The sequence below is a fragment of the Anolis carolinensis genome, chromosome 3 (genome assembly GCF_035594765.1).
Source record: "Anolis carolinensis isolate JA03-04 chromosome 3, rAnoCar3.1.pri, whole genome shotgun sequence".
In the NCBI taxonomy this organism is placed as follows: Eukaryota; Metazoa; Chordata; class Lepidosauria; order Squamata; family Dactyloidae; genus Anolis; species Anolis carolinensis.
This window is the reverse complement of record NC_085843.1, coordinates 257,955,286-258,016,233: the sequence shown is the minus strand read 5'-3', so window position 1 is coordinate 258,016,233 and position 60,948 is coordinate 257,955,286. Positions and strand designations below refer to the sequence as shown.

The window sequence follows — 60,948 nt, the reverse complement described above, 5'->3', positions numbered from 1 at the left end:
TGTAGTCAATGTTTTCAATACTTTATGATATTTTGGTGCTAAATTCGTAAATACAATAATTACTACATAGCACTACTGTTTATTGAACTTTTTTTAAATTTGTTGTATAACATGATGTTTTGGTGCTTAATTTGTAAAATCATAACCTAATTTAATGTTTAATAGGCTTTTACTTAATCTCTCCTTATTATCCAACATATTCGCTTATCCAATGTTCTGCCGGCCCGTTTACGTTGGATAAGCGAGACTCTACTGTAGTTCATTGATGATACATCTGAGTAGTCTCAGTTAGGAAATGTAGGTTATGACTAGTGAGATTTTTTTATTTCCTGTCTTCAGAATGTTCTGTAATAGATTAGTCCTGGACAAACTCTTGCTGTATTGGTTTTTAATATACATAATACTAGCTGTGCCTGGCCACGCGTTGCTGTGGCTAGGACTTAATTTTACTTTTCTTTTTGTTGTATGAACGTAGAGGCGTGGATGAGAGATTGTGCTGTCAATTTTCAAGGTTGTGGGGCGTTTAGTTTAGTTGTTTTGTCCGGTGCCGTGATTCCATTACCCTTTTATATATATAGATGATGAGCTCTGTATCATGAGCAGTCCTTGTTGTAATTCCAAAGAATTTAGCATTCCTGTATTGTGGGTCTGAGCAGATGCGCTTCTATCAGAGGGATTGCATCTATACTCTGGTTTCTCTTCAGATCGTATAAATCTTTCGCATCTAAACTATGCATTTGGTACTGTGTTAAGGGTGGAATCTGGAGGCAGGATTTACTCTCAGAGATCCAAGAATATGGAAGGCTGAAAGGTGCCATGAATGTGAACAAAGACAAGTGACATTAGATAGTCACTTGTCTACCAGTTCTGACCCAGTTTACCTGTCTGAACGTATCTCCCCCCTATGAGCCACTTTGGAGGTTAAGATTCTCTGGAGGCCCTGCTCTTGGTCCCGCCTGCTTCACAAGTACGGCTGGCGCGGACGAGAGACAAGGCCTTCTCAATGGTGGCCCCTCGGCTGTGGAACTCCCTCTCCCCAGTGACATTCAATCAGCCCCCTCCCTTCTAGCCTTCAGAAGGAAAGTAAAAACTTGGGTCTAGAATCAGGCTTTTGGTGATTAGTACAGTGCAATAATAGACTTATTATGGATAATTGACTACGGAACGACCTTGGACTATGATTTTCGGATGATGTGATTTTAATATTGAATATAATGTTTTAAATGTTTAATATGTATGAATTTTAAATTTAATTGTCTCTGTATGTATTTTAAGGCATCTAATGTTTTCCATAAGTAAGCCGCATTGAGTCCCCTTTGGGTAGTGAAAGGCAGGGCAGAAATAAGGCAGGTAAATAAATAAATAAATAAATAAATGGTATGATGAAAGCTCACAAATGTATATATTTCTTGCTCCCATTGCCTGAATTCCGCAAAGTCAGGAGCAGAAATTCTATCTTTCTCCTTTGTTCAGGTTGCTCAGAGATGGAAACAATCTCAAGGGTGAGCAGAAGCATAATGGGATGGAACATACTTCTTATTCATAATGCTCACACACGAAAGGTTGGTACACTCTGCATACTTTCTAAAGTCTTTCACTTCTACTCTGTGAAAAACCTCAAGGAAATGTAGGTGGATCTGTCCCATTTGCCTTTCACAATTCCTCAGTGGGGTAGAATATCATCATCATCATCATAATCATCATCGCCATTATCACCTTGCTTTTATCTCTTAATTGAGATGCAAAAGAGAATAGATATGGAGAGAGTAGGTTTCCCAAGGCTACCAAGTAGGATGTATAGCACAATGAAGCCGCCTTGAGTCCCCTCGGGTGAGAAAGGCGGGGTACAAATGCTGTAAATAAACAAATAAATAATGAAGACTTAAACTTGCATCTCTCTGTTCAAAGGATATGTTTCAGACTTTACTATCACTACAGCAGACCAGAAATAACCCGAAGGATATATGTTAGCTATAACTACCTTAAGATCCCATTGATTTCATTTGATCTGCCTTTCTGAGTATCTTACTGGTTGATTTTATATCTCACCTTTCTAAGTCTGGATGGAAACCATTCAATGTAAATGTAGCGAACATTATGTTGAATGTGGTCTTCTAAAAATAAATGATTGTCCCCCTGAAACTGTAGCTCTTAATAAAGAAATACCATTCTGAATGTGGATTTGTCAGCTTTTTCTACCAGCAGGTGGAGGTAAAGCACAAGAGAGGAAGGTAGTTTGGGAATTTCCCAGCAAGAACCTATTATCTGGGCACGGTATAATACCATGGAATGCATATTTAGTATATTTGCACATCTAAAACTTTTAGCTAGCAATAACATGTATGGGCCTCAGATTTTAAATAAGCTCTGCAAATCTCTGCTGCACGTGAACAGATCTGTTTTTAGCTATTAGCATATGACTTGGTTTATTGCTTGCTATTTTGGGACTGTAATTCTCAGAATCCTCTTGTCTGAGGGATCCTGGGAGATGTAATCCAAAATGCAATTTTTCCATGCTTTAGCTACTAATTGTACTGATTAAAGGTTCCGAAAGCAGAATGTTTATTGTCTCCAAGACCTTCTGGTTAGTTATTAGGATCACTGGCTGATAGATTAGGTAGGACGTAGCCTGGTTCAGATGGGTTCTTTGTATGTTCTTAACTCCCTAATCTAATCTTATAGAATATCATTTTCATTCTTATTTTGATACTTATATGTCAGTGGTTAAACTATTATTAAATTTGGGGAGAACAGCCTCCTTGTTGATGATTCCAAACATTTCTGCATCTGTTTGTTAATCCATAGTTTCACATTTTATTTTTCAATGTCTGATAAAGTTTCCACTGATTTGGTGAACATTTCAAAAGATATTTCTATATTATTCTGTTTCAGGAAAAAACAGAACATGTAAAGCCTGAAGAGCATATTATATGAATGAGCTTCATAAGCTATAGTCCACTTTATCAGATACATGATGTGTTAACAGAATTTCAAACATGGTAGGAGGTGGTAAAGTATATAGCAAGGTCAAATTAAATGCAGAAAATACTGTCAGCGGTCCTTCATACATCTGACAATGTGGGTTGGAGTAAATGAAAGTTCATGCTATAGTACAGTAGATTTCTTGGTTGTTAAAATTCCCCAGGACTCTTCGTTGTTTTTAACAATTTCAAAGACAACATAGATTATAACTATAGATGGAAAATTATCTCTAATTTCAGTCAATCCATGAAATTAGGTTTTGGAGTCATCTTTTTCTAAAGCAAATCCTCTGTCATTCTATCATAGAAAAAATAGGAAAAATGAGATAGTGGGGGGAAAGGAATAAAGTAGCACCTTTAAAACTAACTGGTCTATTTCAGCTTGAGCTTTTAGGTATATTAATCCAGTTCTTCAAATTCTGTGGATTCTAAGGAAGTGAAATGATATCCATGAAAAGTCATGATGAAATAAACCAGTTAGTTTCAAAGGTACTACTAGATTCTTTTTTCTCACAATCTTAGATCAACAGATATATGGCAGAGTAACCCCTCTCTCTTTCAATATGCCTCACCTACTTGCCATAGAGATGCTGTTAGATTTAATAAGTAATTTGAGATTCTTAACAAAAAGGAATTATAAACATTTCTTTAAATACAGTTCCAAGAAATGACCCCCCTCACACACACACATACACACTTATAATATCTAAGACCTTTTTCTGATGGAGACAACTCTTTTGGTGCTACCATCAAGACAATGTAGAGCTATCTAGTTTTTCCTTCTTAGCAAAGTTTCTCTCCTGAGAAAAGAATCAAAGTAGAAAAACAGAAACCCATAGAAAATTGCAAATGAGAGACAAGGTCATATGAATCCCCTTATAAAAATCCATGAATGATGGCAGTGTATCATCTGGAATTGCTGAAGTGGACCATATGGAGAAAAGCCACCGGAGTGCTACTTTTTGCCATTTCACGATTTCAGCATGGAAGGCAGGCATGGCTCTTGAGCTTCTTCAGGTGTGCAGTGAAGTTCTTTCCATTTCTGCTGCAATAGAAATTCTGTCTCTTCCACTCGTTGTTCCTCCTCTCAAGAACAATCAAGATATATATATATTTAAAAATCAGCAAAGTCCAAGCTTTCAGTTGAAAGAAGGAGGATGAAGATGAGGAAAATAACAACGAAATAGCTTCGTGCATTTTCTCGGGATGGATTTCTACCTAATCCTTGTGAGCTCAGTCTTTTGGGTTTGTTTTGGCTCTTTTCATGCCTGTGCAGGCACCTATGAAGTATTGCTGAATACTGCTAAAAATATAAAAAATAAAAATAGACCAACTGGCAGACAGAGCCAGCAGCAGGGAGCAGCTGGCATGGCTCCTCTCCTAGGCATTTATAGTGCCAAACTCCCTCCCCTCCTCCCCACTTTCAAAAGGTTTTGTTTTCTTTGTTAGCTTGCTATCATGTGATGCAAACACTGACTGCAGCAGTTGATTGACTAAGCTGGTGCTGTCACATAGAAAACAAAGAAGGGGCTTTGCAGTCAGAAGGAGATGGCTGATGGAGTGCATAAAGGCTAGCAACAGCACATATAAACAAACAATGACATTTCACACACACACACACACACCACACTCTATAGGCCCATTTCCCCCAGTTGGCAAAGAAACATTTACAACTGTTTTTGGATGGAGAGAGAAATGTTGGGTTAATTGCAATGTGTGCTGTACTCTTAACCATCCCTGCCAATCCAGCTTTTACTGCAAACAATTTATATAAAAGACAGTTAAAATCACAAATGCCATGTATCTAAACTAATGGATTTAGGAATGTCTGTTTCAAGGTCAACAATAAAAGACAAATCAAACTGTCAAAACTTGTAAAATATGTGTGGCTTTAACTGGCACCTCAAAGACAAGAGTATGGTGAACAACTGGATCTTTAATGAAAGACAGCTTTAAAACAAGGATGCCACCACAGAGAAAGTTTATGTTACATATGGTAACACATAAACCCTACAGCATGTGGTAGCATGCTAAACCCTACAGAACACAGTCATTCGGGGCACCATAAACATGCCTCCTTGGCAGATCTGAAATTCTGGGTAGGTTCCATATTAGGTGTTTAAAATACAAAAGAGACTCATTGGAGAAAAACTATGAACAGGAATAGGGTAAAAAGTCATAGATAGTTTCTATTCAGTTCATGCAACTCAGCCAAATTATGCACTGTTTTAAATCAACATGGCAGGGGGCTGGACTGGATGACCCATAGGGTCTTTTCCAACTTGTGATACTGTGATTTGGCAATGGAATACACTCTTTGTGACATCTCATTCTAATTTAAACAACAAATGGGAAAATATTAAATTGATAAGAATGTAAAGAAATGTCCAGCATCCACATAATGTTCTTGATCTTGAGTCAATGTGCAAGATTTCTTTTAATCTTGCGTTCTTTCCCTATCGTGAGGAATAGGGACTCTACCTCTGGAAGACAACCATTTTCAGCCACGGGTGATCGCCCCTAATGATGAGGTGGAGAACATGTAGCTGCTAACAAGTTCCTGAACTACATCTTCCATCATTTTTCACCTTGGCCATTCTGATTAGGGCTGAAGGAAACTGCAGTCTCACAACATCTTGAAGCTACCAACATTTTTTGCTGGTTTCATACTTAAGGTAAAGGTTTCCCCTTGACATTAAGTCTAGATGTGTCCGACTCTGGGGAGTGGTACTCATCTCCATTTCTAAGCTGAAGAGCCGGCCTCCAAGGTCATGTGGCTGGCAAGACTGCATGGAGTGCCATTACCTTCTCACAGAGTGGTACCTATTGATCTACTCACATTTGCATGTTTTCAAACTGCTAGGTTGGCAGAAGCTGTGGCTAACAGCGGGAGCTCACCAAGCTCCCTGGATTTGAACCACTGACCTTTTGGTAAGCAAGTTCTGCAGCTCAGTGGTTTAATCTGCTGTGCCACTGGGGGTGTATAAATGCTAACTGGTTATTAGCAACCCACAATGGCAAGAAATAATGGGTTTGAGACCAATGTCACATTATGGCTTGAAGGCAATCCTGGCTAGCCAAAGTTAGCTAAATTGGGTTATTGTCCATGGTAAATGAATTAGTTATTAAATTAAAGAAAGGGAATGGGACATGCTAAAGGAAGAGAAAATTGAATATTTGGACTTGGAACACTAAGAACCATCATAGTGGAGGAAACCAATGTATCATGTTAAACCATTCTAGACAAGCCAAACTGAAAATATGATGTCTGAAGCAAAATGGCATCTTTCTCATTCCAAGTACAAGTCAGTTCGACCAACATTAACACCTTTCTTCAGTACAGAGAGCCAGACATCACCTTCCTTTCTTGCTGAAATTCACAAAATCTGGGGTGATTTCAATTGATTTCTCAAAAGCAATTTTGGTCATTTGCAACAAGGATTGGAGCATAATCAAGAAATGCTATACAGAACCATATAATTTTTGGCCCTTCAAATATTATTAAACAAGTTTTAGAGAGCAGAACAAATGGAAAGAGATCATTGTAAGTATAGTTCACTATTATCTGAAAACCTCAACTCTTGCACTAGTATCATTACAATTCCATCTGGGTATGCGAGACGTGCAACAACTGTCAATGAATAAAAATATATATTCTGTGGGTCTTATATGAGTAGAAAAACACAGGATTGCCTTAAAATTAGTCCATTTATCCATTCCATTTTTGACAGGGCAAAACTGGGGATGTCATTCAGTGCTCACAGTAGCATGACAATCTTTACTACTTGTGTTGTTGCCAGGGCTGTGTCAAAAGATTCAGCCAACTGTGAAAATGAAATTACAAGAGTATTTTAAGTGTTACCTACCATTTAATGCTACCATATTTGCTCATTTTTAGCTTGTTCCTATTCTTGAGTAATCTCAGGCATGCGTTTGACCTGCAGAAGCTGTTCTGTGCGTATTTCCTTCATGAATATTCCACATGGAAAAAGCTAACAAATTGAATTCAGTATTTCTCCCAAAATAGGATATGGCTATGTACATATGTTACTTCTTTCACTTGTCAAATTCTGTTATGTAAAGTACAAAAGATGTTGACAATTCTAATGTCTGGATAGTTTTCTCTGCCATTTTTAACCCAAAACACCTAAAAGAGAAAATGGATTATGGAACTCATTTTTTAAATCACAAATGGTAAATTATAATGGATGAAACAAAGAATGATTGTCTTTCCAAAGCGGAGCCAAAAATAAATACTAATGGAGAATACTTGCTTCTCTAATACTCAATTTATTCCTGCTGTTCAATGAGTTCTTTGCCCTTGCAATTGCAACAGGCAAGGACTGGATGATGTTAGTAGCTCATATTACTCCATATGAATTCACAAAGCCTTCTCTTGTACTTGCCCTAGAAGTAATTTCCCTTCCCCATTACTCTCATCAAGTGGTCAGTAGCAAGAAGCAACAGTTCTGCATTTATTAATACAGCTGTCATGTCGAAGGTAGAATTTGTGGCTTTCAGCCTGATTTCACATGATCCTCAGCATTATGCCTACATTACGACCTCACTCTTGCTTTCTGAACAAATAGCGTGTGCATGGGCACACATTTAGTGGCATGGAAGTGACAGTCCAGAGTTGTGCAGTCCTGCAATCTCTGCCTACTTTTGAAACCATTCTTACTCCAGCACAATTAACTTTTCAGATGGCTCAAGTATTCTATAGGAAAACGTACCAACTCCTGCTCTAGACTCCTAGGTGTATGATTATGTTCTGGGTCTGCTCTAAACTTCTGGGTAGAACTTTTATTCAGTTTTGTCCACTCTAGACAGCTCCACAAAATACAGGAGACCATCAGTGCAAAAGCAATTTGCGTGCCTGCAGTATACATTATAGGTAATCAAATCCAATTTTCCACATATACTTTGTATTATTTAATGTTGAGACACTGTAAACAAACACATCCAGTGTATGACAAGACAAAATGTCTTCAACCTGCTACTACTCCCATGCAAAGCTTTTCCAATGGAAGTCATTTGACGAGTGAGATTTTGGTTTTAATCTGTGCTGTCCTATCCAACTTTATAAAGGTGCACCACAGTTGTCACTTGGTTGTGTCAATGTAGTAGAACTTTTAGCCTTTGAAAATTGTTGGGTATTATTAGGATTAATTTTCCTCTTACAAGTTTCAACAGGCATGGGAAACATTCCCCTCTTTATTTTGGAAATCAGCTTCTAGAAGTCCCCGTCAGCATGGCAAATAGGAAGGGATTATGCGGGTTATATTTCAAGTCATCTGGAGGATCACATATGCTGCCGCCTCCTCAACTTTGCATGGAGTTTACTGCTATTTCTTTGTGGGAACTCTACTCAGCTAAAACCAAAGTGATTTAAGTAGAAATACTTAGTATTAAAATTGTAGGTATGATGTCATACCACTTAAGCAAATCAGGATCTTTGCTTCACTCTTTCAAATGATGTAATATGTAGTACCACAATAATACAAAAGAACATGAACATTTTATTTCAACTTTCATATACTAAATTAGATTGGGATTTCAACTGTAAAGAAGGACTATGAATAACCATCCCCTCATTACTTTATCTGAGAATAACTGAAAATGAGGTATCCATTCTATTTTGCAGGATTAAACTCAAAGATTCCACTGGTGTTCAATAGGAGGTGACTTTGTAAAGGGCTGTAGCCACTGTATGTTTATCTAATATTTTCAGATAAATTCTAAACATCTTCACATTCTGAACACATGTTGAGCCAGATCTTTCAACAAAACTGCAGTTTAATTTCAGAAAGTGTTAAAATATATTGTACATCAACTTCTGACATACTACGTTAATATACACAAATGGTCTCTTGAAACTGTATTTATGAAATGTACATTTTAATTTAAATACTCAGTATACACTGCACTTAATCTGCATGTTGCATTTATTAAATACATTAAAATCTGCAATGTAACAAAACGTTTTCTGCATACGAAATTCAAAACACCATTTTCAAATGAACAAAAGATGGCTCACTTCATTTTTAAACTAGTGTGTGATACACCAGCTCAGCTCCACCAACACTAGCTGTTCTTTCTTTTTTATTTGACATTGTTCACAGACTATTACATATCACAATAAGAGTGCTGGATAAAACATGAGGTAAGAAAGTGGTTCAAAGATTATAGTTCATGCAGATCATGCTAGACAGCAAAGAAAAATGTGAATGAGAACACTAAATAAAAATACATAAAGAATGTGCATTATAAAATAAAAACTCAATTACACAGCTTTGCTTCTTTGGTTACAAAGTAGGTTGAACAATTTCACAGCTTTTTATTCCCACCCCAAAAAAATCATACGAAATGTCAAAAAGCAGAGGAATCATGGCAATTTCTCTATTAGAAAGTAGAAACAGAAATGAGCAAAGTTTTCTTCATCAAAATAGCCCATCAATTATTATATCACAATGACTGGAGACTACCTGTACAGATGCACTATGTCTTCATACTTACACTATACAAAAATTTACATTCAAGCTGGGTCTTAACTACTGAAAATAAATACCAAAAGGTAAATTGCCATTAGTGTTAGAAATATGCCAGGATCCTTTTGTTCAATTATTGCCTAAACATTTTATCTATTAAACTCAATCCTGTCTATTAATTTTTGCTGATACTTACATTTATTTTTTAAAAATTAAAAGTTCTGTGACATTGTTCATGTACATTATGAATAGCAGCCCTGTAATAAATAAAACACAAATAAATGAAACTAATGTAGGCAAACGTTACTTGTAATTAACAGTGGCTCTAAAGATGGATTGTTACTATCTGAAAAAAGCAAGGCTCAAAGTAATCCATGAGTAATGGAAAACTTTAAGAGCCTCACCAAAGCTCTTAAAGACCCCACTCATGTGCACCAAATAAATGCAGACTTTTGCATTGTAACTCCTATCATTTCCCCTTGCGCACAGCACAGTTGGTGCAACAAGACACCAATTGCGTGGCATGACATTTCAGTGAGGGAAAGTTCTGGTAGAATGATTGTCTAATACTGAAAAGGCCGAAACACACAACTGAAGCATGGCTACTAGCTTTCATATAAAGTGGAAAGAACACCAGTGGCACACAAGGACAGATTGCTTTCAGTTTCTTAATGAGGCAAGAAAGCTTTATGCTGAGGAGACATTCGGCTGCTGCGGAGGTTGCATTGGCTGCTGAGGCTGTGCTATCGCTGTTTGCTGTTGTTGAGAAGTGCTACTAGGGTTGGCCTGTTGGGTTGAGAGCTGGGACAACTGATCATTGTTTGAGAGAGATTTTAACAGTGCATTTTCCCGTTCAAGTAAAGAGTTTCTTTCAACTAATTCTTTTATTTGTTCCTTCAGTACTTCCACTTCTTCTCTGACTGCATACATCAAATGGCTTTTCACCAGATCCTGTAAAAAGGCAAATCATTAATTGAAGCATTCCAAAACACCATACAAGTAAAATGCAGTTTTTAAGAAATCAGTCATTAAGGATTAAGTATGCACGCACACTAGCACAGGATAAAGAGGCCAACTCACAAATCACTTTTAAACACCAAGTGCTGCAGTCTATATATTGCTTTCAAGAAGTCAGAATTGATATTATTAGGGTCAAACTTCTGTTACATTCAAGGCATAAGTTATAGTTCTTTATCGTTTTAAGCAAGTGACCTCTGATTTGGATCGCAAATGTAAGGAAGAATTTTAACCCTTCTTTCTCAGGAGTGACACTGAACCTAAAGATTCCTTTCACTGAGCAGCAGGTACTGAAACTTAAAAAGCTTCAAAGGTGTCAGCAGGATGGTGTTAAAAATGAATCATCAGTCTCCATTATCTAGGTTGGATATTAAGAGGAGAGTGGAGCATTAAACTTCTCTCCCCCATGCTTTGTGGTTCTAAACTAGATCAATACTCCCTTGCTCACTCCTGAGTAAAAAAAAGTCTGCATGCTATGTACCTGAAGCAGTGTTTGGCACTTACTCTCAATTTTATTTTATTTTTTGTAGAAACAGTGATATTAAGCAATGTTCTAGTATCACATCTCTAAAATGGCAATCAAAGACATGCATGCTTTAAAATACTACCTCATTAACATGCCACTCTTTCTTCAAGAAGCTCAGGCAGTTGTTTTAACCTCAACACCAATATAAAGTTGATTAGACAAAAAAATATTCAAAGAAACCAACATGGTTTCCTGGCAAAACAGCGACATAACTTTTTGGTGTCAAGCAAGCCACACTCAAGGGGACTTTTTAAAAAGAGATCAAGATTTGTTCTTTTTTGTATGTTTTCCATGGGGCTGAACTCACCACTCATAACCATTTAGGCAAATGGAATGAAGCTGCCAACTGAACTTCTCATCTTGGTTAGCACTGTAAAATTTAGTTCTTTAAAGACTGATAATCCTCACAGACAAGTTATTAGATAAACTCTCTCATGTTTAAGACTTAATCCTTTTTATTCTCCAGTAGTTATTTATAGCTATTCTAATGTGACTGTGAAATCACCCCCAAATTTGCCACTGTGTTTAGCTTTGAATTCTGTACATTCCTTATGATTATGCATGAATGCAGCCTTTGTCTACTCTTATTTAGAGCAATGACACTGAGGCCAACAGAACTGGTAGTCAGGAAACTAATCCACTTGCACTGCAGGGATCCTCAACAACTCTTTGAAAAATACCACATGGCAATAAATACTACTGGTGATCACCAGACTTGTCCTATTTGGACTGAGTGGAGTAGGAATATCTGTTTTATTAGATAATCCTGTCTGAAGTGCTACTTTCTCCTGTATAGGTATGTCTATTCACTGGTAGTTTTGAAGGCTCTATTCCAGAAGGATTTGACCATTAGAATGTCAGTGAATGACACCAGGTTATAGAGCCTAAAATATTCAGCTGTGGTGGTCCTGCTTTAGAATCGTCTCAAAAAGGTCTACTTGACACCCACGCTTTCACATTTCAGTAGTCTTGTGATGATAGCTGTTTTTCTGGGGATTTGCAGCTGTTGGTTCTTTGGGGCTAAATGTAACATTTTGTTTATTGATGTATATTTTAAATTATATATTGCCTCTCTCCTAGGGACTCAAGGTGGTGATGTTTGTCCTATCTACAGTAGGCCAATCCATTGAAATAAATAGAATTGAAGTTAATTGTGATTAAGAAGTTTAGTTCACTTCAGTGGCCCAATTCTAGAAGTAAAAGCAAGTCAAATAGTACTAGTATAAATTTATACTGTGAACAAATTGACTTATACAAATGGGAGAAAACATAAATAAAAGGAATTTGGAGAAATACAGATATTGCCACTGCTCATTAAAGCAGCTTCATATAAATTTTGGTGGGAGCTGATACATCTAGGCAGAAGTTTGTCATTAAAGAATACTCAAGTCTACAGTATGTACATAGTTCTTTTCTATGTTGTGTCGTTCTGCAAACATTCACAGGTACAGGACAAGAAGAGATAAATAAGATATATGCCTAGCATTTTTGAATGCCTTTGATACTAGATGCTTTCATTTCTCCCCTTAATGTGAATGGTTGGAGAGCATGAAAATGTAAGAACTTACCTTCCAAACCTTTGATAAACCAGAAATTTTATAATATATGTGCTTTTGAAATTAGTGATTTGAAACGTTTATGCTGTTAACCAAATCAGAAATATGACAAAGTCGGAAGATTTTAGATACCAATACCAATATCAAGCATGGAGATGCTTTGTACAGGTTGAGTATTCCTTATCTGAAAATCTGAAATGCTCTAAAGTCCTTTTTTTTTCTCAACCGACAGATAAAAACACTTGTGTTTTAGATGGGTTAATGTACACAATTTTATTTAATGCTTAAAATTATATGTTGTATATAATTACCCTTAGGCTATGTATATAAACCCTATATGAAATGTAAATGAATTTCAAGTTTGGATTTTTATCTCATTTTCAACATCTCATTATATCTTTACAAATATTCAAAAATCCAAAATCCGAAACACTACTGGTCCCAAGTATTTTGGATATGGGATACTCAACCTATAAGATACCAAATACACTACAGAATCTGAATTTCTTTTGTGTGAGCTAACTACTTAAAAGGATGTTAGCTGCTCCACAAAACGTGTTTCTTTTTCATTAATATACTGAAGATTAGAATACATTAGTTTGTGAACTTCAATACTGGTACTCTGGTATTCATAAAAAGTGCTTACAGGAACCAACAAAAAGCAGACAAGTCTGCCATGATCATGCTACAAATTGTATTCTACTCTTTGTATGAAAACTGTCCACTATTCATCAAACACATGAAGCTCTTGGTCAATAAATAATAGTGTGTTTTAGGTTCTTCTTTTGTAAAACACTCTGGTAAGTGACTTACAATTCATCAAAGTAGTTTGTGCACAAATGAAGACAATCAGTGGAGCTGTAAGAATAAGTACTTGTTCAGTTCTCAACTTACCATTGCCTGTTCTATTTTGTTGTCAATGGCTACAACACTCGCACCAGATGCACTGTTTGAAAGAAAGAAAAAAAAGACAAGTACATGAACTCCAATGGCCACTGGAATGTTGCAGAGCACAACTAACTGAAAGGCAAACATTACTGACGTCTTTTATTGCTGTTTCCATCATGTTTAACTAGAGAACTTTGCATTTATATAGTGCTAATACCTTAGTGATAATTACAAACCTTTAAGGTTGACTGGTCTTGGTCTCCATATACTTAGAAACAAGCAAACCATAAGGATTATATTTCAGGGAAGTGAGACATATTTTAATCCCAATAAACCCAGTGGGAACAGAGCATTTTAATGCTTTCAATGGAACTCAGACATAACTTGTTCCTGACTGATTTGGCACAAGGTAAACCTATTCAGTATATGGCCTTGTGAACAGATTTCTTGAGAGTACAGGGAGAGAGCTGTTGCCACTGCTCACTTGGTTGCCATGGTTTGATACATGTGAGCACCTTTTATGTGCAACTAGAATAGTTCACAATCATAACCAAGCCAACCATTAAGCTCCTACTGTGTGACTGCAAGTGACACTTTGATATATTTGTTCTGGTCAATATGACATGTTAGACAACCAAGGTATTATCCAATATGGTAAACAACAACAACAACAACAGTCTATAATAAAACCACATTATAATTTGGACACTCCAACTGAGCCAAGAAATGAGATTTGATAGATGTTTTTTTAAGAACACCTAGTAAAGGGTTTATTTAATAGCTAATTTTCAGGGCAATATAAGGCACATAATTCCCATTGCTTCAAATGCAGTAATACATTATTGTTTTTCTCTACTGAAAATAAAGGAAGTTGAATTTAATTTAGTCAGTACTACTATGCTAGAACGTTAGTCCTTTAGTTCAAGATACTAGATGGTTAACTCATATAGTACAGAAGATCCTTGATTCATTTGAAAATGTTTAGCCCCTGCTAGTAATTTTCTCCAAAAGTCCAATCAGAGTATGTAAAGTGGGTATTTTGTACGTTCCTCACCACAAGAGGCATTTAATCCTTCTGGATACCCTATATTCATGTTCTCTAACCACTACTTAGCGGCCATCACTCTGAGCCAGTACAAATAAATAATGCTACTTCTCTGTAATTAGAACAAGATCTGCAACTTACTACATTAAATTAGTGTTAGCAGTTTCAAAAACCCATTTTTCTGAAGTAAGCTTATCTAAAGGTTTCAAAAAGCGCATTGGAATTCAACAATTACCAAAACTTAGTTAACCGTAGATTTTTTTTTGTCAATTTTAAAATGAAACATTCAGAATTGACTGCTCAAAGAAGATGGAAACTGCTTGTTGTTTCTAACAATGAATTCACCTGATTTTCCACAGCAGAAGGATTACCTTTTTTTTCAATATGCATCTATGACTTTTTCTGACATGCGCGCAAAAAAACCCTTAATGTTCATAACTCAATTGCAAAAATATTTAATTTTCAAATGATGCCACCACAGAAGAGAAAAAGTGATGCCGATACAGGGGTGACCAAGTAGTATTGCATTGTTCAGCATGTATCAGGGACCAACAGTTAGTCATGGAATTATAGAGTTGGAAGAGATCTTGTGGGCCATCCAGTCCAACCCCCTGCCAAGAAGCAGGAAAATTGCATTCAAAGCACTCCCAACAGATGGCCATCCAGCCACTGTTTAAAAGCCTCCAAAGAAGGAGCCTCCACCACACTCTGGGGCAGAGAGTTCCACTGCTGAACAGCTCTTACATTTAGGAAGTTCTTTCTAATGTTCATGTGGAATCTCCTTTCCTGTAATTTGAAGCCAATGTTCCACATCCTAGTCTCCGGGGCAGCAGAAAACAAGCCTGCTCCTTCCTCCCTGTGACTTCCCCTCACATATTTATACATGGCCATATATATGTGTTAAGAACTGTCATCTGTCACGTCTTATCACACAGAAACTTTAAACTGTTCATGGTTTATAGATTAAATCCATCTAAAAAGTCCATTGGTGAGGTGGGATATAAATGTATTAAATGAAGTAGTGAGAAGTATAGGTTGCTTACCTGTAATCGTATTTCTTCGAGTGTTGATCTGTGAAATTCGCACATATGGTTTACCCCAATGCGCCTGCGCAGATTTCGGAACCTTCTAGAAGCTTTAGATGAAACTTTTTTTTTTGGCGGAGGCCCCGCCCAATCTCCCCATAGTATAAATATGCCTATAGGCGGGGCTACGCCTCAGTTCTCCGCCGCCGACAGCAGCTGAGAAAAACGAGGCATGACATCAGCGGGGAGGCTGGGCGGGGCTGTGCGAATTTCACAGATCAACACTCGAAGAAATACGGTTACAGGTAAGCAACCTATACTTCTTCTTACGTGTTGTCTGTGAAATGCACACATATGGTGACTAACAAGCTACCAACCTGGAGGTGGGTCATGCCACGCAGGAAAACAGCACCGCTCTGCCGAAGGCTGCATCACGTTTAGCTTGGATGTCCAGCTTGTAGTGGGATACAAAGGTCGATGGGGACGACCAGGTGGCTGCTTTGCAGATATCTTCCAATGAGACACCCCGAAGAAAGGCTTGAGAGGTTGAAAGGGATCTGGTGGAGTGCGCCGCCACATGGGATGGGGGGTCTTTACCCGCTAGTTGGTAGGCTAAGTGAATGGTAGATGTGATCCAGACAGCTAGACGTTGTGAGGATACAGGTAAGCCTAAGGCGTCGTTTGTATATTTAAGAAAAAGTCTGGGTGACTTCCTGTGGGCGGCAGTCCTCTTGATGTAAAAAAGCAGTGCCCTCTTGACATCTAAGCAATGGAGAGACATTTCCAGAGGAGTGGACGGATTTGGAAAAAGTGCGGGAAGAACAATATCTTGGCACATGTGGAAACGAGACACTACTTTGGGTAAGAAGGAGATGTCTGTTTGGAGGGTCACTTTATCATCCGAGAATCTGATGTAAGGGGCATCGACCCGGAGGGCTGTAATTTCGCTTGCTCGTCTGGCGGAGGTGATTGCCACCAGGAATGCAGTTTTCCATGAAAGATGGGCCAGGTCGATGGACGACATGGGTTCGAAGGGGGGTTTTGATAACTGTGACAAAACTAATTCTAGGCTCCATGATGGGGGAGGCAGGGAACTGGGTGGGTAAGTATTTTTGTAACCTTTTAGGAATAGACGGAGCAGAGGGTCCTGAAAAAGTGACAGTTGTCCTGCCTTTCTCCTGAACCAGGATAGGGCCGCTGCATAACATTTGATAGATGAGAGTGACATCTGTTTGGAAGAGAGATGAACGAAAAAGTCAAGTATCGTCGAAACTGGAACTGTGAAGGGGTTATTTCCAGAGGGGGAAATAAAATGTTTGAAACGAGACCACTTGTAAGTATATGATCTTTTAGTAGACGTTTTTTGAGCTGCAAGGACTATAGCACGGACGGCGTCGGAGAGGTGAGCTGTGGTCTTATCCTCCATGCCGTTAACCAGAAGGATGGTACGTCCGGGTGTCTGACCAGGCCGTCGTGGATCGTGAGGAGGTTTGGACTGTTTCTCAGATGAATGTAATCGCCCCGTGATGTCTCCAGGAGTGTTGCGAACCATGGTTGGCGTGGCCACCAGGGAGCGATCAGAATACAGTTGGAGTTGTCCGAAACAATCTTGGCCACAACTCTGGCTAGGAGTGGAAGTGGTGGGAATGCATACAGGAGATCTGGTATCCATGAGAAGAGGAAAGCGTCTCCTAAGCATCCTGGGGATGCGTGAGGGCGCATACGTGCGCAGAACCGAGGACACTGTGTATTCGCTGGTGAGGCGAAGAGATCTATCGTGGGAGTCCCCCACCGGCGAGTAATGAATTTGAATTCCCTGCGATGGAGGTGCCACTCGTGGTTGTTTAGGGTTGTTCTGCTCAGGGAGTCTGCCAACACATTGTCCACCCCTGGTAGGTGAATTGCCATCAGGAAGACATGTCTCTGAATGCACCATTCCCAAATTCGGGACACAATGGAGAGGAGAGTCTGTGAATGAGTCCCTCCCTGTTTGTTGACGTAGAATTTTACTGTAGTGTTGTCCGTGATCAGTTGGACGACCCTGTTCTTGACAAGGGGGGAGAAGGATTTGAGGGCTTTCTCCACCGCCAGGAGCTCGAGTGCGTTGATGTGAAGACTGAGCTCTATGGTCGACCAATGGCCGTGTGTGGTCAGGTCCTGGAGGTGAGCGCCCCAGCCTTGGGAGGATGCATCCGTTGTCAGTGATACAGACGGTTGAGGAGAGTTGAACGGGAGGCCCGAGCAAACATTGTGTTCCTTTGTCCACCATGCGAGAGATCTCAGGATTGCTTGTGGAGGGGACAGAATGCGATCTTGACGGTGGAGGAGCGGGTTGAATTTCCGTACAAACCAATTTTGGAGGGGCCTTAGGCGCAGTCGCGCGAACGCGGTGACGTTTGTGGTGGACGCCATATGGCCTAAGATGGACTGGATTGACCACGCAGTGCCCCGGCCATAGCGGCATAGCTCTGTAATCATAGTCTTCAGGTTTAGGAATCTTTCTTGTGGTAAAAAAGCCCTTTGAGCGTTGGAATCTATAATGGCACCGATAAAATTGATGCGTTGAGTGGGTAGGAGGTGGGATTTCTCTTGGTTGACAATGAGACCTAGAGTCTGTAAGAGAGATAGGGTGAAACGAATGTCAGATTTTAGTTGGTCTCTAGAATTTGAAGATAAAAGCCAATCGTCTAAATATGGAAAGACCATTACGTGATGCTGACGTAAGTATGCTGCCACTACTGACATGCATTTAGTGAAAACCCTTGGGGCTGTGGAGAGGCCGAAGGGTAAAACATTGTAGGAGAAGAAACGGTCATCTACTGCAAAACTAAGGTATCTACGGTGGTCCTCTTTAACAAAGATGTGGAAATAAGCATCTTTGAGGTCCACTGAGGCTAACCAGGCTCCTTTCCTAATGAAAGGGAGAATTGTGGGAAGCGACACCATCCGAAACTTGCGCGGTTTGATGAAACGGTTAATGCCGCGCAGGTCCAGTATTGGGCGGAGACCCCCTCCTCGTTTGGTAACCAGGAAATAACGAGAAAAATAGGCAAGGTGGATCTTACTGGGCGGGATAGAAGAGATGGCTCTTTTGTCAATCAGGACAGATATTTCCTCGAGGAGTACATCTGATGGGGTGGTGGCACAAACGTGTCCCACTGGTGGAAGGGAAAGAAACTCAATAGAGTAACCTTCCTCCACAATACTCAAAACCCATGAATCCGATGTGATTCGCCGCCACTCATTCAAGTATGGAACGAGCCTGTTAAGGTATAAACGGGGAACTTCTGGAGAGGAGGGGTGTTGAACAACTAGGGAACTAGAAGCCAACCGGGCTTCAGAATGAACTGGAAACAACGACGCGGGCAATGGAGATGTCGGGCTAAAAGCGCCGTCTCCTATTGTCCACTGGCTTGGGCCCCTTGTATTGACCTCTGGAAGGGAAAGACGGCTTACGGTTCCCCGTGAAGGTGGGCTGCTGGCGCTGCCTTCCCCGAGAGAATGAGGGGCTGTAACGTCCCCGGTAGTATTGGGATTGATATCCCCAACGCTGACGCTGATGGTAAGAATAAGGTTGGTGAGGATGTTGACCATATTTATTGATGGTCTGCTTCATTTTGTGGGAATGTTGCAATTGTGAGTCAGTTTCAGGGTTAAATAATCCGGCCTCGTCCATGGGAAGATCCTCGATGAGGGAACGAGCGGATGGGGACAGTGTAGCAGCCCTCAACCAAGCGTGTCTACGTAGGGCGACTGCTCCTGCTAGAAGTTTGCCAGATGCATCGGCGGTGTTTTTTGCTAGCTCCTTGTGAAGACTCGCGAGGAGCGTGGCTTCTTGTTTAAACGCCTTGGCTAAGATTTGCTCATTGGGAGATACGAGATTCAAGGAAGGGACCAATTTTGTTCCAAAGATAGGTCTGGTATACGCTCATATATACTCTAAAGTGAGCCATCCTGGCGAAAAGGCAAGTGGAAGAATAAAATTTCCTTGCCATAGTGTCCAATTTTTTGCCTTCCCTGTCCGAAGGGGTAAGCTGGGCTTTCTGGGCCGGTTTAGGTTGCGCGTCCTTTACGACAGAGTTAGCGTTGGGCATCTTGGCAAGCCAGGAGGTTGCCGACAGGTCCAACTTGTAAAGATTCTCAGCTCTTTTTGGGGTAGCTGGAACCAGGGATGGTGCAACGCCAACTGTTTTGATAATCTGGAGCAAATAGGGCAGGGTTGGTAGTGCCGTAGGCGTTGGTGATTGTTGCTCCGAAGAAGAGAAACACGGGTCCTTCACAACATTGGTGGGTTTCGGTGTTTCTAAGTTAAGAGCTCTTGAGAGTCTTATGAGAAGGGCAGCAAAGTTACGAAATTCCTCAGTACGGAGAGGATCTTGCTCCGTTTCCGTTAGAGGTGTAGACGAGGGTCCATCATCTTCCACAGATGGATCTATATCTCCCGCATGTATTCCCTCTGGAGATGGAGCCGGTTGGCTCTGAGCTTGTTCACTATCCAGGAATGCTGGCTGGGTTTTGGCTACCTGAGAGGAAATTGCGGTCTCTGGGATCGCTGCTGGGGGCTGTTGAACAGCTTTGGCTTGAGTGGCTGAAATGGGAGGGGCATCGGGAGTTTGCCCTTGTAGTGGAAGAGGCAGTTCCCCTCGGTTTCGATGGAAGTCAAAATAATGGTAAGGAGGGTAAGCAGGGAATGGAGGGGGGGGGGATAAAAGAAATTGGGGTAACGATAGAGCGAGCTATGGCCAGGAGACAGAGATCGTGGGTAAAAGGAGGCCCTGGAAGGGCTCCTCGAACGCGAGCCCCAGGATTCAGAAGAGGGGGAACGCTCACGGTACCGACGCCTTCCGTGTGCGGTCTGCTGCCGTCGCTCGGTGCTCCGGCCTCGGCGCTCCATGGCGCTGCTCCCTGCCTCCGCTGTTGGGCGGGGCGGGGGATAGCACAAAGTTTGCGGCGGGGAAGAGCTGGCATTCTGAGGGTTGGCGTGTACGCTCACGCTCGTCACCGCTGCCCCCGGGGCCTGGGAGGGCTCCACAGGGGATAGATGGGGCGGAGCTTCCTCCATGGGCGGGATCGGGGAATCTCGGTCCCGAGAAGAATCGCGTTCAGGTGAGGCTTGTGGAGGGGGACTCAGGGGCTTCTCGCCAATGAGTTGCCTCCCTTTTTTATATTTTTTGAAGCCATCCTTGGGTTTGAGCCCCTTCTGTGGTTTGGCGGCTTTGGCTTTTTTCCTCGGCGCCTCGGTCGGCGGCTCGAGTGGGCCTGCCAATCCCTCTTCAGCGGGGGGAGGGGGATCTTGCTCTTCTGTAGAGGAAGGGTGGGAGAGTGTTTCAGGGCATGGCCGTTTGGAAGCGCGCGCCGCTTCTGGCGCCAGAGCCTGTTCGTATAGAGCGGCCTTAAGGCGGGCTTCCCTGTTGCGGCGTGCCTGGGGGGTAAAATTTTGGCAAATTTGGCACGTCTGAGGCACATGGCCCTCCCCCAGGCATATAAGACACTTATTGTGTCCATCGGAGTCGGGCAGTTTTGCGCCACAGGCCGCACAATTTTTAAAATATAAGGTAGACATAGCCTGCCTGAGACGTCGGAGCCGTTTAGGGTCGTAGCGGAAGAGTAGTCGATGCAGTCCGGGTCAAGGTAAGTGGTCGGGAGAAGACAGAGACGTAGTCGTGGGCAAGCCGAAGTCAAAAAACCGTTAATAAAATGAAGAGGAGAGAGCTAGGAAGGTCCTACTAACTGCTGTCGCGCGGAAAAATGAACTGAGGCGTAGCCCCGCCTATAGGCATATTTATACTATGGGGAGATTGGGCGGGGCCTCCACCAAAAAAAAAAGTTTCATCTAAAGCTTCTAGAAGGTTCCGAAATCTGCGCAGGCGCATTGGGGTAAACCATATGTGCGCATTTCACAGACAACACGTAAGAAGAAGTGCCTAGATAGCTTATCAAGAAGGAAATACAGTAGAGTCTCACTTATCCAAGCTAAACGGCCGGCGGAAGCTTGGATAAGTGAATATCTTGGATAATAAGGAGGGATTAAGGAAAAGCCTATTAAACATCCAATTAGGTTATGATTTTACAAATTAAGCACCAAAACATCATGTTATACAACAAATTTGACAGAAAAAGTAGTTCAATAAGCAGTAATGTTATGTTGTAATTACTGCATTTACAAATTTAGCACTAAAATATCATGATCTATTAAAAACATTGACTACAAAAATGGCTTGAATAATCCAGAAGCTTGGATAAGCGAGGCTTGGATAAGTGAGACTATACTGTACTGCTCAAGAGCAAACAACTTAAAACAGCCATGCTGAAATGTGGAATTACTTTTAGCATGTCCTTCAGAAGAGGTCAATAGGACTTTGGAAGTAAAATCATCCATTTTACCTCCTTTAAAAGTAACTAATAAAGGAAGGCGCTTTTATGTCTGAAGAGTTTCTATATAGCAACTCCAATAAAGAGCAACCTCTTAAGATTTTATATGATCAAGCATTTGCAAACAGTCTTGCTAGGCATTTCAACTTCACACACCTTGGCCTTCAAAGGAACATTCTTCGGATCATCTAGGTCCTAGTATTCTTTTGATTAAAAGTAGCTGGCATATTTAATCACAATTTAATTTTAAAAAGGTTTCTGAAGAAGAGTTTTATGTTCCCAAACCCTGCTTTGGTTTAAAAATTATCATGAAAGAACATATAGAACTGGATATGTAATGTAAGTATGTATGCATATGTGTGTGTGTGTGTGTGTTATGTGTGTATATATATTGCAAAGAAGAGGTCTTCCTTAGCTCATTATTTTTAAAAAGGAACATATTCACAAAGAATGCAAGGCCTCAATGTTTAAGTTTTTATAGCAGTATTCTGTTCTTTATAGGCTTCCTCCTGCAGAAAGTATTCTTTCAGTAAATAACCTATTTAATTGTTTTACCCTCCAAATGAACTGGGCAGGAGAAGACATGCTACAAATGTTATGCTTCCCCACAATTCGTCTAGCCTTTGGTAGATATGAGCAGATAGTTTTACTCACTCCCCAAGGCCCCCTTTTTTTCTACCCATCCTTTTCTCAACTGACATGTGGACATTCCATGTCACTACAGGTATCAACCAGACTTAACTGATAGAGTCATATAGTCTACCTAACATTACTTTTCAGACTCTCCATCTTGTCATCAATCTATTAGGGAATTTCCTAAATATTTAATAGCTCAAACTGGTAGTAAACTTTGTTTGGTATCTATTTGAAGTTTAGCAGAGACTCTTTCAAAAGAAAAGAGCCGTTTCTTATTGGTACTCTCTAAAAACGTTGAACCAAAGTGAAGCTCAACAACTTGCATATGGATAGTGGAGATGCAATCTTGAAGACAATAGGCCTTTGCTTTCAGATAGTTTAAGGGACACAAACTTGTTTCCATGAATTAAATTATTGAAAATACTGTGTATAGAATTATCTTCAGGCTGGGTATACATAAAACAAAAGAATTTTGTGTTTAGACTTGGGTCTCTTCTCTGAGATATTTCATAATGTACATATATGCAAATACAAGGATGTCAAAATCTAAAAACACTTCTGGTCCCAAGCATTTTGGATAAGGGATACCCTATCTGCAGTTTAGACTCACTCAGAACTTTTGATTATTGTGCAGCTTTGGTGCTCTTGGGTAAGATAGGGACGGATTTAGCTATTTTTGGTCTATTGAGTTATCACATTAATCTGTATTGGCTTTTATACAGCCTTTAAGGGAATTATAAGATCTCTGAAGAACAGAGTCAGAATGATAACTATGTTCTGGTCTTTGCACTAGTTCAGTATGTATGAATCAGGTCAATATACTCCTAGGTGCAGAGAAATAATGATAATTTTTTAAAAAAAATCCCAGAGCATGCCACATGTGAGCCATGCTCCCATTTAAAAAAACAATGGGATAATGAGGCTAGGGCAGTGTATTTTCCTTCCTTCCTTCTGAAAACAATTCTGTATTTCAAATAATGAAACTAAAAAATTAAGTATAAGGAAACTAGCAACAGTGTACAAAAAGATTGTCTGAGAAACTGAGGTGAACAATAGTGATGAAGAGATGAAATTCCAGTCTTTGAAAAGAAAGAGATCATTGGATCTAGGTGGCAGTTATCCAAGGACTCATGAAGAATTCTATTTTGAAATTCTGTTGTTTCAACTTACTTATCTAACATGTTCCCAAAATCATCTTAATGAGAGACACGCACATATAACACCAATATTTAGAAAAGGCTACTGCATATTTCTTTGGGTAAAATTACAGGACAGTTTAAATCACTGCCAGATAAACTGATAGAAAACATTAAAGATACAATTACAGAAAGATATGCTTTGTTGAAAAAGAACAAATATTGATTTTGCAAAAATAGATCATATTTTACTAACAATAATACCACCATATTGTGCTTCCAACACCCAACCTACAGAGCCAATTTTGTAAAATATGCCTAATAGCATCAACACTCAATAAGAGACCAAGGACTGACAGGACCAAACTCTTACTGCTTCTCCTTTGACCAAGTGAATCTGCATGAGCAAAGTATTTGTAGTATCAAAACCACCCCAAAACCAGAGTGAACTACATCTAAATCATTTGCTGGATATGAAGTTGAGCTGTGACAACCTTCGCCAAGATTTTATTGAAAAGGTGCACTAGTGACAAAAATAATAGTTATTCAAACCATTCAGGTACAGAGGATTCCTTAAAGGTTTGGGCACACAGTCATGTCTTGTGAAGAGGCAAAAAACCGCCCAGTCAATCTCCAGATTTATGTATTTATTATTTGTATTCCTCTTTCCAGGAGACTCAAAGCTTTAACAACTCAGCAGCAAAAATGGGTTTAAAATAGAAATAGTTGGCTTTACTCCATCCAACCATTTTGTCCACATTCTCATAGTTAAATATGTCAGATCAAGATCATGCACTGACATATTGAAATAAACCCATGATTGACATGGTGGTCATGAAACCCCAACTTGTCAGAGGAGGGCCACCAAAATTGTAAGTTTTAGAAGGGGAGCCCTATTAGAAACAGCTTAGGGAAGTGGATGTTTAATTTGGAGAACAGAAGATTAAGAGATGACATGATAGCCATGCTTAAATATTTGAAGGGGTGCCCTACTGAAGGAGAAGGCTTGGTTTTTGTTCCTTCAGAGACTAGAACATGGAGCAATAGATTCAAAAAACAGGAAACGAGATTCCGAGATTCCATCTAAGGAAAATTTTGCTGACAGTAAGAGCTATCTGGCAGTGGAATATGCTGCCCCAGAATACAGTGGAGTCTCATTTTTTTGAAGGTTTTTATGTCTATCTGTCAGGAGTGCTTCACAATGTGTTCTTGCATGGCAGATTTGGAATGGATGGCCCATGTTATCTCTTCCAACTCTATGACTCAGCAAATCTAAAGTGTTTCAGTTACATGAAGGTAATTCAGATTCAAGCTTTGCAATGAATGTTGTTTTTCTTACAGTTATGGATGCATTTCAGTTTAATTATCACTAATTATAGGGAAACTATTGCATGCAATAGACACTTCCCGTAGCAGACTCAAAGAAACCTATCATCTATAACATAATGTCAGAGATAGATCTGTAAAATATCAATTTGTACAGGATCATATTGTGAACCAATCTAGAATTTGCACCAGCATTGTTTCTTGAACATTACTTATTCACTTGAAAGTTTAGAGCAGATAAGAAGGCTTTTGCTTCACACTGAGATTAATGTTTTAAATAAGCTTTTTCAGAGACCTGCTTTAAATGGCAAGAAGTTGGACTAGTTTTAAAAACATCTGTTTTAGCATGTACTGCAATTTTATAGGCTCCCAAAATATTCAGTGGGCATCACAGTCCTCCAGATGTAGTCGCTAGAAAGTGAGCATAAATGGTCTAATGTGGCTTGCTAGAAATGTCTGAGATGTCTAATTTCAAGTCTTCTACCAATGCCCCTCCCAAATTACCTATTTTGAGGTATCTAAGAAGGGGAAATCTCTTGAGATTAATGCACCTAGCAACCAATATTTAAGTGGTTAGCAGTAAGAGGGGGAAAAAAATAAGAGATTTCCCAAAGGAATCCTTGGCAGTTATTAACTTAAATTTTAAATGATGTAGCTATACCTGATATCCTGAAAAATATTCATGAAGGAATTAAAATGCAAGGTTTTTCCAGTACTAGATTTAAGCTAATTCTGCTGTATGTAAAATGTTACATAGCAGTTCAGTGTCATATTAACCAATTCAAAATTTGTTGGGAATCAAAATACTGTACTCCCAAGAAAATTGCCTGTCACAAGAGAACACAAGAGAAAGAGTAGTTACAAAGCACTGTATTCTGCTTTATGCCTGACCAAAACACACAAGTTTACACATCTAGGTGTTCAAAACAGAGGCAAATCATTCTCTATGCTACCATAATCTATTTTTAAATGTACTTCATAAATCAGAAATTCTAATTTTAAAAGATTATACATAGCACTGTTTGCATAGTGTGTCTATAAAACTCAATTGTAGAATCGGCTTCAAATAATAACTTCATAGAAGTTTACAGCTGTTATAAAAATCTTTTCAAAATAATATATGAATATTCATGAAAGAAAGGGCAGCATTAGAGGCCTGCCATTAAGACAGCCAATGGAAGTTACCAATTCGCTTGATACTACACCAATTATCTTTCTATTTGTACTTTTCCCTGCCACAAACTGCCTAATTTTTGCTCAGCTGTGTTTTATGGGCAACACAAAGAGTGGAAATTGGGGGGTTCAGGGCTGTCTAAACAAGGATGAGGTAGGGATTCATAGCCCTCCAGATGTTGGATCTTTGATTGCCACCATTCTTCATTGTTAACTATGTTGTCCAGGGTTAATTGCAACTGCAATCCAACATCTGGAGGACTGTGAATTCCCCACCCCTGCAATGCGAGAACAAAACTTGGGCATGTGAGTAGTAAATCATTTGCAGATCACCAGTTTCTCCATTTTTCTTCCAAGAAGCAATGTCATAAAAGCACTTTTAATGTTATAGTCAACTTTAGGTAGGCAACCTTAAAGTGTGGAAGCCCCCTCCCATCTGCACACTCACATATTGCTTATGTCTGCATGTGAAGGTGTCACACTGAGTGGTCCCAATAAGGAAATAACTAGAAATAACCACTGTAGTTAATCAGGCTGGTCCTCAAGACAAGCAACAGACTATTAAACCAGGTGTAGTTTAGCTCAGTGCAGTCAAAACTGAATTAACCGGCATCATCTTTTAAGTAAATGCATTCCACTCTTTTACCAGCAACATATTTTAATAATTTAGCATTATCTCCCATACTGTTTGAATTGTCTATCTGCTGTGAATATCTTTTCAGCTGGACATTTAAGGAATATGTCTTATATTATATGAGTACCCCTCCCCTTATTATTATTGTGAATAGAAGCTTGCTTGAATGTATCAAAATGTATAGATCATATTTAGTATCCAAACATGTATATAGTTCTCAATTTGTTGAGGAAAAGGAGATTAACTCATATGACTACTAGAAAATAAGATCAATAAATCATCTTAGCAGACTGCAAACATGTAACTCCAATGTTATAGGGTTTATTCATCACACAGTTTTCCCACACATTCAGTCTCTTCTCAGTTAGGGCTTTCCAAGTCATGTATTTGCACAATTAACACAAACCATGTTATATCCCCTTTGTTTTTAATGTGTCAAGAGCGCTCTGTTCAATGCTGCTTTAAGAATAAATTTGGCCAATGGGGCAGCTTTCATGCATGACAACATCTCTGTAGGCAGACAAGAGACTGGAATATAGCCATCCTACATAATACAGAATGGCCAGAAATGAACACATGATGCAACCTGTTTGGCTTACAATTCTAACCTATGTTCAGACTGTCGATAACATAAGCAAATCCAACATCAGCAAGGGGAACCTGAAGCACTCCAAGAGAACGAATTCTCCAACCTTAACAAGTTCCCCACCTTTTTCATGATGAATGAATGCACACAAACATAACAGAAAGAAACCTGTAAAGGTGTTCTCGTATTTACAGGTTGCTTCAACATGGATAAAAATGCTCATTCCTTGCCATATTTGCTTCCAAAAGAAAGATTTTCCATAATTCCTTTTTAAAAGTTGGCCAAGAGGTAGTCATATTTTAACATTAAAAAGTAACTGTTCAACATTTCACCTCCAGAAAATGGAGCTCTTACATGAAGATTTCTTCTATATTTCATTTAGCAGCACTTCAACACACTATTGTGATTTTAAATCCCTTCTAAAGTTGGCAAGCACAAGATCAAGCAAGCTTTAGGGAAGCTGTTAAGTGTTCTTTGCTTCAACAAGGTGAATGCAAACAAATGATGGAGCTTAATGTTCAACTAGCAATAGAAAATCTAAGACAGTCAAAAACATTGTAAGCCACAAAAGCCATCAGGATTTCAAACTATAATATTAATAGTGAGAAAGCCAAACTACAGCAGTTGAATTAGTAATGCAACTTTGACAAAAGACATCTTCAAAGTTGGGTTTGTTGCAGTTTCTCGCCAAGTGCCTGGGTAAGCCTAAATCCTCTTTCAAAGCTTTTTCTCATCCTTGTCCCAATTTACAATTTTGCCTAAGATGTCCATTAGACCACATATATGGTCTACTTTTATTCTGTAATTCCAATGACTTGAATTTTCAAAAACTACTGCATTTATACAGGACCACTACTCCTAGCCTTCTAAAGCTAGGTTGGGGCTGCTGATAAACAGCATTTCTGTATCAGTACAAGTGAATACATAATGTGTTATTAATTCTCCAAACTACAGAAAGAAAAAAGCTAAATGGAACCAAACTCCATGAGGCTGAGAAGACAAACCACAATTTCAAGCAACTGTTTTTGGATACTGTTGCTGTAAACTAATCAAGTCATAGTGCATAGAGGACATAGGCAGAAGATGTCAAAGTGACCCTAGTATTTGATGATGAGAAACTTGCGCAATGCAAACCTCTTCATGCATACGTCAACATGTATGCCTTCCATATTTAAATATTCATACCTATCCCAGAGGTTCTTTGATTCCTTTAACTTGTTCGAATGGAACACTTGATAGAAAGTAGTTGAAGGATTCCTATGAGAGCCAGGAAATGAGAGAAGATTGAGAATAGATAACAATTGTGCACGTACATGGATTCCACAGAGACAGGAGAAAAAATCAAGTAGTATCTTTATGGAATAGACAAAGATCATGTGCCTTTTATTTTCACAAAGCACCTAAATCAATCATTTGTATGCATGGTGGTTTTGGACTATTTAACTACTATATGACTATATCCTACTGCTCACAAAAATAGAAAATACCACCGAATATATCTAACATGCAAAGGTTTTCCTAACTTTTAAGCTACAATGTAGGGAGAGAAAAGGAACGGAAATTTAAGCTGTGATATTTGAAACCATGAACTGAAGGATTAGCTTGCTAATAAGGAAACAAGCCAGTCACACAGCGATTACTTGACCAAAATATCTGCAGCCTTAAAAGGCAAAGCACATTTGCCCTCTCAACAATAGTTATTTTCACAAAATTTAAAGCTCGATAAAAGGGGCTCTAGAACATATGCACAACTCTGGTTGTCCATGAAAAGCCTGACATACATTACACTTCCAAATACAGAAGGACAAATGGTAATGATCTGACTAAAAGTTACAGACAACACATAGAACTTTGCACACAAAAACAGACACATCCACTATATTACAAGACTACTAAATATGAGTTATCAATGTATTTTGATGTGTGGAACTGAAAAAGTTTCAAGTGGCTCAATGAATTTTTAAATGATGTGCGAAAAAAAGTTTCAAATCAGTGGTTGTCACAGTCTCTTTTCTTAAACGTGCTCAAGTAACACTGGCTACAATTCCTCAAAGAAATTCTATGGTTTTCACATGAAGCCTGTAAAAATGCAGATAATATTTCAGATATCTAAAAAAAGAAACTCAGTAAATCAAATAAGCCAAGGTAACTGTGAAAAAATTATTACAAAATCCTTTTTTGTGGCATCCCAACTCTCCGTGGTTTAATTGGGTCAGGATATTTAACATGAACTACAAAGAATCTTGAAATCCTGATCCCAGAGCAAATGCAACAAGTTTAGAAGTTTTCTATCCAGTTTTATATAAATCAAAACCTTTCAACAAATTGCATGTGGATTATTCATTATTTTATTTACTTTGTTTATATCCCGCCTTTCTCCTCGTGGGGACTAAGGACAGCTAACAACCACATGGGTGAAGTATGTCTGACTGTTAAGAATACGTAATGAAAACAAATTATCACTTAATTACACTGGATGAAGCTGGTTTCCTTCCACTATCTACAGTTAATGCTGACCAAAGTTTTAAGATTCAAATGATATGCCAAACTGCATTTAACCTGTTGTCTTAAAAATCGATGGAAATCTGATTTAGCACATTTCACTTACACTAGACAATCAAGAGAAAATAAAACATGCCACACTAATTTTATGTACTATATTAATATATAATTTTTTCACCCCAAGTAATGCTAACAGCAGAATTTGATTGGGGGAAATCAGTATTTTTTTATTGTATTTATATCCCGCCCTTCTCATCCCGAAGGGGACTCATAGCAGTTTACAAGTAGGCAACAATTCAATGCCATGTAAACAGACATATAACTAAAAAGCACATACATTAAAAACTAAAAACATCTAAACATTAAAACCAATAATTTAAACCACACAATCCAGTATTACATACTGACAGTATCTTAAACACTATGTTCAAATAAATTTCAAGTTTTGGTTGCACATTATTTTGTTGGCATGTTTGTGAATATCTTTTAAAAAAGCTCGATAGCACACATAATCCAATTAGCACCTAAAATTGCTACTGTACTAACTACAGTAGAGTCTCGCTTATCCAACGTAAACGGGCTGGCAGAACACTGGATAAGCGAATATGTTGGATCATAAGGAGAGATTAAGGAAAAGCCTATTAAACATTAAATTAGGTTAAGATTTTACAAATTAAGTACCAAAACATTATGTTATACAACAAATTTGACAGAAAAAGTAGTTCAATACGCAGTAATGTTATATTGTAATTACTGTATTTACGAATTTAGCACCAAAATATCACGATGTATTGAAAACATTGACTACAAAAATGCGTTGGATAATCCAGAACGTCGGATAAGCGAGTGTTGGATAAGTGAGACTCTACTGTATATTTAACATCATTATCTGCTAAAATTGGGCCTCCAACTTGCCTATAAACTCTGCAAGGTTGGGTAGGAGGGATATTTTTGCATGCTTTAGCCTCAGAATCTGATGAATTGATATGATGGTAACCAAATGTCCTCAAATCCTAAGAGCCCCCCCCCCCCCCCCATTTACCTTCCCTGTTACCATCTCAAATAAACAAGGCTTATAAATGCCTGCATAAATACGCAAAGGCAGCTTTGGGGAGGATGACAGAGTTTAATCTAGAAAAGATTGAAATATTTTGACTGGAAAAAAAATCTGCTGATGTGAGGGGAGAGAGGGAGATCCAACTGCTGAAAGATCTTTCTGGACTCACTGCTGGTGACAGGTTCAATTGTGATAGTAGCCAAGAGTTCCTTTATCAATATTGGTTGGTATATCAGCTGTGACTACCTGGGGAAAACATCTCAGGTACAATTCATAAGTTATATCCAAAATAGACTACTGCAAAACTTCAGCTGGTACATAATGTGGTCACTCACATTCTTTTTGAGATTAGAGGGTAGGAACACATTACACCAATCCTGTATAAACTGATTGTCTGCAAGTGTATTTCTAGGTCCAATTCACAGGATGCACCCTTAAAGCTTTACATTGGTTAGGCCCCAAGTGATTTGAAGGACTGTCTTTACTTTCCTGAAACTGCCTTGCTTGTTGATCATCGCTGTAGTCTCTAAGTTCAGGTGGATAAAGATGACAGAATGCCTTCCCACGGTGAAGTATAGGCTGGCTCCATCAGTGAAAAATGTGTGAGCTATTTTAAAGATCTTTAAAATGCTTGCTCCCTCTAGCTTTTAACTGATATATGGAACTGCATTTTATTTATTTATTTATTTATTTATTTATTAGGCTTGTATACCGCTACTCCCAGTTTGGCTCAGAGCGGTTTACAGAAATAGATTAAAACAATACACTTAGCTTTAAAATAACAATAAAAACAATAAAAACAACAATAAAAACAGACATAGTTTTGTTTAAACTATGTACAAATTGTTTAATGCTGAAGTGTTTTTAATAATTTGATACTGATCTCTATGATTTCATAATAAAACTGGGTTAAATGTCTTGACCGTTTTTGGTCTTCACAGTTTTGATAATTTCTTGAAATACACATTTGAAGAAAAAAAAACCTAATTGCAACTTCAATTTGGGTTTATCTAGTATTTCCTTTTTCCATTCATCATATTAATAACTAATTTTGTGAATTGATGCCAATTACATGTGGTTCCATAGAAAGTACATAACTGACAAATTACTTGCTTCGCCTGATTAAACTTTAAAATCTTACTTTATGCTAGGCTTTGGATCAAATTTAACTTTTCCCACTCCAATTCAAACCAAAATAGCATTTTTTGTCAAGTAGATAAATTGTAAAAATATATCATTGTTTCTGTATATGACTTTACCTAGGACTCAAGATCAGCAGATCCACTTTTAAAGAGGATCTCTTATCCCATTTGCTAAAATGATTAACAGTTCTGAAATGATATGTTCTGTAACACTATAACATTTTGCTACGCAATAAAAAGCCAGAAATGCTACACTAATATATAATAATGTTGTCAAACTTAAGACTAGATTACTGAAAGCGATAGAAAATGGACAATCTGTATTTCGTAAAAACAACAGCTTAGATCCTAAGCAGCATGAACAAAAGGAAGCTTGCAGAAGGAGATATCTCCAACTCCTCCTGAGTATAGGATGTGAAATAGAGAACAGGGAAACACTCCAAATCAATAACATACACATTGGACAAAGGGATCTTGTAACATCTATTAGCATGCAACAGGATCTTATAACACCTTAGAGACTGAGAGGGCAAAGTTGACAGCATAAACTCTCATTGGCTAAGACTACTTCCTCAGATGCCCTTAAGAAAGCAGACTTAGTCTATGAAAGCTTATGCTACCAAATTTGTCCTCTCAATCAATCCGACTAATATGGCTATGTCTTTGAACTCTACCACCTTGGACAAGTTCACTCTGCTCACAGAAGCTGCCAGTGCAGAATGTGGGAAAATTCCTGACCTTCTGGATAAGCGAGGATAGTGACAAAAGTGAAAGACAGTCTCTTTACACAAGCTTCTTTTTAAGGTCAAGGTACTCCATGGCAAGCCTAAATATCTTCCTCTATTAGCTTGAACCTACTGGGCTGCCCTGATCTCCAGCTACAGCATCCCCAGCAAATACCGGATATCCCTGTGTATAGGCTCATCTCGTGTGTAAGTCAAAGACAGCTTTGAGGGACCAAAATCATGAATTTCGGTATGATCCTTGAACAAATGAAGGGCCATTCTACAGAGAGGAAAAAGCTTCAGTGCCACCTCAGGCAGCCAGTTGTCCCTGGCAATCACCACCACCATTTTGCCTCCAGGCATTCAAAAAGGCCAGAAGCAGCACTGTGGCAAAAAGAGTACATGGGTTTGGTGCTTCTTTTAGATTCTTCCAGGACAGATTAAACTCTCACCTTTTTCTTAAAAGAGTTAAAGTATTTACCTGTGGGTTAGTCAATTTTTTAACTAAAATTTCTAGACCTATATATAGTATAGTTATTTATATTCCGCTTTTCTTCCATGGGTGGGACTCAAAGAAGCAAGCCATGGTTAAAACAATAGTAATTACATAACACGAAAGCAAAAATACAACAGATAAACAAATAACACATTACATAAACCATTTACGACAAACTTAATACAACATGTAACACTAAAATGGCCACTGAGGTCGTCCATAAAAATTATACTACAAATCCTAACACTCTGCTTTGTTGTCAGGTCCGACATATCCTTCACTGATATGTCATACCCGTAGCAGCCTGGTATAAGTATATACAGTAACTTTCCAACCTATTCGTGAAGATATCCAAAGGATGCCCCACCATCTCTCTAGGAAATTGGCTCCATTATTTTTACACAAATATCAGTGGGCTGTCTCACTTAATTCTCTCTACGCTTAACGCTCTCTACTACTCCACTTTGATCACTTGCATGGATTTCTGTACAAATGAATTTATATTTTACATATAATGTGATTCCCCCCTCCTTTTCTTCATCATTTACTCTTTTTGAACAGATTATCATATTCCACTCATGGAAGTCATTCTACCAAATCTTTGTTATAGTATAAACTCATAGTTCCCTTTCTGCACTAGACTCCAAGCTCATCTTGTTTGTTCCCAAATTGTGTGCATTGATGTATATACATCTAAAGTGTGGCTTGTTCTGATCTTTTATTCTAGTACAAGTGTCATTGTGGCTTCCATTATCTTGTTCGGCTTTTCTTCTAGAATTCACATCCTTGCTTTTGCACAGATGTTTATGTCAGCATTTCCAGCTGCGCAAGGGGTGGATTTGCTCCCCATCAGCTACACATTCTCCTTATGCAAAGCTGCTTTGAGTCTCAGTATAGAGAAAAATATAAATAAAATTCCTTTCTCCATTTTCATTTGAATGTACATCTTATTGCCTTGATTCCCTGACTACTTGGCATTTGCAAACTCTAACTATGACTCCAGAAAGTTTTTGAGAATTCTAATTTAATATAGTCCATTGACTACCTAATGTCTTCTTGCCACATTATTTTTCTCTACTTATTTGCTCTTACTTACACACCACCATTGGTTGGTTTTAATGTTTTAAAGTGAAGAAAGCAAATATGAAACAACTGTTACAGGCACAATTAAAACATTTAAGTATTAAAATATTTTTTCCAATATCCAAAATGTATGATGAGAGATGTTGGGATCAAGTCTGCTTTCCTAGATATGATATTCCAAATCACTACCAAAACGGCCTTCTCCTTTGTAGATGTAAATATCATTCCTTACTGTGATCATATCTGCAAGGGATATTAGCAGATGACCTTAGACTGTAATTAGGTAAACATAGCAGAAGCTCCCAAGTAACTGACTCCCAAAGTGTTCACAATAAATATCAGCTTGAACTAGGCCGAGGTAAAATGGGCAGTCTGTTAAGTTTTAGAATTTACAAGAAACAGTTTAAGCAAACAGTGCCAGTCAAACTCTGTGTGTTGCTTTCTTGTCTGCTGTGTTCACTGGAAATAGTAAAATGTCTTGCACAATTTTTAGAAGACGTTTACAACATTCCCATTAACTAAAAGTACAAATTGGTAAAATAAACAATCATCATTCTGTGAATGAATGAAGTGAGACAGCCCGGTGATAAGACTGAAGTGACATCTCTTTGAGGTGCCTATGGCTTCTTAAAGAAAGATATGTTAGCCCAAAATCTAAAAGCATTATTCTTATGGCAAGTGAGGTTATATACCAGAAAACTTTGTTACTTAATCTGAATGATATTTCAAATGAAACATTGGGATTTCGGAGGAGGGAGGGGGGAAGAGGGAGAATCACTTCAGCTTGTTCTCCTTTTTATTTTGTTCTGCTCTATGGCATAATAATTGAGTAGCCTTTGACATCTTCTATCAATATTTCTGAGAGAAATTGAGTGGCTTAAACCTGTTCTACATAAATTCTGACACAGCAAGTAATCCAATAATATTCCATCAAACTAAGTACTTATAGGTCTTAGGTTCACTCAGTCAAATAATTCCAAGGCTGAATGATGCTCCTTAATAATCAGGCATTTTCACTCAATTTAAAATAAGCAGTTTAGGTAATTATGTGTTTCAGGGTTTGACTAGCAAACTTACTGAGGATATTAAGAGCAGTCTGGTTCTTTTCTGCAAGGACTTAAAAGGACCCATAGGTCCTACTGTTAGTTCCAAACACTGCAGACCCAATCAATTGCTAAGTCAATCATTGCATGACTCGACTGGCCTGCCACGGTTGTGACTAACACAGTGCTCAGTGCATGGCAGAAGCAAGGTTCGCCTTTGGGTTTTTCCCCCAAAAATGTTCAGCCATGCATCTACTGCAATCGAGTGACATATAATGAATATAACTAGTAGTTACTGATCCCCTTGGCCTCCATGAATTTACCCAATTCTCTTTTAAAGCCATCCAACTGAAGCTATCACTTCATGTTGGGCCCATGAATTCTACAGTTTTAATTATATGAGACATATGAACAATGTGGTAAAGAAATGCTTTTAGCTGTGCTGAATCTCCTCTATTCAATTTTATTAAACGACCCTGAATTATACTGTTAAATGGCATTAATCTTTCTCTGCTTATTTTCTCTACCTCACATATTTTATATACCTTCACCGTATCTCTCTATACCTAGGCTGAACAGTCTCAGTTTCACTCATGCTATTCTAATAATTTGATTCTGACATGGAAAAGTACCATTAGTTTTACATTCATTTTACACACATGTCATGATTCTAAATTAGCGTCTATGTCCCATAGATGAGGAAAAAGTGAAATTACTCAAAGTCACCTAGCTGAAAACTTTAAATGCTATTTTATTTCTCTTGCCCTGTCTATAGTATTGTTCTACATGCCCTAGTAACATAATCTCTGAAAAGTTCTGGTAAATGGAAGAACCTAAAGTTGTGTATTTTTTATTTAAAGGTCTGTCATAAAAATGTGAACACTACTTAACTCAATTACAATTAATACTCTTGAAGGGCAAGTTTTATATTTTAATTATCATGCATTTTTCCTATATTAACTTGAGAATAGGTGTTCACAGTAGTAGGAATTCAAAAGCAACAGATCTGTTGACTTCAGATATTAATATTGTCCCCACAGATTCCACATTTTGTTTCTCCAGAGAATGATCTCTGAATTCTATAGACTAGAGTCAAACTAGCTAGCTACACTTAACTCCCATTATAATCAATGTGAATTATGTCTTGTTCAACTTAGTTGAGATGCATACTATAGTTTGTGAATTATGGACAGACAGTAAATATTCTGTCCATGTTTCAGTTCCTTCAATTCTGGGGTATGTAATCTGAAAAAGGAGTCCCTTTCCCAGATGGCTGAGAATTACATTGTTTTTGTAAAAACATAACTCAAGATGCCAGATGTTCAGTAGCTGTCATCTCTTCATTTGGGTCAGGGGAATCCCTTCTCACACAAACAAGTCTCCCAATGATTACTGCTGTTAAAAATACCTGCAAAAAATACTAGAAGAAAATGCCCTTACAGCTTTCTGGGGAAAATCAGGAGGAAAGGGTGACATCAAAGCTGGGTATTTCCATTAAAAGGTGGGTATTTCAACATGCCTTAATTAAAAACAAAAGATAGTTCTCTTTGAATCATATATTTTGTCTGAATTTATATCTGATATTTATCAGAGGCCTGAAAGCATGAACACTCTCTTTTCTATGAAGGTTATACATTTATTAAGCACCAGTGGAAAATGTGAAGCAAGATAGTATGTATTTTCTCCTTAAACCCATTAAAGGAATAGAATAAAGTTGAGCTAGCATACTTCTCCTAGAGTGGTGGACATTTTCCTTTGCTCCTACCTTCACAGTTCTCCTGAGCATATTTGGAGGTGCAAGGGAGCTGGGGGGGGGGGGGGGGGGAGGAGAAATCACCCTCTTTGCTGGTGATGTTCAATGCTACAACAACTTGTTACTTTAACTCCCCCCCCCCTTTCCAGATAGTGTCGACAGCCAGACATTACTGTTGCTGTTGCCACAATTGTGTATTTATAAATACTAGATATGAATGGACAGGTAAGCTACTTGATTTAGCAGGACCAAAGGAAAGGTCCTCAATAAACAAGTATGCCTCTAAACATGATCCTTGGAACACTAGAACTTACATGGAAAAGGAGTCAAGGCCCGAGATTTGATTTTTGAAACTTGCTGATATTCCCGAAAAGAACAAAAAAGAATCTCTCCTACAGAACAAAGAATACAAAACATAGAAGATGACAGGACAGCCATTCTGACTAGATTTACTAAAGTTACAGATTTTTCTTTCCTGTAAGGCTTGTCCCTGATACCCTTTATTTGAGTTGATTTTTTATGATATAAGTAATAACTGCACAGGAGAGTTGCAGAAAGTAAATTCAACCCTGTTGCTTGCAATGCAAGTTCTAGGAATAAATCTGGTACCTTACTTGCAATTTTATTTCAGCAACCAGTCTTAACTTAAAAGAGACAAACATAATTGTACCCCCTCCCCCAAACAGACAAACACAAACAGGTAGAGGAATCAGCATGCTCAAGAGACCAATGTGGTTTGGAAAACCTTTGACACCTCCCCCCCCCCCAAAAAAAACAAAAAACAAACCCACAGTTCACCAACTGGATACACTCAGTAGCCACAGAACATTGAAAAGTTGGAAAGAAGCACAGCTAAAGGGAGATGGGAAATAATGCCCTTCTTCAGACCTTTCCAGTTTATGTTATTCTGTAGGGCTGCATCTTTGGCTGAAATACTGACAAACATTGAAATGATGATATACTGCAACTTTTTTTTCATGTACAGCTGTGCTTGAATTATTTCAAGTGTGTCCTCGCACATTTTAAGGATTGCCCCTCAAAATATTTTTACAACTTTATGGCCAACCTGTATTAAGAGTGTTAAGTACCCAACGGTAGTATCTGGAATGTTAATTTATCCATCTAACATACAAGCTACACACTTGCTAAGCCATACAATTTCAAATTGACACACAAAGCCTTTGTTCAGCAAAATCCAGCCTTTGGGTTTCCTCTGTTAACCAGCCACACTGAGATCTTTTCTTTAAAAAAAATCTAAAACCCTTTATGCTGGTCTTGTTGTTTCATTTCCTCATTAGTTGGCCCATCAGAGTTTGCATTTTCTGCAAACATTTCACTTGAATATTACCATGCCTTTCACACAGCACATTGCTCCTTCTTCACGTGACTGTTTTATTCTGAAAGACACACATATCTCAGCTGATATAAGAAATACAACAGCTCCTATTTAACAGTCCTAGGAACCCAGTATAAAGGCCATGACACCTTATCTGCCAGAGTTCCCTTATGCCAGGAACTCAATGACAATCAAGAATAGATCTACTAACAGCTGAACAAAGCGTCTCTCCTTCTCTCTTCTACTTCTGTGATGAAGATTCCTTCCAGAGGAGTTTCTGTTCTTTTTCTGAGTCTGAACTCCAATGAAGAATCTCTATTTAAACACACATGTCCATTCCATCAAATCCATTGCATAGTAGGCCAAACCATTCAACTACCTCAATGAAATAAATAACTCCGCATTTAGCATCTGATAGTTTACATTAGATATGTAACACTTCCTGAAATTATAAAGACATAAAAGGCATTTTTCTTGTTCCTTCCCAGAAATGTTTTTGAAAACTATGTGATATCAAACATGAGCAAGAGTATTTCTGACAAACAGCTTGAATGCAGCTTGCCAGTTGTCACTAATGACTGTAATATGCAACTGCTTTACTAGGACATACACAGTTCAAGTGGGGCAACACCAAAGCATGACTCATGCCTCATACAAATACACCATGTGCTGCAAGCACATCCTGAATCTTTTATGACAGTGTTCAATATACTGGCAAAAAGGCACATACTGCTTTATTCAAAGTTTGCAAATTGGCAGAAAAGGTATTTGGCAAGCAAAGCGGAATTACAGGCTGTCCCCAAGCTACAAACAAGATAGATTCTGTAGGTTTGTTCTTAAGTTGAATTTGCTTTTAAGTCAGAACAAATACATTGTTTAAGTGTAACTCCTCTCTTTCCCTCCTTCTCTATATATGCATGCTTGGGATAGCACAGGGAAGTGTTAATATCCCTGTGGCATTTGTTTTGCTATCTGTGTCCCTGTTCACAAAATTTCATCTCACTTTCTATTCCTGTAATACCTGGATTTTGTAAAAAAAATGGCTTATTGTGGAAACAAAGTTTAATGATAAAGCTTCATTTGAGACCCCTTTTCCCATGATGACTCATTCAGGAGTGAATTGCCCTTCCTCATGGTAGATTTTTCTTACTTGTTGTCTCACCAGCCTTTCTTAACTATGAATTGTTCGTAACTCAGGCACTGCCTGTAGTTATATTAAAAATAATTGTGACATTTAGTAGTCTTAATTCTGGAAAATCTTTTTGTTACTGTTACATGTCTTGAAGTCATTTCTAACTTATTGCTACTCTAAGGTGAAACTATCACAGGGTTTTCTTTGCTAGACTTGTTCAGAGAGGGTTTGTATTTACATTCCCTCTGAAGCTGAAAGTGTGCTTTGCTCAAAGTCACCCTGTGGGCTTCCAGAATTGAAGTCTAATCCTCAAACCATTACACCATGCTGGCTCTTTTGGAACATCTTAGCTGCTGCCTAATAAATACTGAGGGCCGGAATACATAGCTATATACTTGTAGCACAGTACTGGATATTGAATATTCCTAAAAAGAAAAGGTTCAACATATGCATCTGATCTGCTCCAGAATACGTTATTCCAATAATCTGAATATAAAACTTCTCTGTCAATCATAAATCTGAAACAACTTTAGCAAAAAAAGCACAACACTAACATATAATTCTGTCACCTCCTATAGTATTTGTTCTACTGCTAATCTACCACAGTAGAAACTCTTGAAAAAATATCCTGTAACATCCATATATTAAGAACTGTAATATATTTTACATTAATTTACTTTCAATATACCTTAAAAACAACTATCTCAGCAAACATGGGTCAAAGTCTAATCCCAGAATATTCCACTTAATACTGTATTAAAAATCTTCAAGCCTATACTGGTCATATAGCTTTCATGGAAATACCAAGATTAACACTGAGTGAGCAAATTCCCTACTGAATTCAAGTAATAGACTTAAAATTGTTTTTCTCTCATTTAGGGAGAATGAGACTGAACATCTCTGAACTCCATGGGGACAGACTGGGCCCCAACATACTGCTTGCTTTCTTATTCTGAACTGCATTCACGAGTTACTTCAACACAGCAAAACACAGGTGTTAGATGCTGAACACATGATGCTCGTTTTAATCATGAGCAAGAACACAACCTGAAAATAATATAATATCCATTAGCACCAGGAATTACATAGTGACTGTTTTCAATGTGCCTAGGTTTTTTTTTTCAAACAACATACTGCCTAGTATGAGTGCTACATTAATAGACCTTTATCAATGTTAAAGCCAAAGCAGGATTTTTGTCCTATTATGGATGAGGCTTCAAGAGTTCGGTTTTACCATTTATAATACTTTATCAGCAACCATTAGGACACTATACAAATAAGCCTTTTAACTGGACAGAGAGATATTCTATGAAGAAATCCTTACAATCTGGTTTTTAGCAATCTAGCAGCCGCTGCTTCGAGTTCACAATTGCAGCTATTCATTGGAGTCCTGAACTATAGCTGGCACAGTTCACAGTAAGCTATCTATGCCTTTCTAACCAGCCTGGTAATATTTGCACCAAGTATCTGCCAAACATGTAGGAGGTTTAAACAAGCTTTCCCAGTGATGTATTCTTTCAAAAGTGGCAACATATTTTTTGAGAGCCAAGAATATACTAATCAGCTAGTTATGTTTTCAGAAGCCTGGCGGATGTTTGAATTTAATAGGATTAAAAGATCTGGGATTTCAATTTTAACAGTTTATTTTATGCCCATTTTCAATTGTGAAAAAAATAAATCTAAACATGTTGTGTCATTCAAAATGTGTTTTATTAAAATAAAAATAAATTGCAATTGTAGTGTAAATGACATATTACACTATTATGATACTATCCAGTAGGTTATACTTGCTGTGCAGCACTGTTTCCAAAAGTACTGTGGATAACTGATTCTACAAACTCTGCATGAAGCAGTATGCACTTAAGAAAAAGCCACACAAAAGTTTGGAGACCAAACAGATAGACAGCACCAAAGCATCTTCCTATGTAGCTTTCAAAATTGTGACAGATGATTGGCTAAACAAATACTGCAAAAGACAATTTTATTAAAAGGACAAGAGGTATTATGTAATTTGAAGCCTTGGATAGCTTCATAGCAGTCTTAGAAACAAAATATATTTCTTATTTTATATTTCCCTGAAATTCACACCAAATCAGTTTAGATTCTATTGCTGGGGCCAAGGAAAGCCTATGTTCTAAAATTTTAGATTCAGATTTGGATAAAGAGTATTAACTGAGGTAGAAAAAAGTAAAATAAGTGCTACTACTAATATAATTTTCTCTATTAAATAATCAGTAAATACCACTCCGCATATTTTGTACTAGAAAGGAGCATCTTGTGGCCTCCCACACTTGTTAAGAATCCCATAGTCTTTTACCTCTGTCTTTATTGGCTTTAGCCAATCAGTGTTGCAGTCCAGCCACATCAGGAAGGCCACAAGTTGCTGACCCCATATTCTATACTATGTATAGGTCAACTGAAATTACACTAAATTCATTAATTGTTAACAGTGAGTAGTAAGAGTGGCTTTTCACCAAGGTAACGAGTTTCTCCCATACCTCTATGCTAGTAGAATCCTCATGGAGATCATAAAAAAAATCAAACAGTTCCACCTTGAGAACCACACAAGTAGCAATTTTAAATCCAAGCATGCCTCACCCCTTGATTTGTTTTTACATTCTCTTTCACATTCTTCCTGTGCATTTTATCTCGCTTTTCAATACATGGGTTAGCCAAAGAGGCTAAATGGGCCTTTCTTCTGTTTCTATGGAAGATCTCTTCCACTATACAGAGGGCAGAAGGAGGGAATGTTCATATGTGATGTACATGTGAACATACTCCAAGGATACTGTCAGTTCTGTATGACAATCATTGCACATGCAGTGATTTCTGAAGTGATGCACACACACACACACGTCACATTGTATACAACAACACACAGGACTACAAGCTTCACCATTTTAAAAGAACCCACATTTTATAGCCCAAGGAATTGATATTCACTAAAAAATATCCAAAAGGAAGAAATCAATTCGGAAAAGGTAGCTTTGCTTCAAGTACATAGTACTGTACTTACACTTTTCTAAGATAATGAACATATTTTGCACAGAGTTCTGTAACATGAACCACAAAACTGGAAAATTAAAGCTGCAGTGTTAAGCACACTTACTACACTGTATAAACCCAGTGGGATTTATTTCTAAGCAAATATGCTTAGGATTGTGTTGTACACGTTACAATATTACATATTAATATATCAGATCCATTAACATTTAGGGCTTCTACTTTAAAAACATATCTGTCAATATTAACATGAAATCTGCTACCAACCTGCCTTTCTTTCTCTCTTTGTCTAGAAGTTGGAATAAGGCTACATAATAAATAAGACAAAATGTATGGCACTACTGGGTATTTTATCTTCACTACAATTAGCAATGCTGAGTTTAATGCAATACTCAGTTCCTGATGTTTCAGCATCAATTACAGCCACAAAGCATTGTCTGTTTTCTGTTCAGTAGTTCACAGTTAGGTCACATCTAATTCCCCAAATGGAGAATTTTTATTTGATACTTACATTTCAACATGCAACAAGTGATAAATGACATTTCAAGCCACATTTCAAAGTAGGCTTTAAGGAAATAAGTACCTTTTAGGGGAAGTTTCTAGTTCTGAGCTACTGGAACCTCCTTCCAGGTTGATTATAGGACTGGAATCTCCAATGACAAACTATTTCCACTTCTATGCCTCTGCGTTTACCAACAGCATAGAAATAGGCCAGAGGGACAGCCTCTCACTCCAAAGAAGTTTAGTAACAGGACAAGTCCCAGGTTTAAAAACATATGAGTCTTGCCCCCTTTTTCTTCATTTCTACTTCTCTCCTTTCTTTCCCTTAACACTAATTTTATTACAGTACAGGTTTCCTAGTGATTTTTGTATTTATAAATCTTTCAAAGATATAGAGGATGTGAAAGTACCTCATTTCCAAATTTGGTACTTTCTCCAGAGAAGCAAATTAAAAAGCTGCATAAAAATTAATCAACAAAACCTTCCCTTAAAGTAGTAACAGTCCCATTTGACTTATTTACATGATGATATGTGGTCATTACAATACAAACTTTTAAAAACTCTTCACATGCTAGACCTCAATCCTAAGCATTTCTTCACCAAGAAAAAAAGCCCAGAGAACTCAATTGAACTAATTTCTGAACATACCATTCTGAAAACATTATTAATCCCTGAGCTCTCTCAAGATTTTTTTTTAACCTCAAACAATTATAAAGCAATGGATCTGTTTATTAGCAAATAATTGTAAACACCAAAGTGCCATAGGAAGCAAGTTATAGATCTTGACTAAATGACATGTATTTTCTCAACATCATTTCACTTTTAATTACATTATTATAGCTGTATTATGTTTACATAAATAAGCTAACAACAGTCCAGTGAAGAACAGGCTTCATATTATTCAGTTCACTACGCTAAATTTAATTAGGACTAAGTATACATTTGGTGCTTTAAATGGAAAAAGATAAACTTACTTTGCTTTGATGTACCAAATGTATTTGTTGTGCTCTCGTAACTGTTATTCACCAATAGAAATATGATTTTAATATCAATTTTAAGATTCATTGTTTAATTTCCTTACATTCTCTCCATTTGAAGTTTTGCACGTATTGTTGCTATGAAGTTTGACACCTAACTAATTTTAAAAATTCATTCCTCTTATCACCTATTATAAAGAAAAATCTCCAGAGGTGACTTAAGATATACATAAACCCATTAAATGGTGGCAAAATGTTTTTACAACCAGGTACCTGTGTAAAATGCATAAAAGATAAATACCTGTCTTCATCACCATCAACAGGAATAGATATGCCAAAGACAGAGCTGGCAAGACTGTTCATAGGAGTAGTTGCTGGTAAATTAAGAGGGTTTGTTAAAGTGTCTGGAATAGGTGGCTTCACAAGAAGTTTATTTTCAGCAACAAGAGAAAGTGGTGGTTGAGGTAGGGGTTCAGATTTTCTTCTAGTATCATCAATCTGGCCTAAAGGTTGAGTCTGAAACTGTCCGATGTTAGATTGTAGCAGATTTGTAGGTACATTGGTTGCACCTTGCATTAGCGGAAGGCCAACATGCTGCTGGACAACACTGGAGCTCCTACTGACAGATGTATGGCTGGTCAGCTGGGATTGGACTAAAGTAACAGAGGCATTTGGCATAGTAACAGAAGTTGTACACACACTAGGCACACTAGTACCAGGTACAGCTGCAGGCACATTCTGGACTCCGGAGACAACAGTGTGAGGAGCACCAGCCACTTGATTGCTTCCACCCATTTGCTGCTGAGTCATAGATTTCTGTTGCACAACTCCAGCGTGCCCCATGCCTTGCTGCACCACACCTCCTGGCTGAGGAATGACAGCCTGAATCGGAGTTGTCAAGCCACTCTGCATCAGCCCAGATCCCTGTCCTACTGTTTCGCCCGCTTGTGAAGCAACACCCATCACTGGGCCTATAGCGGAAGGGTTCTGACCAACGACCGGTGCTGCTGGAAGACCACTTGGGACAGGGCCCGGAGCAGCTCCTTGAGGTGGCATGACGCTCATGTGCTGGATGTATTCCGTCTGGCCAGGAGCCTGCGTTGGCACCAGGTGCACCGGTGGGATCTGTGACTGGGGATAAGCGAACGGCTGAGCCTGAGCCACGGGGACATTTGCTTGCTGTACCACAGGCTGCTGGGGCGGCGGCATGGGCAAACCAGCTACATTCGAGGGCGGCAGGGCTTTCCCGTTGGGCTGCCCCATGTTTTGTGCATTTCCCTGTTGTGCCTGGGTCTGCAGCAGAGGCCCTATCACTTGCTGGCTGACTGCAGGAGCCCCCGAGTAGGCCTGTGGCGGCAGAGGAGCAGTACTGTGAGGCACAGCCCCACCTATGGGCTGCTGCTGCTGTGGAGGAGGCCCAATGACAAAACCTGGCTGCTGCTGCTGCTGTTGTGGAGCGGGCAGGGGCTGGCTGATCTTCTCCGGCTGGAGAAGCTGTGACACAGCAGCCAGGGAGCTGTCAGCCAGGGAGTCCGCCATACCCGAGGCCGCCAGGGAGCCTCCGGTGGCGCCCAGGCCGCTGTCCCGGTCTTGGGAGACCTGCTCGAAAGTACTGTTGTTGTTGTGGCGGATGCAATCCCCAGTCCGGGCCAAAACGGCGGCACCATCCGAGTCCCGGTCGTAGTACTCCATACACGTCCATCGGCCGCGTCGGTAGGGCTCCCCGGAGCCGTGGTCCAGCTTGATCACCCGGAAGCGGGAGCTACAGGCGGCGGAGGCTGAGGAGGAGGCCGCGAGGGGCGCGCTAGACCCCGGGGGGGCGCTCCTCGGCACGGCCCCTCCTCCTCCGTTGGCGGGCGAAGACGGCGCCTGGGGCGGCATCCCTCCCGCCATCGCCACGGCCAGTTGCCCGTCCAGCACCAAGTTGGGCGAGACCGTCCCGGGGGTCTCGACGGCGGCGGAGTCGGCGCCGACGTTGTTGAGCGTCTCCTCGGAGGAGCTGCGCTGGCAGGAGGCGTCGTCCTCGTGGCCGTAGTCGGTGGCGCGGGAGACGTCGAAGATCTCGGAGGAGACGTCCTCGGTGCGCGACTCATCCGGGTCGTCCAGGCTCTCCGTGTCCTCCGTGATGCTGCTGGCCACCTGGGCCGTGGTCACGCTGGTGATCTGGAAGCAGCTCTTCTTCTTGGCCGGCATCTTGGACATGGTGCCGGGCCCGAGACGGGGAAGGGGCAGAGCAGGAAAAGGAGGAGGAGGAGGCGGGAGGAAGGAGGGTCGGGAGCGGGAAGTCCAGTCCAGGCCGGGCCGGGATCACGTTCTGCCGACGGCGGGGCCGCGCATTCCTCCGGCCTCAGCGGGCGGCCCCGAGGCCTGGCGGTGCGGAGGGGAGGGAAGCGAGGAGGGAAGGCCGCGAGAGAGGCGGGGGGCGGCGGCCGGGCTCCTCCTCTTCCTCCCCTGAAGGAAGGAAAGAAAGCGGGCGAGAAGGAAGGAAGGCAGGCAGCCAGGCGGCTAGGCCAGCGCCACGAGCCGCCTCCTCCGCTCCTCCTTCTGTGTGGAGTTTCCTCTCCGCCGTCGAGTAGCGAGGCCCCCGCGGTGGGCCCTAAGTCCGTCGGCGAGGCTTCAGGCCGCCTCTCTCTACCCGGAGATCAGCACCGGGCGCATCTTCCTCAGGCAGAGAGGCCCCTCAGGCGGGCAGGCGGGCGCGCCTCGCAGGCTCCCCTTCCTTCTCTGTCTCTGTCTCTCTCTCCGCCTCCTCCTCAAATTCAAACTGCTCGCTCCCCTCACTCAAGATGGGGCTCAAGTGGAGCCGCGAGGCAGGCTGGGAACTCCAGCTAAGCCGCTGCTACTGCTGCTGCTGCTGCTGCCGCCGACACCGCCGCTGAGGCTCACTCGGGCTGCTGCTGCTACTGCGGCAGGCAACCCGGGCCCCGCCCCCGACGTAATGCCGCGTTGACGTCACCGCCTCCCGGCCCCTCCTCTTCCAATTCACATCCGAAAGAAAAGGCGTGGTTTATCGGAGGCTTCTCGGAGGGGAAACTCCTCCCCCCTCGCTGTCGTCATTTTAACCGTTTGGAATGTTCCACTCGCTCCTGGGGGACCGCCTGCTTTTTCTTGGTATCGCCCACTCTCATTGAAGGGGAGGGGGAGGAGGATGACGACGACGACTCTGTGGCAGGGCAGTGCTGCTCCATCTTGGAGAGGAACCTGAGGGATCTTCTCCACAGCTCCAGAACACTAAGGTAGAAAATCCCACAATATCTGCTTTGAACTGGGGGCTCTTCCACACAACTCTATATCCCAGAACATCAAGGCAGAACATTCCACATGATCTGCTTTGAACTGGGATATGTGGCAGTGAACCCAGTTCAAAGCAGATATTGTGGAATTTTCTGCCTTGATATTCTGGGATATTGGGCTGTGTAGAAGGGCCTTGGGTTGTCTGTGTCCACACTGTCATATATTCCAGTTCAAAGCTGATAATGTGGGATTTCATTCAGTTGTGTGAAGTGAGAAAGGTCCCGCCCTCTTCTTAGGCCCCTTCCACACAGCTGAATAAAATTGCATTATTTGCTTTGAACAGGGACATATCACAGTGTGGACTCAGGCCCCTTCCACACAACTGAATAAAATCCCACATTTCCTGCTTTGAACTGGAATATATGCCAGTGTGGACTCAGATAACCCAGCTCAACATAGATATGGTGGGATTTCTGCCTTGATATTCTGGGTTATATGGCTGTGTTGTGGAAGAGCCATAAAATAACCTAGTGCCCTTCCACCGAGCGATATAACCCAGGATATCAAGGCAGAAAATCCCACATCTGCTTTGAACTGGAATATATTGCAGTGTGGACTCGGATATCCCTGGATCCTTCCACACAGCCATATAACCCAGGATACCAAGGCAGAAAAATCCCATATCTGCTTTTAACTGGGATATGTTGCAGTGTGGAATCGGGTAACCCAGGGCCCTTCCACACAGCCATATCACCCAGGATACCAAGGCAGAAAATCGGCTTTGAACTAGGTTACCTGAATCCACACTGCCATATATTCCAGTTCAAAGCAGATAATGTAGGATTTTATTCAGCTGTGCGGAAGGGTCTTTCGTTGCACTACAATCGAGAGACTGTAATAAACAGAAAAACTAGATCCTCACTGGGTTGCTGTGAGTTTTCCAGGCTATATGGCCATGTTCCAGAACCATTCTCTCCTGACATTTCACCTGCATCTATGGCAGGCATCCTCAGAGATTGTGAGGTATAGATGCAGGCGGAACGTCAGGAGAGAATGCTTCTGGAACATGGCCATACAGCCCGGAAAACTCACAGCAACCCAGTGACTCCGGCCATGAAAACCTTTGATAACACATAGATCCTCACTCATTACTTTTAGGTTACTACAGAGCCTACGTGCCCCTATTTATTAGGGCAGGCTTTTAACACTGATGAGCAAGGAGTCACGCCCTGTTTTGTATCTTCTAATTGTGCCTTTACTTCTTTCCATATAATAAAAGCTTTCCCTCACCACCACAGTTGAGTTTATGCACCCAAACCATACATACCATTGTGTTTGAGAGCCACTGATCTGGATTAATGACCATGTCCAGATTATAATCATTTCATCTCCCATAAACTCTTCAAAATAACTAAATTCTTCCTCAAACAATGCCCTGGAACACGCCTCTATGCATTTTTATCCAAAGAGCCCCTGTAATCTCTGCACATACAGGTATGGGCAAACTTGGGAGCTCCAGGTGTTTTGGACTTCAATTTTCACAATTCCTAACAACCAATGCTGTTGGAAATTGTGGGAGTTGGAGTCCAAAACACCCTGAGGGTCCAAGGTTGCCCATACCTGTTAGAAAGTAGGTTTTGAGAGTAGGAAAACCTAGTCCTCTTTTCATATCGTCTTGTAGCCCTTTGATCTGATCCTTGGTCTTTTCCCTTGCCAAATAAATGTTGGTAGGTCTTTTTGCCATTGCTTATATGGAATGTCATTCAGTATAATTGGCAAGGCTTGAAATAGAAACCACAACTTTGGTAGTACATTCATCGATGTATCCTTGACATTTGCATTTGCCACCACGTAGAAAACATTCTGAAAATGACAAGCGAACTAACAGTGAGATATGGAATATCCTGCTGAAGCTCTAAAACTACAAAATCCTATGCCTGTATTAACAGATAACAGTAGAAATTAACATAAATGTGGCTCATTGATCGAGTAACTATAACATAGTTTTATATAACCCAGGCATGGGCAAACTCAGGCCCTCCAGGTATTTTGGACTTCAACATGCACAATTCCTAACAGCCGGTTCCTACCGGCTGTTAGGAATTGTGGATGCTGATGTCCAAAACACCTGGAGGGCCCAAGTTTGCCCATGCCTGATATAACCTGGTTGCAATGGAAATATGTATTCTAAATAACCCTGGTAATATATACATCAGTTTTATTCTGTTGTTATTCTATTCCTTTACCTTAGTCTGTTGATTGAAATACCTTCTATGGTTTTAATCATTTTGCCTCCCCAAACTGAAACAGAAAAACATTTCAGTTCTCATGAAAATGCAATTATAATACAGGGTGTCTGAAAAAGAACTCCCTATTCACCATTTAATTTAAATGGGGAATAGGTAAGGTAAAGGTTTCCCCTGACGTTAAGTCCAGTCGTGTCCGACTCTGGGGGTTGGTGCTCATCTCCATTTCTAAGCCGAAGAGCCGGCGTTGTCCGTAGACACCTCCAAGGTCATGTGGCCGGCATGACTGCATGGAACGCCATTACCTTCCCGCCGGAGCGGTACCTATTGATCTACTCACATTTGCATGTTTTCAAACTGCTAGGTTGGCAGAAGCTGGAGCTAACAGCAGGCGCTCACTCTGCTCCCCGGGTTTGAACCTTGGACCTTTTGGTCTGCAAGTTCAGCAGGAGTTCTTTTTCAAACACCCTGTATAACCTTGTATCTGAATTTTATTCGTTACAGCACATACAATGTAAAATAAATCCCCCCACCAAGTTTGTTAGAAAGTATTTAACAATCTGAAGTGTATAAAGCAGGCCTTCCTAAAGTCACTCTCTAAGTTGGCAGGAGATATCTAATCATTGTCTTGGAATAAGGAAGGTGACAAAGATAGGAAAAAGTCTGGAGATGAAGTCCTTTGTCTACCATAATCAAAATAATAATATAATAATAATAATCTTTATTTCTATCCCACCCCATCTCCCCGAAAGGACTCAGGGTGGCTTACAACATAAGTAAAACGCAATAAACAAGATATACAAAGTAAATTACAAATTAATAAGGAAAACTAATAAAACAAAATAACAAACAATAAACTGTAAAAACATTAAATACATTTTAAAACAAAATAGTTCCAACAGATTAACTAAATTAATTAAAAGTCTCAGTGCTCTATGTGTATCCATAAAAATAAAGACCTCATCCACATTAAGGGTTACTAATCGTTTTCAAAGGCTTGCTTAAATAGCCAAGTCTTTAAGTCCTTCTTGAAAGTCATGAGGGTGGTTCCTTGTCTGATCTTCCTGGGGAGGGTGTTCCTGAGCCAGGGGGCCACTATTGAGAAAGCTGTCTCCCTCGTCCCCACCAACCTCGCTTGTGATGAAGGCAGGATTGAGAGGAGGGCTCCCCCAGGTTCATAAAGGGAGATGCGGTTGCGTAATTAGGCAGGACCCAAACCATATAGGGCTTTATACTGTAGGTAATAACCTGCATTCTGAATTAGGCCCAGAAGCAAATAGGCAACCAATGTAGCTGCTTCACGAGGGGCGTCTTGTGTTCTCTGTGACCCACCCCAGTCAGTAGCCTGGCTGCAGATCTTTGTACTAATTGAGGCTTCTGACCCATCTTCAGAGACAGCCCCATGTAGAGTGCATTACAGTAATCCAGACTGTGGTTCTATGTTCTCAGGGGGAGTGTAACCCTGTCGAGCACAGGTTGCCACTGTATACCCCAATCGACCTCACAACTGACCAGGAGAGCCTCTATCTTGTCTGGATTAAGCTTCAATTTTAAGCCCTCATCCAGCCCATCACACTGGTTCAGGATATGGGAAGTTTCCTTGGACTTTGGTGGAAATGAGTAGTAGAGTTGTGTGTCATCTGCGTACAGATGACATCGAACCCCAGAACTCCTGCTGAGACAACATGATAGCCATCTTTGAATATCTCAACAAGGTTCACATAGATGATGGAGCAAATTTCCTTTCTCTTGTGCTAAGACTCTTTCATGCAAAAGCGTTGATTCTGAAAATGTAGAATGTCTTGGAATGCTCATTCTGTTGCTTGTCCTCATGACATCAATCACTCTTGCCCCCAGTACACATGTTAAACCTATCTTGATTTAAGTCACTTACTGGCTTCTTGCTTCATCCAACCAATTCCCAATTAAAGCCCCTCTAGTTTTGGAAGCTCATCGGACAACACTGTCGTATGGTAATTCCACATTGTTACTAACTGTGTTAGTTTTATTTTTGATGAGAAGTTATTGCATATTGTGGCTTTTCCTGTGCCGTACCATTGCTGGGTCATTTGGAAATTAATTGTTTTTCCACTTGAAATAATCTGTTAATGTTCTCCCATCCTACTATGGTTTAATACCACTATGATATTAATGTCTTTTTTCACTTCATTTGTAATATTGGGAACATTTTAGGGTGTAGCGCAGGTATATTTTCATTGTTCTTTTATTGGGATTCCCAAGGGATCTACAGCAGGAAAATGCCAAGGGTTCCCAAAATAACCACTGGATATTCGTTTTCCATTCTCCAGCACTGTTCTGTAAAAGAAGAGGAATAGCATAAAAGCACAACTCTGATATAACCATATTAAATATTAATGTCCATAGAAGCCATGGGTTTTGGGACAGTTTAAGGAGTAAAGTGTAAATATACAAAAGTGGAATTGGATAAATGTTGGTTCATATGAAAAAGAATAAAGAAGTGGTGGACATGATGTGGGATGTTCTTCTTTCCAATATAGGTGGGGAGTGTGTGTGATACTAAAATAATGTTGTTGCATAATCATGCAATTGTGTTATTGCACAATCATGGCTTCTTTAAAAAAAATCATCACTAATCATGGAGAAAGGAGTGGAACAAACAGGATGGTATTGTCATTTTTTAAGTGTGAGAAAGCAAATCCAGGGACTGACACCACTGAAGCATAAATGAAATGATGGTGTGAAAAAGTGCATTGCAATTTTTTTCAAAGAAAAAAATTTCTTTTTCAAAGAAAAGACATGCATTTCAACCAGAACAAGCTGAAACAACTGACTAGTGTGATAAACACTTTTGTCTTATGGTCTTTTGTCGAAAATAGTAATGTCAAGACCTACATGATAAGTATTTAGACTAATTGGCAAAACTCCATCCACCACTGCAATTCCAATATAAAATATCAGACTAAGCTACTGAGTTACTGTACATTGGACCAATTGTTTCTGGAGAGCAATGATATTTAATTAATATTGTCTAAAACAATCTTGTCATTCTTTGTGCTTGTAGTGCCTTAGTGAAAAACACTCCAATACAATATCACAGCTACTAGCATTCTGGAAAATGCATGGGAATTTGGCATGCAACACTAGGAAATTTGCAGCCTTGCCTTGAAAGAGTTAATCACAAAATGCTCCATTCAAGAGCATTGTTTGCAGAAGGATTTTGGTGTAACTTGAAACAGCCCTGTAATGAGGCCCTAAGCAGGCTATAGTTAATGAGTATTCATCGACATGGATTATTTGGCTGCAGTCTGGCTTGGCCCAAGAAAAAGGAATAGAACTTGACAAGGGAGGGGGCGGGGGCGCATAGTAGAGAAGATGTGGAACCAGAATGAACAAGATGCACTGATTCATTAACAAAACAGAAAGTTTATGAAAAGTCAAGTATCTATGTAGTTACAGCCCCTGGGTAAGTTGGCTGAAATTCACAAATAACCCATAATAACCCATACAATGGCCTTGGCAGCATGACAGGGATAATATTTTTGAAAGGTTAGGCAACTATTGTTGAATTATGTTCTGGTATGTTGGAAACAAGCATGCTGGTACTGTTATTCAGTGTTAAGCATGCATGTATTTCTTTTTGCTCTTGGCATGAATACCAACTGCTGTTTAATGAGCAGAAAATTCCAGGTAAAGACAACTCATGCTTCAATGTCTATATACGGGCCAGAAATCTAACCATGGCACCAAGCCCTTTGCTTATGTGGCATTAGAAAATGTATGTTTTAGGGAATCCTTTAATGCAGTTCCAATATACAACTATGCCAGTTCTGTCTTTTGGGAAAGGCAAACTAATGAGTCACATTTTCACCCATGAAGATTTCAGCTTTTAATACGTATGCTCAAAAATTCAAAGTACAAATAAGTTGATGATACGCATTAATGCACGTCCACTCAAATTTGTGTGTGTGCTTGCACACGTGACACAGTGCATACTGTGCAGAAAAACTACACCAAAGTTGGTAGGCTTCAGGCATGGCTCAAATGTAGAGGGACTAAGCAATGTCTCATATAATCAGCTCTCCACAGCCATGGATTCCGAGTCCACAGATTTAACCATACACAACTTTTATATGTTTTTTTTTAATTTCAAAAAACAAACCTTGATTTTACCATTTTATATAAGGGACACTATTTTCTAGACCATCGTATACAACAGTAACTTGGTATCCTGGAATCAAATTCCAGTGGATAACTAGGCACCACTATACTTTTCTCTGACTTCTCCTACTTTGAATTGGGCATTCTGCATCTCTTCCCAAAGGAATTATAGCATACAATGAAAAGAAGGGAAGGGTTGAGAAGAAATTAAGCAGCTTCTTTAAAACTGAACATATATTTCATGAGCTTTTGTGAATTTCAATCCATTTCTTCAGATGCACTGATAGAATTAAGATCAAACCACAGGAACATTAGCAGCTTCCTAGTTGCAGGTTAAGGTTGTGTGAGCTATCAACACATACTTCCCAATAAGAGCTAAGAAAAAAAATGCAAATTTCAGCGTTAAATAACACCCACACTTTGTGCCAAGATGAAAAATTGGGATGCTTTCTGTTCAGCAGTGGGTGCATCTGTTCACATGGTCATCCCCCTCTCCCTGGGCTTGGGATCAAGAGATGACACTAACCTTGTCCCTATTATCCTTGGCCTAATGGTGACCTAACCACCGACTGGCAGTCATGTCCTGTTGCATTCATTGATGCTTGCCAGAACCCTAGCACGATTGAAGAAATGAGGGGGGAAAGGAGGAAGGGATTTGTGCCCGGTGGTCGCAGCTAAGCCAGAAGGTAAGGGTGGTGGTCCAGTGGCACTGAATTAGATGAGAGCCATCTCTGATCCACATATACTCAAAATTCCAAGAGTTCAAGGGCAATCCATAACAGATTTGGGAAGGTTAAAGATGCTAAAAGAGGGAAAAGAAAACCCACTGATTCTATTCATGCATCCAGTATCACATTTCACCCTATCCCTACCCCTAGAAAACAGTCCAGCTGCTAATTCCTAATTCCTGCAGATCATAGATAGGGGCCTGGTTGGCAGCACTAACCCCATTTTTCTAAGCTGCAACACCGAAATGCACAATTTACTATAAAGAATAATTAAAATGGATTTAGCACTGTCAGTGTTTGTGTCGTAGCAATCCCTTTCCTTAGCGTTTTTTCAGAAAAGGTAAAGCGGACAATTATAATCAGGCTAATTTTACCTTTATAAGGGGTGGTGGTGCAATTACATGTGTACACAACTGAAAAACCTTGGCAAGCATTTGGATGTTTAGAATTCTGCTTGTCAGGGCCCATAAATGGGAAGGTTAAGCAAAACGGATTACTATGTCATTCTCCCTTATTACCAAGTGCAGCTTCTTCCTCTGAATTTCAGCCAGAAAAATAATGGATTTGGAATGGTGAATAACTGTCTATAGATTGAGAAATATAACCACAGTTGTTAACAAATGTTCAGCAATTCATCACTATATAACATATACTATTTCAAGAATAGCATTAATGTGTTGAAAGAGATGCTAGAGAACTGAAATAAGGAAATAAATTTAAACTGTTTGAATCTTTAGTCTCACAGGTCTTTTATGAACACAATTAGTTTCACTGGATAGTGACTTTCCAGTATCTACTTCAGTTTGCATGATAATTATCAACAAATAAATCCTCTGCAATGCAATCTGGACCCTTAGTTCTAACCCGTCTCAGTTTCATGGATGAGAGAGATTTGGAGATGGATTCCTGACACTACAGAGAAACTGACATAATACTGAAAGAGAACAGCTGGTTTGGATTCATATAGTGTTCATGGTAAGCAGGCAGATTTACACCTGGATAGTGATTATCTTCTTAAGAGCGTTTCAAGTCACACATTCTAAAATATAGATAGTGAATTGATTCAGTCACATTTCCTTTAAAGTGATCTTAGGTGGAGGACACTCAAAGATTAAATAAATATATCTGATTATTTTGTGAAGTTTATTAATGCAAATTTAGTCCAGGATAAAGCCCCAGTGCAACACTTTCCAGGCTGTAAATCAGAACTCTGTTGAGCAATGTAGCCTTATTGAGGCATTTCTCCCCCAATAAGAAATCCCTCCATGAAATTTTCCTTCCGATTCCAAGTTTCTAGCATTACAGAGACAGAGGAAATTCTTCATACCAAAAATTCTTATATGAGCAGTGTTCACATTCACTAGCTAATTTCCCCCACCCACCCACCCACCCACCCACCCAAACACACCCACCGGCACCTTCTTTGGATGCCTAAACTAGTTTATAAAATATCACTTGGAAGCAGAATTTTCTGTTTATCCAGGATTATCTGGCAGTGCGGACTCATATAAGCCAGTTTGAAGCAGAAAACATGGGATCAGATCCTGGGATAGGGCCTGTCTGGAAGGGCCCTCAGAGAAGGCTTTCCCCTCATTGTCCCCAACTGAACCCCAGAAGGTGATGGGTAGAGAAAAGTGCCTGCCTTGCAAATTTTAGAACTTGAGTAGACTCATATGGGAAAATATGGCCTTTCCCTTTCTCTCTACCATTTCTTTCAATTAAATCTACTTTAATGATGCTTTAGCCATGCTTTAGACTCTTTATACTACCTGATGTTTAAAACCTAGAGTGTAATTACATTATGCCACATATTTTGCACTTAATGCAATTATATCCGTCAATATATGTGAAAATCAGTGTCAAAATAAATCACATGTATCACCAATAGTAAAATGATGGATGCTGCTGATGTTGATGATAATTTTATTAAATCCTTTTAGAAAACACAATTATAGTGTTATAAACCCACTTTAATTGCCATGGCAACGTCACATAGAACCTAGGGATTGGGAGTTTAAGGGGACACATGTATCATTTTCAGTCAGAGTGTTCTAAGTGCCTTCCCAAATTATAACTCCATGATTTCATGAGATGTTGCCATGGCAATTTATGGAATCATGGTGTTATCATTGTGTCGTGTGGAAGGGCTGCGGCCATATAGCAGTTGTTTTATTACAGGGTATATCCTACTTACCTTTAAATGACCTTTTCTCCTAGTTTAGTTCAATGTATTTTTCAGTATTTACTCCAACCCATGAATGTTTACATGAATTTTATTTCATGTGAAAACCAATATTAATTCTTAGTTTAACATCAGGAAAATAATAATGATAATGATAATAATGATAATAATAGATATTGGGGACCTGTTTCCAACTTTGTCTTAGAAATTATGTTACTTATCTCATGATTTAATTGTATCCTACTAAATGCATGAATAAAGGAAGGAAAGACTGGAGTACCTATGCATATGTGTTGTGTGACACATATATGTTTTAACAAAGGTGCAACAGGTTTGAGCAGATTGGACAGTTTTGGTTTTCCAGATGTTGTGGAACTATGGCTCCCATAATCTCTCACCATTGGCTACGCTGGATAAGGCTAATGAGAGATGCTGGTCCACAATAATTGAAGAACCACAGCTGCCCACTCCTTCCTTTGAAAAAAAACCACTTCTCAATTGGACCAACTATTTATAATTACTTCTCAATTGGCAAAATTGTGTGGTTTGAATGATTGGATAGTGACAAATGCCAGCATCTATTTTAGTTTGCACAAGAATCAACAAACGATTGTTCTGCATATTGATTCTTCAGCCAATCAGCTTCCATTGAGATTATGGTAGCACATTTTGCAATCACAAGAAGGTATACAACTTACCTTTTCACTTTAAGTCACCACTTTAATGGGTGCATCTACACCATAGAATGTATGCAGTTTGACAGCCCTATCTGCCATAGTTCAATGCTGTGTAATAATGAGAGTTGTATTTTACAAGGCCTTTAACCTTCTCTGTCAAAGATTGCTAGTGCATCACCCAACATTCCCTAGCCTTGAGTCGTGGCAATTAAAGTGCAGTCAAACTGCATTAATTCTACAATGCAGATACTCCCAATATTAACAACAGATTGTGAGAAATTATACTGATAGTCTGAGACAATAAACAGTGGCCATTTTGACTATAATTTGTTCTATGGCTGATTTCTTATCTGATAAAAATGTTTGGATGGACTTTTTTGAGCAGTGGTACATTTGAGCCACTCTTGAGCTGTTGTCTGCTCTGAACGTATCATAGGTTTTCAGAATAAAAAAGTTACACTATTAACAGAGTGTTTTTATTCTCAAGTTCAAAGATAGGCCCTTCACTATCTCTCCTATTTAAACATCAAGAAAACCAAGATTATGGCAACCAGACTGATTGATAACTGGCAAATAGAGGGAGAAAACTTGGAGGCAATGACAGACTTTATATTTCTAGGCGCGAAGATTACTGCAGATGCAGACTGCAGCCATGAAATCAGAAGACGTCTACTTCTTGGGAGGAGAGCAATGGCCAACCTCGATAAAATAGTGAAAAGCAGAGACACCACACTGGCAACGAAGGTCCGCATAGTCAAAGCAATGGTATTCCCCATAGTAACCTATGGATGCGAGAGCTGGACCATAAGGAAGGTTGAGCGAAGGAAGACAGACACTTTTGAACTGTGGTGTTGGAGGAAAATCCAGAGAGTGCCTTGGACTGCAAGAAGATCTTACCAGTCCATCCTCCAGGAAATAATGCCTGGCTGCTCATTGGAGGGAAGGATATTAGAGGCAAAGATGAAGTATTTTGGCCACATCATGAGAAGACAGGAAAGCTTGGAAAAGATCGTGATGCTGGGGAAAATGGAAGGAAAAAGGAAGAGAGGCCGGCCAAGGGATGGATGGTAACCTTGAAGTGACTGGCTTGACCTTGAGGGAGCTGGGGGCGGCGACAGCCAACAGGGAGCTCTGGCGTGGACTGGTCCATGAGGTCACGAAGAGTCGGAAACGACTGTGTGATTGAAGAAGAAGATATCTCCCACACACTTGAGTCTTCCCCTTTTTTCTTGATAAGGCTGTATTTGGGAGTAAAACCTGATAGCTGGATAAAAGGAAATCAACCATACAGGTTATAGATTAAGAATATCAGCTCATAGCAAACATGAACTAACTGAAGAATGCAGGGTGAGTTTAGCTGCAGTAACATGTGCACGGTTACCTAGCTTTAAGCAGCTGCACCAGCAGATGCCAAAGCAATGGGATTCTTTCCTTCACAGTATCTCAGAGGAAGATCCTACAAGTATTGGCATGAGGCCTGGATTTGACCTGGAAAATGAAGACCCGCAGAACTGCAAATGAGCTTGTCTAATCCCCTCTTCCATATCTTAGCTGAACAAATGTTGTCAAAGCATTGGTGACTGCATTGGAAAGTAAAGAACAGCAGCTGTGTCCAACAGCAGTGCCATTCATTGGTAGGTTCCTTCAATTAAGGGTGTGAACAGAAGTAAGCCCTTTGCAATTACTATAATGCCAACTGTGATACTGTGTCAGCCTTCAGCATTCATTTAATACTGCCTACTTGCCGCTCTTTTATTCAGCTTTAAATCAACATACATGATTCAATTAATAAAGAAATTAGTTGGAATTCTCTATTATGCAATTATGGATGCACAACTTACAATTATGTATACTGTATGTAACTTTCCATATTACTTTTTCTGTCTTTGCCATATGGACACTGTTTGGGCAGACATGTTCTGGTTTCATCTTTGAAATATCAGTGGGTATCTATCTCTTACCTAATGCATTTTGTAGATCAACTCAAATCCTAGCTTTCCTGTAACTCTTATTTGGCCACCTTGAGCCAGCCATTTCTTCTCATCTGAGCCTATTTCACAAGGAAGGGCAAATCTCCACTCCTTTCTCGCTTCTGCCTTTTGCTGAGTAGAGTGTAAATTACTTTTGCACTGTGGATTTAGTTTTCAGACATCAATGTAACTCAAATTTGTTCCCAGTCTTGCATTTCCCTACATCTTGTGGCCATCTATAGTGAGGGACTGCAGTTCCATGCAATCCTTACTATTGGCTGTGCTTGTTACAACTTCAACTACAAATCACATTACAACACCTTTTGGAGGTCTGGATTATCCCAGTCCTGGCCTTTAAAAAAAAACATTGGCAGAAACATTCAAGGGTGTCTTTGACTTCGATGCCCAGGAGCATCGTAGACAGCATGACTAATAATAGTCAAGGATTATGGTAGCTGAAAGCCAAAACAGCTTGACATGGCTATTTCCCTTTCTTCTTTATTCGTTCACTCGTTTCCGACTCTTTGTGACCTCATGGACCAGTTCACGCCAGAGCTCCCTGTTGGCCGTCGCTGCCCCCAGTTCCTTCAAGGTCAAGCCAGTCACTTCAAGGATACCATCCATCCATCTTACCCTTGGGCAGCTTCTCTTCCTTTTTCCTTCCATTTTCCCCAGCATCATGATCTTTTCCAAGCTTTCCTGTCTTCTCATGATGTGGCCAAAATACTTCATCTTTGCCTCTAATATCCTTCCCTCCAGCGAGCAGCCGGGCATTATTTCCCGGAGGATGGACTGGTTGAATCTTCTTGCGGTCCAAAGCACTGTCAGGATTTTCCTTCAGCACCAAAGTCCAAAAGCATCTATCTTCCTTCGTTCAGCCTTCCTTATGGTCCAGTTCTCACATCCATAGGTTACTATGGGGAATACCATTGCTTTCACTATGCGGACCTTCGTTGCCAATGTGATGTCTCTGCTCTTCACTATTTTATTAAGGTTGGCCATTGCTCTTCTCCCAAGAAGTAAACATATTCTGATTTCCTGGCTGCAGTCTGCATCTGCAGTGATCTTCGCGCCTAGAAATATAAAACCTGTCACTGCCTCAGCGTTTTCTCCCTCTATTTGCCAGTTATCAATCAGTCTGGTTGCCATAATCTTGGTTTTCTTGATATTTAACTGCAACCCAGCATTTGCACTTTCTTCTTTCTCCTGGCTATTCCCCTCTTTCTCCTAATGGTTTGAAGAGGTATACCCTACTCCAAGTGTGACAAAAGTGTGCCACGGGGGCCATAGGTAGCTCCCAAGGCTGTTTAGAAAGTTCTCCATCCCTACAGGTAACCCCTTTTCTAGCCTGCACAAACAAACAAATAAATACGAGGGAATTGCCTTGAAGGTGACTTCAAGCTCCTTTCAGGTGTTCTAGATAGGGTATTTTTGGTAGCGTGTGGAGGGTCTCAAGGGAAGAAAATTGACCACCAGACATTCTGCTCCACCACCTCAGAATCCCACCACTTTGTTATTCTGAGAATTTCTATAGGGCTGTAAATTCACATCACCCAGTTGTCAAGCTAAGTAATAGCTGGAACTGAGTGGAACAATCGTGTCAAGATGAAGCCGCTTGCTTCTTCCTGCTGC

The 60,948-nt window shown here is 39.8% G+C and overlaps 1 protein-coding gene across 3 annotated transcripts; it reads right to left on the bottom strand.

Moving 5' to 3' along the window:
* Nucleotides 1–8,759: 8,759 nt before the first annotated feature.
* On the bottom strand, nucleotides 8,760–47,134 carry tsc22d2 (TSC22 domain family member 2). 3 transcript variants are annotated; one of them, XM_003218236.4, is made up of 4 exons: nucleotides 44,441–47,134; nucleotides 28,575–28,646; nucleotides 13,463–13,514; nucleotides 8,760–10,420 (listed from the first exon to the last, which is right to left on the bottom strand). In XM_003218236.4, exons 1-4 carry the CDS (start codon nucleotides 46,339–46,341, stop codon nucleotides 10,157–10,159), a joined length of 2,289 nt encoding a protein of 762 aa, XP_003218284.1. In that variant the 5' UTR covers nucleotides 46,342–47,134; the 3' UTR covers nucleotides 8,760–10,156. The 3 variants fall into 3 exon arrangements, 2 of the variants coding, with proteins under 2 accessions (XP_003218284.1, XP_008104391.1); XM_008106184.3 differs by lacking the exon at nucleotides 28,575–28,646 and having other exon boundaries at nucleotides 44,441–47,129; XR_010004766.1 differs by lacking the exons at nucleotides 8,760–10,420; nucleotides 28,575–28,646; nucleotides 44,441–47,134 and adding an exon at nucleotides 13,693–21,090 and having other exon boundaries at nucleotides 13,462–13,514.
* Nucleotides 47,135–60,948: the final 13,814 nt, after the last annotated feature.

Bases quoted from the DNA above. Each gene is read 5' to 3' on its own strand.
- tsc22d2 (XM_003218236.4), bottom strand. From the start codon at position 46,341: ATGTCCAAGATGCCGGCCAAGAAGAAGAGCTGCTTCCAGATCACCAGC. The intron at 28,647-44,440 runs GTATTTATCTTT...TGGCTCTCATAG, and splicing joins GTTGATGGTGATGAAGACAG to GAATCCTTCAACTACTTTCT. The intron at 10,421-13,462 runs GTAAGTTGAGAA...GCCTTTTTACAG, and splicing joins ACAAAATAGAACAGGCAATG to GATCTGGTGAAAAGCCATTT.